Source organism: Typopeltis vanoorti, chromosome 15, assembly GCF_054136105.1.
Source record: "Typopeltis vanoorti isolate ZY-2024b chromosome 15, IOZ_Tvanoo_1.0, whole genome shotgun sequence".
Lineage (NCBI taxonomy): Eukaryota > Metazoa > Arthropoda > Arachnida > Uropygi > Thelyphonidae > Typopeltis > Typopeltis vanoorti.
Genome location: NC_143563.1, coordinates 102,979,620 through 103,051,708, shown reverse-complemented (window position 1 = coordinate 103,051,708; position 72,089 = coordinate 102,979,620). Strand labels below are relative to the sequence as shown.

At 35.4% G+C, this 72,089-nt stretch overlaps 1 protein-coding gene across 1 annotated transcript; it reads right to left on the bottom strand.

Moving 5' to 3' along the window:
- Positions 1–20,309: 20,309 nt before the first annotated feature.
- LOC150099041 (glucose dehydrogenase [FAD, quinone]-like) lies at positions 20,310–64,198 on the bottom strand. Its single transcript, XM_090405800.1, has 11 exons — positions 64,072–64,198; positions 61,119–61,321; positions 59,700–59,889; positions 59,430–59,561; positions 58,811–58,932; positions 54,590–54,760; positions 43,899–44,052; positions 41,247–41,410; positions 36,043–36,220; positions 31,737–31,959; positions 20,310–20,469 (listed from the first exon to the last, which is right to left on the bottom strand). Exons 1-11 carry the CDS (start codon positions 64,196–64,198, stop codon positions 20,310–20,312), a joined length of 1,824 nt encoding a protein of 607 aa, XP_090261926.1.
- Positions 64,199–72,089: the final 7,891 nt, after the last annotated feature.

Here is a 72,089-nt window from a genome sequence, read left to right as displayed (position 1 = left end):
GAATATTTTCTTTGTTATTTATTTTTATTTTGACAAGCAGTTATTTATACAAAAATTCTGAGTTATAATGCATGGTATTTTAGGCAGCAATTGCTTCGCACGTTGTGATTATATCGCTCTCTTTATCATTACGTCTTATGATAAACGAGCAGATTCTTTGAATCAAACTTCAAGTTTTGCCAGCATTCGTCTCTTTCTGGTTACGTAAAAAGCGTTTCAATGTCACTCTGACCTCCATAGGCAAGAGAAACAATGAACATTACAATGTTAATAAACTACTTTTTAAAATATATTTATGCCAAATTTATTAAATTGTCCAGTTATAATAAATGTGATTTATTTTTGAAGGTCTTCAAGAATTCAAAATTTAAATTTTGAGGCTTAAAATTTTAAAATTATAAAATAAAAACTTTCCAAAATACGTACGTGGCAGCCGACAAGCACACAGAACAAATGCCGTATATATTGCTTTTTGCTTCATTACAATTATTTTCTCAAACCCGCTCACATGCTAGTATCTCGGGAGTGTCTGAAAAAAAAAAAAGTAACATATTACAAAACAGACAATTGCATGGGATTAAAGGATATTTTTACTAAAACGATGCGATGCGTGAACAGTACTGTCCCATGAAACGTATGGTTAGCCGAATCAGAACTCTGGAGAGTCAGAACCTCACCATTTCAGCAACAGTAAAGAAGTTCCACTTGGTCGACCGTTCCATATTTGTACTTAGAACCAAGACTGACGACTCCTCTTGATCGCACCTGGAAGGAGTCTGTAAAGGCTAATAATGTTTTCTACATGTATTTCCATTGATCATGTTCTGCTGAACTGGCCGTCATGATTCCTCCACTTTTCTTTTTAAATTTTAAAAATACGAGCTGCTGTTGATCAAAATCCATTTATTGTACAGATTGTAACCTACCAATCAACTTCTTCCTCTTCTCTTTCATCATAAAGATTGCTAGTCTTCTTTACAGCCTTTAGTACAAAATTTCTACAAATATTTTCCCAAAATGCAACCTCCTGCTTCTTAAGAAATCAAGTTCCTCCTATCACGTTAACCACTTCCTCACACATAACAGTTGCTATAGGTTTTGCAGTTTCTCGTCTGTGTGTTGTGTGTGTGTATGTGTCCGTGTGTGTATATGTGGGAGGAGGGGGATGAGGAGTTGATATGAAAAAAAATAAGTTAAACTACTTGTGAAAGGATCAGATCGAGTAAATGCTTCCTATTGGAGACAAATAGGACTGCTATTTATGCTTAACATAAATTTTATCTTTTTTTTTTTTTGCATGACATCAGCAGAATAATACAGTGTACAGGGAATCTTACACAATCGAGGCTGTTATTGTTGTCTCTTCCTGGTCTTCAGTACCTCATCCTAACAAGTTTTAGTTTTCTATAATGGCTCATTACGAAATGGATAGGGAAAGGCATTTTTACATAATACTTGAACATGGAAGCCATATCTTCGTGATTTTTTCCGGTACTTAGCTACCAAAAGAAGCTTGAAGGACTTTAGACTTTGACGAAACGATTGCTGTTAAAAAGTATGGGATTAGCTTTTTATCTTTAAGGTACCGACTCCCTTGTTGTTACACCATGAGTACCGCCCCAGAGGGACAAATAATCGGCGAAGAATTTTACGCTGATGTTTGAGATGTGTACGGGAAGCGGTTCTAAGGGAAAGCAAAAGGACGTAGGCGCTCAGAAACTGGTTGCATTACTATTACACGCCTGCTCATTCGTGTCAGCTCGCGCGGTTTTGCCATTCTTGGCGAAATGTGGAACTCGTTAAGTGTAGCAATCACCACACATTACTCATAGATTGGTCTCCTCTTGGTATCTCTCTCTCTCTCTCTCTCTCTCGCTCTCTCTCTCTCTCTCATTTAAAAGAAAAATTCCTAAAGAAAAGCTACTTGAAGATTATTATTATTATCATCATTCATTTTTTGTTTTTAAAATGGTAATTACGGCTGAAATTTAGCTATTGAGAATTGTTTAATTATTTTTATTTCAATATTCCCTGTTTATATATTCCTACGTTGTGTAGCTGCACTTTTAAGAATTAGTACAATACCCAGGAAATTATTAATGAAGTAGAGGCAAGGGGAAGCCATTGCCCATTATTGACGAACTTTGATGCTGGATTTGTAGTCATGTTACTTGAAATACTATTTTGTGCATGCATGCATGTATATATTTTTGGTTTTAATAATGAATAACATAAAGTTCTAATGGTTTGGACCAGACTTCAGTACTGTACCATACTGATATCATTCTCACTATAACTACTTTGTATTATAGCAAGAATGCCTTAACTCAGGATTGCGGATATCGAAACGTTACGGGATATAGCTTCAAAACTTCATCTTTCGGACTGACGCCAAGAAAACACAAGAAATATTTTGTATTTGCATTCTCGTTAACCGTCAACATGCATCGCTACTAAAAAAATACATTCATGAAAAAACTCCACAGGATTTGTACTAAATTGTAAGTTTGACATAAATCCTGATAAAATAAAATACGTTGTATATATATATATATATATAATATTTATTACTAAAGTAATGTTTAAAATATTAAACTTGAGTGAATAAATAGTTTGCTTTCGGGAAGGTAAGAGGGAAAAAATTCGACTGACTGCTATTATTTTGCAAAAATCGATTTCAGATGCATTACCCGATGCGAGAAACGTCTTCCAAGTTCAAAGAATTGCCACTTACACTTGTTAAGTAGCAAATACCCTTTCATTTTACCACCACCACCATCCTTACTGAAGGCCTGAAGTGGTTAATGCAATTGTTGTTCTTCACAGCAGAGAGTTCACCTTTAAATGCCTGTCAACATAGTGTGGGTATTCTAAATTTTCTCCATTTCAGAGTACAGCAGTAAAACAGTTCCACAAAGAGGCCGCCAGATAGTACACGAAATCAAACTTGACGGCAACATCAGAAAGCTTTCTGACTAGCTGCTGTGTAATTCTACTACCACATAGTCTTCCCAAATTGTGCCTGAAGAGGAGTCCAAGTAGTGGCATGTGGCTTATTATTATAATATTCATTATTATTATAATTACGGCTATTATAGCCTGTTTTTGTTTAGGAGTGTCCCTTATTTTAAATACATTGGCTATTATTACTCAAAATAGGGGTGTATATATTTTAGGGCATTATGGGTGAGTACAGAAGGCAATTATAGCAGAATAAAAGAGGTGGAAATATTTGTACATACCTTGTTTTGATTCCAAGATGTCTTCCAATTTTCATGATCCTGAAATAATATATATATGAAATAATATATACATATATTTATATATATATTATTAATACATAACCCGGGTTTTCAAATTTATTTTCCCGCGTCAAAACACACCCCCACGCTTCCTTTCTCCTTCCTCCCCCCTCTTTATAAACAACCTTCAGCAGGATCATGAAATTGGAAGACATCTTGGAATCAAAACAAGGTATGTACAAAATATTTCCACCTCTTTTATTGTGCTATAATTGCCTTCTGTACTCACCCATAATGCCCTAAAATATATATACCCCTTTTTTGAGTAATAATAGCCAATGTATTTATAAGGGACACTCCTAAACAAAAACAGGCTATAATAGCCGTAATTATAATAATAGTGTTTAAGAGGAGTAGCATGGAAATTTTCCCAGAAACTATACCTAATCATTTTCATTAATATTATCATTGTCATCACTGTCGGGACCCACCGTATGGCAAAGGTGGATCCCGACAATAAAGGTGGGCACCCCTTACTGAAGGGTGGCAAGTTCAGGACTATTTATTCTCATTATTATATTATTCTACTTTCGTTCAACTATTCACTGAAGTAAATCACGATCAGAATAATAAACAATCCTGAGGTCATTACAGTTGAATAATCTAAATAAAAGTTATATAAATCACCAATTATAGACATCGATACTTATGAAACCAGTTGGTTCCTTTGTGTTCTCTGGAACAGTCACCCTCACAAAGTGTTATTCAGTAACATGGCGGACTGGTTGAACGAGTGGTTAGCGTATCCAGTTTGCAACACACTGCGATTTTGAGTCCTACCGTGGGCAGTATGCTTCTGATTGTCTTTAAGTGGGAGATGAATTTTATCTCCATTGTGAGACGACCATCCCACTTATCGGAGGCCTGAAGTGACTTGAAAAAGAGTTCTATGATGGTTCTGTAGAGTAATGTCTCTAGATTATATGAAAAATAAATAAATAAATAAATGACATATAAATTAATAAAAAATGAAAAAAAAATCCTTAACCCACGGTGTCAGTGGGTTTACAATCTTTTGTGGATGGAAGTTACACACACACACACACACACACACACACACACACACACACACACACACACACACACACACACACACACACACACACACACACACAGTCATCTTCGGGATTATCAGAATCAAGAATAAGTCTATAGGCTGAGGCCCTAGCTCTACCATAGATGATATCTGTGACATGCTCTCTCTCTCTCTCTCTCTCTCTCCTCTCTCTTTTTTTTTTTTTTCATCCTGTTCGATTTTATATATTTGCAATAACATCGGATAATAATTCCATTATAACCACTGCTTTCATGAAGATTTGAATTTCTCTCCTAATCTTAATTAAAACATATCCTACTTCGTTTCGTACGTTAAATGTTTATTCAATACATCGTAAATGAAATCGCGATATTATGCATTTATTTATCAGTTAAATTTTCTAGTACTTCTTTAATCTTTCTATTCTATGGAACATAGGATAGAAAGATTGATCAACTCTTAAAATAATAAAACTATGAATCAGTTTCCAAGAGACTATGGGACTTTTGCTGCTGTTTTTTTAAATATGTTACTCTTGATTATAAATATATATGTCTTGATTTATTAAGAATAATTCATTCGTGTTATTCCGTTGTCAAGATTCGTGTGACATTTTATACTGAATGGTATTCTACATATACTTGTCGCTCATAGGCAAGCAATGTTTTGCCGCGTTTTTAAATCCAAGAAAATATGTACAATTAAAATAAAAAAATACCCCCTTTAAAGATGATACTCGTAATTATTGCCTTAGGTATTTAGTGTGTTATAACATCCCTGGATCTTGGAGACTATAATAGGTTTGACGTTAGGAATTCATTTCTTTTGTATGTTTTTTTTTTTTATTAAAAAAAAACATGATTGCAAGCATATTTTAATTCTATCTTTCTGATAAAGATAAAATCAGTAATATGTGGAAATCAGTATTCTAATTTTTTATGACATTTTGCTTTCATTACATTGTATATGGTTGAGTGCTAAAAATATTTCCTGCTACTTTGTTGTATTTGTTAAAGTTTCCTGGTTCTTAAACACATCTCTCACCTTGTTTATTTAGAAAAAAAAAAAAATACAATAACAGTCTAAGAGACTGGATTTTCCTACAATATTGCCGAAAGTTGCACGTTTTCGACTGCAAGATAAAAAAAAAAAACGTGCTCTGCAAATAAGGAACTACAAAAAAGACATTCGAAGGTCCCTTGACCTTCGAATGCCTTAAGATGGTATTTCCTTCGCGACGTAGTATCACATCTTCCCTCCCCTGTATGATATTACTTGAAGACATTTCCTTATCATGCACGTGTGTGTAACTAGCCTGAGGCTGTTGCATGACGTGAATGTAACCTGTCGAACGATTATAGTGTACTCTTCAAATTCATCCAGATATTGGAATACTGAATAGCACATTTAATACATATGTAAAATATATGCATGCGTTTCTGTATTTGTTATATTATTATTTATTTTCACACTTACTAATTTCTGTCGAAAACTGTATAAATTTAATTTATAAACCAGCGAGTTTTCATTCACTCTTGAAATCAATCACTCTTGAAACGAGCAACGGTGACTCATTTACACGGCGACGCGTTCAAACTCATTTAGCAGACAAAGCCTACTGGTTGTGTTTCTTCTTCTGTATATCCAGTGTTTTCCGTTCATTTCCTGTGAAGATATATGTATATGTACATTTTTTTATTTCTTCCCCCATTTTCAGTGTCGCTAAATGATTCAGTAAGGAAAACTAGAGATGGAAACACACACACACACACACACACACACACACACACACAAAGTTAATTTTCGTGAGAAGTTTGAGTTTCTAAGCAGAAGAATTTTTTGCATTTCGTTTCGTTTAAAGTCCGATGAGCCATCACGGATTACGCCATTGTTGAACTCAGGTATTTCTGACGGCTTTTTATAATGAACTTAACAACACAATCTTGACATTACCATCGAACTGAACAGGAATCTTGATTCATTTTTATTTGTACTTCTTATAGAAAAGGAATCTCAAACAAGAAGTCAAATATTCGATAATTTTTTAATATGATGACATTCATTTAATTGTCTGATTCTTGTTGCGTTTCTTTTTTTTCTCTTCCTTTTATCTTTTTTAATTTAAGTTAGAATAAAATCCGCTGATGACTTTTATTCCCAAAAGGAAGTAGGATAGGCGTTTAATTCTAACTTTTTTTTAGGAACTCGAGAGCCATGAGTCTAGACTATCAATGATTAAAACAATATCTGGGGAAGAGAGTATAGTAAACAAATGCCTCCACCTACAGACTCTTATCGCTAATACTATAGCTTATTGTTTCACACAGCGTGAATTCTACGATCAGCAATCAGTAAAAGCAAAGGCATAGAAAACGTTCTTTTATTATTCAACATATCTTATTTTATTTGTAAACATATTGTTAAAAATAAAAGCAGAGCGGTTTATTATTTAGTCAATATTCTGCGACTATTGCAGATATACTTAACAATCCTTACACTGTGGAGGCTACGATGCATTAATACGATGCAACACAGATAGCAGATAATAGCCTAGATATCGCCAGCCGGTTGAGATCAACTCTAATAGTATTTTTCTGTACAGTTTGCATTGATTTCGTTCGCAATACCAGTGTCAAGACTTAAAGTTGTTAAACTAATTGTACAATTGGCAGGTCAGTTATGATTACATTGATTAGTCTCTTTCTCTCTCTCAATTTGGAATCATTTTAAGATCGAAACAAAACGAAGAAAAAGGTACTTTTATATTATATTATGTTAGTAAATTTCGTATTTTGAAATCTTTATTATTTCTGGCTCAAGAATCTAAGAATCGCGGTCATCGATGGCTTTTGTATGCTTTATCATTCTTTCTATTATCTTTAAATAAAATCGTCTTTAAAGCTCTGATCGACGAACCGAATCTTTGATACCCCCCCCCCCCCAGAGTATAATCAATGTCACCTCATTCAGATCAAATTAAGTAATATTTTTCCAGACTGGGAAATCAATTTAGAAAACAGAAGGATTTAGGCAGACCACTATTAAAATTCTCATTGCACTGCTTGCAAAGAATCAACAGACATTCCGAACAGGAAAGGTGCATCGTGCCATCTAGCGACTCACGTGTTTGTAGCCGGTATAAATTGTAGGAATATGATGCTCCCAAGTCATTGCAAATGAGTCCGGGTGAAATGGCTGTGAGAAGGAAACTGACGGAGTTTGAAAGCGGTGTTGTGATAGGATACCATGTTGCTGGCCCATCTGCTCGGCAAATTGTTCACAAATTGGGCAAGAACTACCCGCAGCGTACACTGACACTCACCGACCGATGATCGTACGGTGCTACGAAGGATAATATGTAAAAACCGCCTTCGACCAACACGTTGAATGTGGGGTTCCGGGCAGCGACTGGAACAAGAATCTGGACAAAAACATTTAAAAACCGAGGCTCACAACATTGGTTTCCATGGTAGGACCGCAATAAGTAAGCCCCACATTATCCGACTCAACATGCAACGTCATCTTCACTGGTGCAAACAGCGTGTACCGTGCGGCGTGGAAGCTTTGAAAGCTGAGTTATAGAGCGAATCATGCTTCACTCCCTACGGAGGAGATGGACCGATTGTGGATGTGGCAGATGCCCGTTGAGCGTCTTTTACCAGAGTGCGTAACTCCAACTATGAAACTCGGAGATTGTCGGTGTCAGGATATGGTCCTGATTTTCCTGGTTTGGCGACCTCTGTTTGTGGTACCACGAACATTGAACTCCGAGAGGTAACTGAACATTCTGGACCAGCGTTTCCCAAACTTTTCCAATGACGGAACACTTCACAAATCCTGAAATATTCACGGAACACCTTGGTTATTTAGCAATGTATTAAATAATAATTCATTGTTAATTTAGCTGATTTATTATTATTAATTAATAAGTTATCATTAATTAGTAATTAATAATTAATTAAACATAAACATCATTAAATGAATTTGTGCTGATTTTTATTGACATATCCCATTCTGATCACCAAAAATTTTTAATATTATAAGTACTTACGAGTGAATGCAGACTTTTTCTCCTGTGTGCTGGTAGTTTTCCTCTCCTTTTGTACATCCTGAACATCTTTGTAGGCTTGAGGTGGATGAATCACTATCTGTTGCGTCACAAACCTCTTCAATAATAGATTTCTTAATACCAAAATTAAACAAATCCTCTTGTCTCTTATTCATATTAAAATTTAAATCTGCAGGCCTGTTACGTTTAAAAAATAACGGCACTACAGTTTCGAAGCTTTCACCCTACGATACAAACTTGCGAAGAAAGTATTCAGTATTACTAGATTGGAGAACCGGATACAGACTACCTTCAATTTTAGTGGAAAAATTTCCTTCATACTTCCTTGCTGATTGGTCACTAACATTTGCAACACAGATGTTATTTCTTTCAGTTTTGAAAACAGAGGATACCCAGCCCATTGTTGTAATCGGCTTGCAGGCAATTTTTATGCTCGGTCATAAACGGCGGTATTCTTTTCCCCAAATGTTGAAAGATTTCGATGTGTGAAAATTAAAGATAATTCATGAATATTTCCATGTTTAAAAAAATATGCTGCTTGGTCACTGACATTCGCTACACGGATGTCATTTCCTTCCATTTTGAGAACAGAGGATACGCCGCCCATTGTTATAATCCGCTTACAGGCAATTTTTATGACCGGTCATAAACAGCGGTATTCCCTTTCCCAAATGTTGAAAGGTTTTGATGTGTGAAAATTAACGAAAATTCATGAATACTTCCACGTTTAAAAATACACGGCTTGGTCACTAACATTTGCTACACAGATGTTATTAGGCGTTCTGGGTCTGAGCTCTTCGACATATTCACGAATGTTATTCTCCTCAGAATATTTCCACTATAAAATATTTATTCATGAAAAATGCTTAGAAAACTAAAAGGACAAATTCCAGAACTTCTCGTGGAACACTTATTCACCTTCCGCGGAACACAGTTTGGGAAACCCTGTTCTGGACAATGCAATTCTTCCTACACTGTGGCGTTTCTATGGAACTGACCATTGTCTCTTCCAGCAAGACAATGCACTGTGTCATAAGACTGCTTCTTTACCACATAGTCTCTGGACATGAACGTCATCACATTTGATTGTCTCCACACAGCCCTGATCTCAACCCTACTGAACATCTGTGGGATGAACTGCAGCATCGGATGAAGTCAAGGGACGTTCGCCCTACAACAGTCCCGAACCCCATTACATGCCTGCAGGAAGAATGGTCCAAAATTTCCATTGATCGCTATCGTACGCTTGTGGAAAGTATGCCCGTATGATTGCTGCAGTCTTCGCAGCGAAAGGAGTTTCTACATCTTATTAAGGTGGGCGGCACAGCTGTTTATTCCTCACATTATGGTGCCCGTTGACTTCTTTCCAAGCAGTACATCCTGGCCACTGGGATATCACGCAGACATAAGTCAGTGTAAAAAGATAATATTGTGAATGTCACTGTTTCTAATTTTCACATTTAAATAGTAATTTAAATATTTACAAAATAGTAATTTATTAAATAAATTATTAATTTATTTCTTTCTTTATTATTATTTTTATTAAATTGACTTATTTATAGAACAGTTATATAATATAATATAATATTCACGTTCAAAATATGATACTTTACAACAGAGTTTATTATTTGAACAATATGTATCATTTTTTTTCTTGATTAAAATATTAGCAGTGACAGTTCATTGTCATAATTCCTTTTCGATAACTGTTTATGAAAATTTTCATATGGAATTCTCAAAAAAGAAATATTTTTAAGGAAGGTTCCGAAGTTTTCAAAATTTAAGAAACTGTGGTTTAGTTTAAATTACAGTATATAGTATATATTTCAGAATACAGATGGCAGCACAAGCCGGCTTATACAGAAAGTTAAAAAGAGTCATATTTTCATAAGTTGTAAATCCTATAATGTCTGGATGATAAAAAAATGTCGCCAATGGCAATCATTGGCGACATTTTTTTTTTTTTTTTTTTTGCTTGGAATATTGAATTTTTCTCGTGTTTAAGACTAATAAACATATTCAACATTACAGTATTATTAATATTCACGTTCAAAATATGATACTTTAAAACAGAGTCCTTTACGCCTTACTGATGCTCGTGGTGAATGCACGTTGTCCAGCATAGAGTTTTTAAGTTAAAGTATTTAAATAAATTTGTATTTGTGTGTGTGAGTAAATAAACAAAAACAAAAAAAAAACTGTCGAACGACTGACTAATTTGTCCCCTGATTAAACTGAAAGTTTAATCAGGGGACAAATGGAAGTGTCTTCGAGACAACAACCCATGACTTCCTGTGTATAAGCATCCGAGGTAGGCCCATTCAAGATAAGGGCGCGTATGCCTAATCAACTAAGACTACGTATACAATTTGGACCTGAGAGACATCGCTGGACCAGAAAAAGTTTCTTCTTCTGATTAATTCCAGAATTCTGACTAATTAATTTCTTCTTATTTCCAGCCATGCCGTGTGAATGGTAGGTTGAAGGGTTGGGGGACATCATGGGGAGAAGAACTGATCCAATATCATAGTTCACCAGGAAGAGAAAAGAGTTGGCAGCGGTAAGGTGTTTTACTGGTCTTACACTCTTGCCTGATTTGAATTTCAATTTCTTAGAACATCTCTAGGATTATGTAGTTCGACAAATTTGATGTTTTAATCCTCTCCGACGAACACACGGATATATGGGAAGCAATCATGGCAATGTGTAGTGCTGCGAAACCTCTTCTAACTTTCAGAGGCCATATTAGAATCTATATCACGCCGCATTGCAGGCAGAGAAGGGAACCTAATTGGGATGGTGTCAAAATATTTCGAGAGGAGAATACATTATATAATATAACGAATCTTAAAGGACAAGTGTCTCTAACTTAGACCAAAAATTAAATAAATAAAATAAAAAACTACCGCAGTTAAAATAAATAACAAATGTTATCATTTCAGCTGTTTTATTCAAAACCATATCCTTAGTTTCTTATGCTTACTTGAACAAAAAATCCAAAGCCGTTTGTTTTTCCTGCACCTTTCTCGTTTCCTAAAAGTTTCTTGAACGAAAAAAAAAAAGAAAAAAAAAAGAACTTGTTCTATCTCAGCAGACTTCACTGCGACGGCTTTACCATTTTTTTCCCCATAGAAAGCATCCAAAAATGGAAATAGAACTCTTTATTGATTCGAAATTCCATTAATTTGACGATCCCTTATCGAAATATTGTTATTTGTCTCCATTATATATAATTCGTTTTGTCTCAAAATATGCAAACATCACAAGCAATGCTATTAAAAAAAAGCATGCTTTTTCTGTTCAAATGAACTATACAATAAAGTTTTCACTCTACTACGAATTATGTGCTGGCATTTCTCAGTAGATTTTCTCCAAAAGCAACAACTTTCTTCAAACTTATAAGTTTTTACCTTTAAAGCAATATTTAAGAGGCCTTCTTTAGATTTATATCCTCTGGTGATCCTTCAGGTTCGAAAGAAATTCATTCAGAGAAATCTGTTGTTATCCCTTTTTAACTCTCTCTCTCTCTCTCTGTCGTGAAAACAAGTTGCATCGCATGTCAAAACGAACTACGTGTCACTGTGTTCGGAACGAGTTTCTATTATGCGCATGAGCGAACTCGAAACTAAACTGCTGGCATAACTTTTAATATTCTTCAGCGAGTATACAAACATCAAATATACTCTGAAAGAAAAACAGTTTTATTACCCAGTTTCAGAGTAGAAGGACAAATTCGTGATACTTCTTGGAATAAAATAAGTGCAGAGAGTACTAACAAACATAAAAGTTCTCGAAACTTATGTGTTCATTAGTGCTTTCTGGCACCGTTATGAAATATTATGAATTTTAGCAAATTTCTTTATACAAATATTAGTAACAACTCAGCAATACAAAATTCCATTCTAAACCTTATAAACGATTTTATTAAATATATGCCATTTAAAGAGAGAGACAAATAAAATGAATTTATTTATTCCTTACGAGATAACGGGCTACTTGTATAAAAGAGAGTTGCATTATTACGCTTGTATGTACACTGCTTGGAAAGAAGTCAACGGATACCCTCATGAGCAAGATGCATCGTGCCATGTAACGAGTCACGTTTTTGTAGCCGGTATAAATTGGAGGAATGTGACGCTTTCAAGTCAGTCCAGCTGTGTCCCAGTGGAACTGCGAAAATGGAACTGCCAGAGTCTGAAAGAGGCGTTGTGATAGCATGCCATATCGTAGGCCTATCTGTTCGGAAAATTCTAAAAAAAGGCTCACAACATGGGTGATTCGACAGTCCAAACTGTGTTATGGACTGTCGAATCACGCTACACCATCTGGCGAACAGATGGACTATGCTAGTGTGGCGGATACCCAGTGGACTCTTTCACGAGGATGCGTAACCCCAACTATGAAATTCGGAGGGGTCGGTGTGATAGTACGGACCCATTTTTTTTTTTTTTTTGGTTTTCCTCGGACATCTGTTTATGGTGCCACGAACATTGAACTCCGAGAGGAATCTGAACATGATGGACAATGCAATGCTTCCTACTTTGTGGTGTTTCTCTGGAACTGACTGGAGTCTCTTTCTCCAAGACAATGCACTGTGTCATAAATCTGCTCCTCTAACTGCGTGGTTTGTGGACATGAACTTCACCACACTTAACTGGCCTCCACAGAACTATGATCTCAACCCTACTGAACATCTATGGGATGAACTGAAGCGTCTGGTGAGGTTAAGGTACGTCCGCTCCACAGCAGCCCAGGATAACTCATTACATGCCATTACAGTAAGAATGGTCAAAACTTCCCAATGATCGGTATCGTACGCTTGTGGAAAGTATGCTTCGTAGAATTACTGAAGTTATCGCAGCGAAAGAAGTTTCTATATCTTATGAAGGTGCGTGATGGCTGTTTGTTCCTCATACTATGGTTTCTCTTGACTTCTTTCTAAGCACTGTATATAGATCCTATCATGAGACATTGAATGACTTATAAACATATCAGTGCTGTTCGGGTGGGGGCATTGCAAGTGAGGATTGAGAGCGATGAAGTTTATTGCATTCGTTTGAAGAGTTGCAGATTGTAATTGTTTCGGAATACTTTGTGACCAAGGCTGTTTCAGAGGGTAAACGTAGCTGGGATAAAGAGGAAGAAGAGAAGCAAGTTCAGTCTGTTTGCAGTTGCACTGACATGAGATGCTAGACAAGGCTCTTGTATTAACGGACATATCAGAAGATGGCGGAATGATGGTTGCTGCCAGTTCGTTGACCATTGAAATACCTTGGAGAACAGACACGGTTTCTGAGATAGAGGTTGAAGCGAGTTTCTCCTTTCGGCAACGCCAAGGATATTTAGGAAGGTTTTATGTGCACCACTCCACACGTGTGAGTAGCATCTTGAGCGGAAGCGAATATATCGTTTTTTTTGGAAGCGGAGAAAGCTATTGATGTGATGTGATAAGTTTATTCAAGTGGCTGGGGGTAAAGATTAGTCCAGGCCGAGTGATCTGATTCTCTCTGGTGATTTGTGTATTACTGATGGTAAGGGTAGATCAGCTGAGATCCTTTTTGTGAGAGACGCAAAACTGCCTTTTGGTAGCATTGAATTTAGTGGTCATATTGTCCAAAGCGAATCAGGCTATTAATATCGACAGAAATCAAACAATATTTAGGTGGCCTCTGTTTTAGGAGGATGGCATGACATACCCTTAATACATTTAAAATTAAACACGACATCAGTTTATCTGAAAATCTCAACGTTTTTAATTTTATAGATAGAAGACAAGTGTGTCTCGGTGACAGTAAGGTAACAATCGATAGGTTGATGTAATAAGAGTTTATTTGTTACAGTAAGGATATTATCTTACTGAAATTTCCGTGAGTAGACATATTACTTAAAATTATAATAACGGAATTAACTCAAGTAAAATATTATTTATTAGTAGAATTTTCGCCTGAGTATCACAGGCATCTTCAGTACATGTAAAAAGGCTAATGGAAAAAATAACTAACAATTACAAAGAGCGCCATCTAAGTAGCGCATGTAACATAACTAAACAATGGTGTCATTAAGTTTCCTAACGTATTTAAAAAAAAAACATGTACATATAAATAGATACAATTAAAAGATTACGAAAGATTAGTTGAATTAAAGAGTACTATCTCCCATAAACTGGACAGACGTAGACCATCGGATCTGTTTAAGTTGGGCGAGTGAATAAAGTTTCACATGTTTCTTTGTAAAGTCGTTCCATGAGCAACCGACTTTTGTGAAGGACTTTTGTCTTTTTCCATGAACTCTATGTCTAGTGTTGATGGCGTGCTCTGCAAGTCCAGAATGCTCAGGCTCAAGGTGTTGAATATACGACTTCTGTTCTTCTATCCGAATAAAAGCAGATCTTCCCGTTTGTCCGAAATAGGATAACCCACAAGGGCAAGGAATTTGGTAGACACCTGGATGACTTAGATTTCTCAAGCTTTTCCTTTGGAGAAGTGAGATAGGTGGAGATTTTTCTGATTGGTCGAAAGGCAACAAAAATATTTAATGGTTATATGACTTTCGCTATGCGTTCACTAATGCTTTGTACATAAGGGATAGGAATACTCGTTATTTCTTCTGTATTCGAAGAGGAAGATATATCAAAACTACTTAAAGCTCTTTTGATGAAAGAATTCTTATATACATTAGCTAGAAAAGCGGAAATAATATATTGCAATTCTTTCTGTAATAGTTCCTCTGAAGAACAAAAGACGTGGGCCTAATGAACCAGTATTTTAATAGTTCCCATCTTTTGACTGGGATGGTGATGAGATTCAGCATGAATATAATGACCTGTTTGAGCCTCCCTCCTATAGACCGAGAAATGTAGGCTACCATCTGGTTGCCGAAGAATTAAAAGGTCTAAAAAGGCTAATTGCTTATTTACTTCTACTTCTAGGGTGAACTGGATCCTTGGATGGAGTGCATTTAATTTACTGAGAAACTGTTGTAACTCATCAGAAGAGCCCTTCCAGATAGCAAAAATGTCACCTACATATCTGAACCAATGAATAGGTGTAGGTGAAATGTTGACAAAAATTCGTTGTTGAAAGTGCTCCATATAGAAGTTGACTATTGCAGGAGAAATAGGATCGCTTTATTTGATTCGATTGATATAACTTGTTTTTTAAAGGAAAAATAACCAGAATGAATTACAAAATCGAATTTTTTAACAATGTCTGAAGGAAATTGTTGTTGCAGTAATTCAATGTTGCAGATAAAGGAACATTGGTAAATAGTGAAACAATATCTAAATTGATATTTGAAGTGTTCAGATGAAGATCCGAAATTTTGTTTTTGAAATCCAGCAAACGTTTTAAATACGTAGTGGTTCTTCTAGTTGAAGAAGTGAGTAAATTGGATAAAAATTTTGAAATTTTATAAGTGGGACAACCTATACATCTACCACTGGTCTTAACGGAATGCCTGGTTTATGAACGTTTGGAAAACCATGCAATCTAGGTGGACGACCGAAAGAGGTTTTAAGTTTTCTATTTTGATCTTCATCCCATATAGATACATTATCTCTAAGAGAATTAAGTCTTTTTAATTGACTACCGGTAGGTTCCGATGTGAGGGGCCTGTAAGTTGAATAGTCGAGGAGTAGTAGAGACATTTTTCTCTCATATTCTCTTCTGTCTTGAATAACTACAGTTTTCCCTTTGTCAGCTTTCGTAATAATTAAATTATTATCATTTTTCAGTGATTTCAGTGCTTTTAATTGCGAGTAAGAAAGATCAGGACGAGGAGGCTTGGCATTAAAAAGAATTTTTGCACATTCAAAACGTGCCTTGTTAGCTATTTTTTGGGATAATGATCGAATACCTCTGTCTATGCAATGAAAAACATCCATCAGGGATACCTTATTCGGAGCAATGGCGAAATTATGTCCTTTTGATAACACAAGACGTTCACTGTCTGTTGGTGGACGGCCGGAAACATTGATAATTAGTTTATTTGTATTACAGACATTAGTAACGGATCTAGGAAGGCTCACCAACCCATCAAACGTACGCATCACGAGACGCATTAAAAACTTTACGTATGAAGTCGATATGTGCAGAATAATATGACCTACTGCCTTTACATTATTCCGATGAGCTCTTTGAGACTTAAAAACGTCTTTTAATTTACAGCAGTTAGGAATAAATTGAGCTATTTTACAGAGGTTTAGGAATATTATTCTGTTAACGCATTTAGCCTTTTTTACTAATATCTTACCGTATATCTCACACTGTGTGGAAGTGGACTCTTCGTAAAGTCTCGATATATGTTTCAGTAAGGATATACCTAGAGTAGACATATTACTTAACATTATAATAACAAAATTAAATCACGTAAAATATTATTTATTAGTAGAATTTTTCGCCTAAGTATCACAGGTATCTTCAATACATGTAAAAAGGCTAATGAAAAAATAACTGACATTTCCAAAAGGCTCCACCTAAGTAGCTCATGTAAGATAACTAAACAAGGGTCATTAAGTTTCCTAAATTGTTTCAAAACTTAACTTATTTATTCGGATAGAAGAACACAAATTATATTTTCGTAATCTGGAAGTGCTCTTCTGATGATTTACAACAGCTTCCGAGTAAATTAAATGAACTTAATCAAGGATCCAGTTCACCCTCGATGTTTCAAACACTCATTCTTTATCATGAGTGTTTGAAACATTGAATAACTGGAACGAATAAAACTATCTTAAGTGTGTTTATCCAGAATGGTATTTTCATTCTTGTATCCAGGCCATCCTCTGTTTGTTCGTTACATGAGTTGAAAAGAACACAGAATTATAAAATTAACAACGATGTTACATGGTGTAAAGTGTGAAAATATGATTATGAGTGTTACTTAACAGAATATGAATTACATAGAGAGAGAAATAACGTACTGATATTAACATTCTAAGATACTTAGACAAAAGTAGGTGTCCATGTATTGCTCTCTATATTTTAATTCTGCAAGTAATTGGGCAATATGTCTTACATTATTGGTTACCGCATCGCAACCATAAATACGGTTAACAAATGAATCACTGAGTTATTGATGTTAATACTTTTTTTAATGTGAATCCCAGTCACCAAAGGTTGTAACCTTGTTGTATATTTAATGCAATAGACGGGCTAAGTGTTAGATATTCTGGAAACTCTGAACTACTGATCAGAAACTCATCTAATCTTTCAGTTTCTTATTTCATAAAAAATAGAAATAAGAAACTTGTTAAGAAAGCTTGACTGGAGACGCTAAAGACTTAAATGAAGAAAACAAAAAGCTGTATATTTTGTGATGGGACAGAAGACGTACAAAAGTCGAATTAGTATATTTTACAATAATTTTGAATTTGTTCATATTAGAAACAATAAGATTTTTAAGGTGCTTATAAATTAATCTATGAATGAAAGCTAGTATTAAAACATCTAAATATGAAAAACAGAAAAACATGAAATGATAAACACTCCATAACTTTTTGATTCCTTAAGTTGATCGGTCGAATTCTTGATGCAAACAGAATTCACTTATTAAAATTTAACTTATGCTTTCAAAATATACTTGTTATGTGAGTTATTATCTCTAATTATTAAACTAAGAACAATAGAAATTTATTTATTTGAAAATTAAAAAGCAGAAATTAAAAGTAAAACTGACTGCGACTTGCTTTTTGTACAATAATTTTACAATAATGTTAGTTGTAGCATCTCCAGTGCTACAACATTTTTGCACTAAAGGACAAATTAAAAATTTGACACGCACGAGCAACATCCCGATTTTCCCATAAAGTGAGGTATATTCCGTAATTAATTTCGCTCTGTTTTCAGCAGTACACGTCAGGTTTTTCTGTGAATTGGTTATATAGATCAAGAATATTTTCAGTTGCAAATAGAAACCCCCAGAAGACTGTTCATGTTATGCACTTCCATGCATCATATGTGAACATCATGAGCGATTTTTCATACAATTCAACGGTAAACCCTAAATATTTTTGAAACTGCATGAAAGATGCTTGTAAGTAGGTATTATTAAGTATGATATTATGATGAGAGAAATGTGGAAATATTTTTAGAGAAACTCTGAAAGTATTAGTACGTACTGTGTAAGTGCGTATTTCATGAGCACATTCACCCTCTATGAAAATTGTTTTAAAAGAATTACAAATGATCCGACAATGTAGAAATCTCCAGAACATGCTCATTACACAGATCATTAAAACATCTACCACATCGTATTCTGTTAACACCAATGTACGTTGGTTGAGTCGTGGGGAGGGAACTTGTTCCTGTTGAATGAGTCAATCGAGGAGGACATTAATTTCAGTAGACAGCATCAACGTTGCAGTGAAAAGTACCAGTATGTCTCGCATCCATTACAAAAATACCATAATCTCTCTAAAATAATAACGATTGAGACTATTTAGTCCCAATTAATTTTTAGAAATCAGTACAATTTCTCAATTTCGGGAAAGAATATTGAAGTGAAAACTATACTGCGAATTTTAGGAAGAATAAGCTGCTACCGGACTTCCTCATAAATCTTCAGAATCTTTAATAATGCAGCATGCAGTGAGGTAGCCTTGTCCACTATCAGAATCAGATCCTCTATACAGGACGCTTATTTTATGATTTTAAATATTTTCCTGAAAACATTAAAAGGAAGTGACCGAAATATTGTCCTACACTTCTTAAAGATTAGGAGAAGGGATATTTCCTGGACGAGAGATATTAAGCAAACGCTTTTTCTGACGAAGAAAAAGCTGCAGAGGTCAATTATAATGCAGCGAAAGTAAAGAAACTAATGAGCAAGCTAATTAGTACATGCTGTCTCTCTCTCATTTAGAATATTTCTCAAGAGTAATACTTTTGTATTACAAAGACAACCGACCATTTCGGCGAATGCATTGTTTGTACTCGTAGATGATTTATCTGTTTTGCGAACCCCGAGTTTCCTGTTTGGTTGGAGAAGAGGCAAAACCAGAATGTCTATAAGTTGCACGTGTTCTCTAGTCATGGAAAATTTAATCCCTGTATTAGATAGGTTAACCAATTTTTAGTCAAAACTATTGCAAAATGCATCTTTTTATAAATTTCTGGTTCATTACGACATTGATCACTATTATTTAATTACAAAAATGCAAAAGATCAATGTAATTTAATCATTATATTGTATAAAAGGTACATACAATTTTTTTTATGTTGACGATCAGTTGAGCAAGAATCTATGTCTCGAAATAGCAGTATGGGACACATATTTATTGAAGGCCTTCTATTTGTCACTTCAGGTACTTTTTCGTGAAATTAGTCGTCAATAGTTCACGACTAATGTGTTCACATACAAGAAATCCTTTAAAAGCCATTAACATATTTCAATAATACTCTTATCTGAATTATATTGTCATAATATCCTAAATAACTCATCTGTCTTCTTTCCTTTGCTTTCAACTTTCGCAAGGTACAGTCACAAAATAAGATCACTAACATTGATTTCCAAATTGCCAGAGAACTGGTAGTAATATACTAATATAATAGTAATTAATCTAAGTCTATTCAAATACTGTTCAAGGACTCTCTGCAGTATCGTCAGTGCAATTATTATACCTTAATTCAAAACATCTACACGGTTAATGATTATAAAAATGGTTAGCAAGTACGAGACGATACAATATAATATACTAAAATGTACAGATTGGTTTTCTTCATTTAATTCTTTTGTTGTTTTTATAAAATAGGTACACGATTTTCAGAAAGATTTTAATATGAAAACAGCATACTGCGTTTTGGTACAACTCCAGTTAAATATTAGCATGTCACAATAAATGACAAAGAACTGTACGACTATTCTCTCTTGGCAGAGATGAAACTGGGTTTCATTATACGATTTTTCAATCATAATTTTTTTTGTGAGTTATAATTGTGGCCTTTCCTTTGATAAGATCCGCACCTTTCTCAGCAATCATAATTGATGGCGCATTTGTGTTACCAGAGACTATTTCAGGCATGATGGAAGCATCGATCACCCGAAGTCCATGAACACCAATCACTCTAAAAATAAATAATATAAAACAAGGTTTATAATAAAAAAAATTAGCAAATATTTATTTGCAACTTATAAATGCACGGCACATGAAATGGTGGTTGGGCATTTAGGAATTCTAGAGTAACAAAGGGTATGAGGGGTGTATCATCGGACAGATCTATCAGAGTGCAGAATCAGTCTGATGAATCTCTTCAAGACTTTCGATGAAATTACAATTTGTGTAATCATGTATAATAGTGCGGAAATGTTTGTACTTCGCCACAGTCACAATTTGAGCTATTAGAGAAATTCAACTTATATAATAAGTTTATCTCTCGCATGATTGGTTCTGATTCTGTTCAGCAGTAGTCAACTAATCTCTGGTGAATTTCTTTAAATCCTGGTTTGTACACGTTATGTAAAACATAAAAATAATGAGACCGAAAGAGACTTTGCTGATGCGATTTACAATTTTGTGTATAAAATCTTGTTTTTAAATGGATCCTAGATTGCTGAAAATTACAATTCAAGCTTGAATTTATATGATTAACCCTTTAAGTAAATTCATTTTAAGTAAATTCTAAATAAAAATGTCCAGAGTAGTATTTTGCTTAGAAATGAGAATTGAGTCAGAAACTTTATTACAAAAATTGACACAATTTTAAGCAATAAGTACAACTCTATTATTGTGAAAATTTAGAATTTGAGAAAGGGAGGCTTTACACAAAGTATTGACCACCATAAGCAAATACTAGATTATGTTTTTAATCAAAGAAACCGCCCGTCTAATTCTGTACGTATAGTTTAAGCACATGTCAAAAGCACGTCCTTAAATTTTCGATTGCACAACCTCATTTATGTAGTTACAAATTAAACTGTTTTGAAAAAATAATCTTAAATGCGATAGTATTTAGCAATAATGGCGAAAGGGAATAAAACAAAACACGGTGGACAGATAGAACCGTTAATACGTTAAAAAGATCACCATTGTTGTGTGCCACTGCTGTCGCCTCACAGGTAATTCCAGTTGCAAGCTGGCAGCTACCATGCGAGTGTGGTCTAAAGCAGGTGTCCGTGAAATTATTGGGTTTGTTGCAAATAAAACGGGCTTCACCAAGTGACATTCACATGAACTAGTTGTTGTGTATGGAGAAAAGGTGATGTCAAAGAAGCAAGTGTGTTTTTGGTGCAATGAATTTAGAGCGGGCCGTGGTACATTAAGGATCGACATCAATTGAACGAGACTTCATCAACAAGACAGAAGACAACATTTCGCGCATTTAGGGCATCGTTCTTGAAACTACGTGAATTGCACAGGTGGTGCACTTGAGTAAGTTCACCACCTGTGAAACGAAATTGTTCACTATGTCCATGACTTTCGAAAAGTGCGCTCCCGCTGGGCGCCCCGACAATTGCTAGAGGAGCAAGACAACGCGCATGGGGATGTGTCTAGAGAATCTGTTGCAGTACAGCAGTGTTTCTAGATTAAATACTAGATGTAGTATTTGATCTAGTACGCTCCCACAGGGGGGCAATTATAAAATGACGTTGCATTCGTCACCTCATCACCGATGTACTCAAAAAACTCACCATTGTGGGCGATAAATTGTCGACGTTGCAACCCTGACTTTCCGAGAAAAAAAGCTGACATCACTAGTACAGCAGTTAACATAAATACAGTATCAAGAATAACTCTCAGAAAAGCAAAATGATGAGTCTATTAGAACTTTATTCAACATAAAAGGAACAATGGCATAGCTTTCTGACGAAAAAGCCATGCCGTTTGCAAAACTAGTTGAATTTTGCAAAAAAAGATACTGTTGCCCCTCCCGTCGTCATATTTAGTTGAATGTGGCTTTAGTGCTGTAAATGAGTTGCTACTGAAAAAAAAAAAAAAAGAAATCTTCTCGATATCACAAACCATAGGGATTTGAGATTGAAAATGACTAAATGAGTACCTCAAATAAAAACTCTTTGCAGCAGACATCAAGCTCAAGGATCGCATTAACTTGGATTTTATTTTCCCGATTCAGTGCGATTTATGTTTTATAATATACAAAGTGTAACATAAAATTTATATTCATTAAAGAAAGTCAAATTAAAAAACAGTTCTATCTATATTCCTTTTTTTTATTTGAAGTACATATTTATATTATACTTTTTCAGAACTTGGCTGACTATTATGCCAGAGGGGGGGGCATCAAAATCTTCGAGGCGTTGAAGTGGGGCGTGATCCAGAAAACGTTGGGAAACACAGCAGTACAGTGATAAAGACGATGATTTTATCGCTCGCTTCTCCAGTAGTTAGATAGGGATAAAATGCCCTCGCATACTCCCTTGTAAGGGAATCAAAGGGGTTAGCGGTTTTTTATTTAATAAACATCCTCAAGAAAAATTATCTTACTTTTCTCTCGTACTACTAACCAATTCAATGCAACTTTGAATCCATTCAAAATATGCAGCAAATTTTTAGCGGAATGCAAAGAACGAGTATATTTATATGCTAAATTAAATCATGTTCTTATTTCAGTAAAGTATTAGAAACAGAGTTTCTAATTTCTATTCTATCAAAACAAAGAACTATATCTGGAATTGTCAATTACTCAGATTCAAAATAATCTCCCTCCAACTCCACACAACGTTTACATCTGTCGCACAGGTGTTCGAAGGCACGGTAGAAGGCCTGAACGGAACCTTCCTTCAGTGTCTGGGTCAAACCGCGTTGGATTTCTCAAAGATCACAGAAGCGTTCCCCTTTCAAGGAACACTTCATCAAAAGTCTGCGGGAGCCAAATCGGGCGAATGGTGTGTGTGTGTGTGTGTGTGTGTGTGTGTGTGTGTGTGGGAGGGGGAGAGCGAAACTGTTTGATCACACAGATCGACTTCGAAGCCAAAAACTACTTCACATGCAGTGCACGGTGTGCGGGCGAGTTGTCGTGCAACAGAAAGCAATTGTTGTTGTTGTGAAACAGTTCTTTCCTGACACGTCGTATGTGGGCGTACAAACGTTGCATTACTCCTAAATAATGCCGAATGTTCACTGTGATGCCCTCAGGAAGTGGATAATTGTAGCAGCGTTCAAAAAAACAATGACTATTGTCTTGACACGTGATTTTTGGAACCGGACTTTCTTCTTCCTGGTGAGAAGACGTTCCACGCCATTCCATGCTCTGGGATCAACTTTCTTAACCTGTGAGAATCCTTTGCAACACATCACGCTATACGTTAGAAGCGAGTGCGTGTTGAAGTAAGAGTGTGTGAATGAAAATTTGAAAACATGCAACCTCTTGCTCTCTCTCTCTCCGTTCGTATGTCAACGTGTGCGGCACAAACTTCGAACAAATCTTCCTTTTGGGTAAATTTCTTTCTAAGATTAACCTGACCGTTTCTTTACCGACACCAAGCTGTACAGCGAGTAGACAAGTGGTTATTCGCCTGTAATGAGCAACAATGTCCCTACCTTTCACCACATTTGGGGGAACTGGCCATCCACAGCGTCGTTCATCTTCCAGGAACTCCCTCCCTCTCGTTAAACATTAAAAACCAGTGGAACACCTGTGCACGGCTCAGGCAGTCATTGCAATAAACTTTTTTTTTTTTAGGTCTTAGTACACTTCTGTAGAAGTAGTTCCTAATTACAGTAACATTTTTTCACAGTTCTTTGCTCCGTCACGCAACTTCTGACACCCTCCACTCACATACTGCTACTTCAACGGTTGCCACACGAAAACTGCTGCGTCACCCCATTCGAAAGTTGTACCAGCAATTTCAACACTATCTAGGGGTCAAAACTATAGACAAGTTTATCACTTTTATTTAAAAGGCTGTCCTGTAAAAAACCAATCTCATTACTTAACGGAAATACTGTGTATACAGAGAGCAGATGGCTTGTAAAGAAAAGGTCGAATCCAACTGGATAGAGACTCAAGTATAATGCATAGCATCATATACAGTAGATGTGAAGAAAGGGTTCTTTTTTTTTGTGCGTTTTGCGATATATGAGTAAGTTGATGTATGGTCAAGTGCTTTATGTAATGATGCTTAGTGGTGAAAATATGATTGAAAACAATTTTGTCAAGCGCGTAATAGCAGGTGTCTAGTGTGTGCGAAGAACCACGGTGTGTGGTCGTTCCCTTCGCAATCGAATCTCGTCGCCCTGGAGTCGGAGGTGCCAATCCTTGGAATTAAAGAAAGTTGAATTCTATATGCATAATCTTCATTTGTGGGCAAGTGTTTTCTTCTTTTATTGTCTATCTCTGCTAAAATCCTAACTCTGAAGAATACAGTTAAGGAACAGACAAAAGCATCTTTTCAATATTTTAAACTCTACCTGGAATGTGATATTCTCGTGACTTAATTTCAACATTCATACGCATTAAAGTCAAATCTTCCTCCCGCTATTATATTGCTATCAAATTCTTTCTCAATAATTCAAAAAAAAAAAAAACTTAAAATATTTGGAAAGTAATACTTCCCTTTAGAAGTATTACAAATTAACTGTGCTACCATTATTACAGTAATATGTGGAACGTATACTGGTTTTCGCTTTTGCCTTTTACACCTTCTTGCTTTCTTTAGACAGAAATTACTTAAATTTCACTCTGATTATTTTGTAAGGATGTTCACAAAATGTCTAACAGGTTGAGTAATTCATAATTCACAACATCCCTACTTATATTTCCAAGAGAGAGAAAGGAAATACCTTGACCTTTCCGAGCTATCTGGCATGTTCTGGAGCAGTGTTTCGCAAACTTTCAGTACGCGCGTACTCCTTTTAAAATTTTAGCAGAACGAACCGGCATACCCCCACTCTCCCATTTAGGAAAAGGCAGTTCTTTCAAACATAAATAAATTTATTTTTTAACATTCGCGGTATAATAAATTACAAACATGTGAAACTTTCTTTAATAATTAAATAACTTTTAGTTATACATATTCAATATGAATACTGGATAAAGAAAAAGTTATGAAATTTAAAATATTCAGAAGAAAAAAAAGTTTAATCAGACGAATCAGTTTCTTTACGGAAGATGTTAGTTTGATCCAATCCGGTTCCATATTTCTTATTTTTAGCCGGACTTTAAAGAAACGTTGCCACCCACCAGTTATACCAGAGGCAAATCAGACGATGAAGTGAACTGACAAAAAAAAAAAAAAAAATGAAGATGAGTCCTACAATTTGAATTCCTTAAATACACTACTTGTAGGAAAAGGTTTAGTGACTATAAAAGCCAGCTTAGTAGATCTTGTATAAGAACTCTCTGATAAGCAGAACGAACAAATGAAGAAAAAAAATTAGCAAATATGAGGATTCTGTTAAATATAATAATTAGCAGTCGAAGAAATCTTGCAAACGGTAAAATACATCAAAATTAGTGTTAAAGTACTAACTGACAGGCAACATAATTTGATTAAAGAGACATTCGAACTTCGTCAAGAACTTAATTCCCTAAAACTACAATACGAACTTTCAAATCAGCAACAATATAAAGATCTTGTCATAAACGGTCTTCCTGAAACTGCACCTACAGAAAATCCCAGAGACGTAGTTTTAAAGTTAGGCCATGCAATCGACCCCCCCCCCCCACAGCATAACGACATTCAGACGTAAATTGGATTCAGAGGAAGAGAAAGTTCAATCTTTCCAGTTCATTGACACGTCATGGCATTCCAAATTATCGTGTGTGTGGGTGGGTGAGCGCGCGCCCGCCCTGCGTGCCTACGAATGAATTTCTCATTCTACGACTGAATATCACACCTATCAAACGTCAGCCTACTTCCAACACAGCAATCAAACCAACAAACAACTAACCTGCGTCATCCTCACATAAATTACTGAAAAGCTTCGAGGATGCAAACTGAGACATTATATCTCAACCGAGATCAACAGAAAGAAAAAAAAATACTCTTATTTAAGTGCTGTAGTTACAGCGCTTAAATACATTAAAGCAAATATATGTAATTTATTGTTATTGTATAATTACTTTAAAAATGTAATCTTATTCAACTGTAACTATAATTACCAACTGATGGTAATATAATAAAAACTATTGAATTTTTTTTTTCCTTTCATAGAAATCTAATGTGGAAAATGAACCTTAATTTACTAAGCACTTTCGTAAAATAACATGTTGGATTGTCACTTAAGACGATTATTGTATATATGTAAATATCTTTGAGATAAAAAACAACAATAAAAGTTATTTATATTTTATTTTTTATTTATATAGTTATTTATTATACAAAAAATTCAGTATAATGTTAATTGTTTATATTAAAAGAACATGTACTATTAATGCAAAATATAGAGGCAAAAAAGTATTATTAAAATTTTTAATTGAAATGTTATGTAGAAAATGAACCATATATGAAACACTTAGTGCGAAATTTTGTAAAAATTATAAGTTGGTACTCAAGATAATTATTATATATATGTAAATATTTTATAAATTAATAAAAACATTATTATTTAAAAAAATATATCATAAAGATGGTGAAACAATCGCTGTGGACCATACAATTTAAGACAAGAGTGATTCCGAAATTTACCGGATTACTTTTAATTTATACTTTTAATGTAAACAGTTCGAATTACGTGCTTAAAACACGATTGCACCTCAACCAGACGCAGGCCTGACGAAAGTCAAAATAATAATAATAATAATAATAATAATAATAATAATAATAATAATAATAATAATATATATACAGGGTGTTCGGGATAAATTTGACAGTTTCGTAAGGAAAAAGAAAATCTTCTTTGTATCTATTAAATTTAATGAATTGACAAAAAAACATTACAGGCAGAGTTAATTACAATACTATCAACAAGATTTACTCAAAATAACCACCATTAGCATCGATCATAGCTTCAATTCTGCTTCGGAACCTCGAACAAGCTGATGCTACAGTCTCCCTGGGAAGGGCCGCAAAAACTGTTTTAATTTTATCCATTAACTGGGCTTTTGTATTACTGGAAGTGCGATTGGTGTCTTTTTCAACTGCGCCCCATACAAAATAATCCATGGGGTTAAGGTCTGGGGAGTTTGGAGGCCAAACATTTGGACTGGTGAAGTCGTAGAAATTTTCAGACAACCATTTTTGACTTTTCCCAGAGGTGTGGCAAGGGGCCGAATCCTGCTGCCATACATACGGCCTACCATTGGCTACCCTTGTTATCCAGGGCTTGACTACAGTTAGCAACTCCACGAACAAAGCCCGAATTCCAATGCCAGGGTTCTTCAACACCTGTTCCTGCAGATTTGCGAGGAATTCTGCTGTACGAACGCAATCAGATCGTCTGCTAGGGATCTTTCTTCTTGCTACATCCTCGTAGTCACCATTGCAAGTCTCTAGTTCATGCCTGATTGTTTTTACTGTATTCAGGGAGCATTGGGAAGCAGTCGTAATATCCTTATTTTGATGGCGGGCACGAATCATCATGATACAAGTTATTCTCTTCCATGATTCAGGTGGGTTCCAGCTATCCATCCTTTCTGACATCTTGTATATGAATGAAGAAGGGTCCAAACTTTTAAATGAAGAGAAGTGTGTGTTAATACATGTAACTTACGGAAAAATATAATTAATTATAAATATGTCAAATTTATCCCGAACACCCTGTATATATATATATATATATATATATATATCAGTATCTTCATTTATATTATACACCGTACTGACTGTTTTGTTACATAATGTGCGTTCGTAATTCATCTACACGTAATTCTGAGGATTACGTGTAGATGAATGAGGCGATTTTATTCCCACCGATTTTATTCGAAGCTTGGGTTAGCTTTTATGAAAAGAGTGGGGTTAGCCTTCACTATTTATGTTGTTACTGTTTATGGATGGGATGCAGGCATTGGATCCTGGTGATTTGTGATGTGTATATTAGTGTTAATGGTATATTAACGTTGTTGGTATATTTTACAGAGTTCGTTTTTTAATGTTCTGTAGTGATCTACGTGTTTTAACTTTCTTGGTAGGTTGTTGAGTTGCATGGGCATCTGATGTGATCTTACAAAAGAACCGTTTGAGTTGTTGAAGGGTGTGGGGATGTAGAGAGTTGTTGTAGGTCGTGTTATACGATATTTGTCTCTGTTGTTTCAATAGGTGGTGTTGAAGTAATTCCTTGTTAATGTCATGTAGTGTTTCAGGTTTTTAATGCTCAGAATTCTGTGTATCGCCATGTGCTTGTCGAATATTGGTTGTTGCGTGCAAGGTGTCCAGATCACTGTTGACACGATTTTCCTGTGTAGTGTTTCTAATTTTGTTACGTGGCTGTTTGATGTATTTGAATAGACTGTTATTCCGTATTTGAGTAGGGATTCACAGATACCGTGATATAGGAGTTTTTTATGTTAGGTGGAATGTCTTTAACTTGGAAGAGTTTTGCTGCGATGATCCGGAGTTTGGTGTGTAGGTATTCTATATGTTTTGTCCATTTAAGGTGGGAATCTATATAGAGACCGAGGTATTTTGCGTGTGTTACAGGTTTGATTTCGGAATATTGGCAGGCATTTTTGTTGTTAATGCAGCGGTATGTGTGACAATGTATCGATAGTGATGCAGGGCGTATGATTCTTGGGTTGTGTATTATCAACATCCGTGTTTTGGTGCCGTTGATTAGAATTGCGTTTTGGTGGAAGTATGTTGTGATTTCGTTTAGGTCTTGTTGTGCTTTGCAGAGAGCTGTGTTCATGTCTGTGTGGATTGTTAGTAGTGCAGTGTCATCTGCGTACTGAAATATTTGACTTCTTATGGATATGTTATGAACATCGTTAATGTATATATTGAATAGAGTGGGTGATAATATGGCACCTTGAGGTACACCGTGTTTTACTTGTATACTCCGACTGTAACATGTACCTATTTTTATTACTTGTGTTCTGTTTGAGACGTAGTTCTTGAACCACGTATGAAGTGTTCCTCTTATACCTATTGAGTATAGTTGAGTATTGAGTATTGGTGAGTAGTATGTCATGTTCAAGTGTGTCAAATGCTTTGGTTAGGTCCAGCAGTATAAGAACGGCGTACTTGTTTTAGTCGAGAGCTTTGTTTATGTGTCGGCGATGTCTTCTAATAGAGTAATGGTGCTTTTTGTTTTCTGAAAGCCGTATTGGTTTTGTGAGATGATGTTGTACTTCTGTAAATAGTTCTGTAGTCTGGTGTGTGTTATTTTTTCTAGAATTTTTGAGATGACTGGTGGTGTAGCTCTTGGTCTGTAGTTCTGAGTATCGTTTCTTTTGCCGTGTTTGTATATTGGCGTAATTACTGCAGTTTTTAGTTGTTGTGGAATAATGCCTGTGTCGAATATTATGTTCACGAGTTTCAAAAGTATTGGATTTATTTGTTCAAAGTGTGTTATAAGGTCTGTGAGTCTTATTTTGTCTATTCCTGGAGTGGTCTTTGGTTTTAGTTTTAGGAGTGCTTCTTTCAGTTCCTGTTTTGTTATGGGTGGAAAATACATCGTTTGTTGTTGACTTTGTGTCGGTAGTTTTTTGTTGATCGTTGGTAGTTTGTCTTTTTTGAGTTGTGTGATGTTGTTTGTGAAAGCATGGTTGAATGAGTCTGCTAGTTCCTCTTGGTTTGTGTCCTGACCGAAGCTTTCTGAATAAAATCTTGTGCTGAATTTTTATTTTTTCGGGTTACTAATTCGTTGAGTGTAGCCCATGTTTGCTCAATGTTGTCGTTATATTCCATGAATTTTTGGAAGTAGTAGCGTCTTTTTGCCCTACGAATTTTTGTTGTTAGTTTATTTCTTGTGTTTTTGTATATGGTTTGTAAACGTGTGTTACTGGGTGACTTTTTAAGTTTTTTCCATAGATTTTCTTTTTCAGTAATAGTATTACTGAAAAAGTTTTGTTGCTTTTTTGTATATTTCTGTGAATTTTAGTTGAAAATTCTCGTATAATGTTACAAGATCGTTTATTTTAAGTAGGGAATTCCAGTCTGTATTTTTTACTTGTTATCGACAATGCTCTTTAGTATGATCGAGTTTTGTCGACTTTTGTGGTGGTGGGGGGGTAGTAAACGTAATAAAACGAAGTTGAGACAAAGTAGTGATCGGCAATTTTTGCGTTAATTACTGATGATGTATATGTATGTATGGGAGCTCGTATGTTGATATGATCAATGCGTGATTGTGTTAGTGAGTTATTGAGTATTTCTTCTCTTGTTGGGGAGTTGATGGTAGGGTTTATGTTGTACTGACTGAGTAATATAATAATAATAATATAAGTACCTGGTGTCCTCTAAAGGCCTTTTGCGTATCCCTGGAGGTACGTGTACTACACTTTGGGAAACATTGTTCTAGAGACCAAATGTGGAACTTTTTCCAACAACTTCAGGCCTTAAGCAGTAGAGAGAGCCGCGCTGTCTCATATCGTGTGATGAAATTCATCTGCGAGTGAGAGATGAAATTTATCTTCCACTTTGCTAATCAGACTGGCTTTACAATGATTTTGGAGTCATTGTTAACTTAAAGCATGTTGAGTGCTTTGGTCAGCCAATACTTAACTAATTCGGTCACAATGCTATCAAGATTAAAATACGAAATGTTTTCCTCTTCATCGGAAGCATACATGCTTCTAATCTCACACAGAGCGACGAATATCGTGTTTACAACAGGAGGAATGCATTTTCAGTATGTTCGCTGGCAAAATTGCCAAGTTGGTCAGTTCGTGTTGCATCACTACTAAGACATCTTAGTTCCAGTTTGGTTTATTTATGATATAATTTCTTCTATGATAAATATATTAACAAAACATCGACGTGCATAACTTGCAGTACTGTTTAGAGAACACTTTAAGTCATTCTATCAAGTTCTAAACTAACTTTGCAATGTATAGTGCAGATATTCAAGTTTAATTGACCAGTAGAAATATTATCGGTTGTGTAATTTCTGGATGTTACAGAACTCAGAAGGGAAAGGTTGGCTACATAAGTTACCTTAACTCCTCGGCATCAGTTGAAAAGAGATAAAAATCCTGGTTCTATCAAAACTTATTTCGTAGGATTTACTCGAAATGGGGAGTGTCATATCCTACTCTTGATTCTTAATGCACAGCAACAAATATATTTTGAACATATTTTTATGTATAACAGAAAATACTGGTAATAATACTAAAAATAATAATAATAAAAGTATAAAGTTATAAAAGTATAAAATTATAAATATAATAATAATAATAATAATAATAAAAAAAATAATGGTACTATAATTAATCAAACCTGCAAATGCAATTTCATTTTAATGATTTCTGCAATTAAAACAATGTTATCTTACCTTAATTCTGGATCTACAACTGCTGTTGGATCACCTCTAGGTCCCATTTTACAAGTTCCTACTGGATGGTATATGGTGGCTGTAAATATTCTAGAAAAGCATGCAAGAAACTCATCACCCCAAGGAGGATAATGCTTGCAGGCGGCTGGCACAGAATCCAGAACTCGAGATCCAAATTTTTTAAGCGGAGCGGTTCTAGTCAGAGCCAATCCAGTTTTCAGGCCTGAGGAAGAAAGTTCAGCGAAGTAACCTATTATTGGCATGTTCCTAAAGAAGGAATCCAAAAGTCTTGCATATAGTTGGTAAGTTAATTCAATGCTATAAATCCACAGTGTTCTATAGGCAATAATGAAGTTTAGAATAGTTTTTTTTTTTTCATTCATAATGAAGCCGTACTGCTGGCTAATATTGGTTAATGGTTAATACAGCCTCATCTAACCTTGACACGGCTGAATAGTGTCCTTTTATAATATATCATTTGAACTTTTGTTCCCCCGAATTAGTGCGGTGTTATCGTTTTGGCGATACCTTAAAACATATGGGTTCTCTTGATTTCATAACATCTGAATGTCTCATGAAATGGAGCACTTGCCTTGCCAGAACTAGTGGCTGCTAATAACTGGTGGTGGCGTTTTAGTCATAAAGAAGTTCAGATGCTAAGAGAAATCAACTTCACCAATAACTATTTTGCCAGGATAATCACTTGACAAAATATGATTATTAGAACAACAAAAAACCCAAATATTTCGCTAAAGAAACAGTGAAAAATACGAATTGCAGGAGATGCCGTAACCAAAACTGCAGAAATCGTAGGTGTATCACGAGCTGCAGTATCGAAGATTATAACAGGTATGGAAACGACAAGGTGTTGTCTTCAATCGGTTCTTCAAGTTTATCACATTTTTGACTGCACATTTGGGACATATTTTGCAAGAAGAATGGCCCCAAATTCCATTATCTTATGTAAATGACTTCTCTATGTCTATTCCAAGTCGAATGTACAGTGTTCTAAAAGCCCGAGGTGGACCTACAGCTTATTAACAAAACATTCTCCAAAAAAGATTGTAGGTGTTTCCATTATTTTGATAACCAACTGAAAAAAAACTTTCAATAACTATTATGGTTATTTGCTATAGAATTTTACACGTCACAAAGACAATGGTTACATAGGCTGGGTACGATTCGTCTCTAGTTATTCATCTCTGCTTCCCAAATATGTTTTGTGCATATCCCAAAGGGTCTAAGAGTGGTTTCTGCAGGGTAGTATGGGTGGCAGTTTGAACAAGATCAAGATCAAGATAAAATAAATAAATTTCAGTTACAGAAATAGGTTAAGAGCACAAGGAATCGCTAAAATTAATATCGGTAAAATTAATAGTCAATATTGGTTTTAAAAAATTAAATGTAAGCATTAATTTAATACATCAATAATTTCCCACGGGAACGAAGAATGAATAATTTTAGGATATGTGTCATCACAGTCATATGTAAGTATTTGAGAAACATCCAAACTTGAGAAAATGCTACCTTTTGAACAATACCGCAATTTACGGATGTGACTCATGTCATCTTCATGAAAGACCCCTTTGAAGAAAACCGCTCGCTGGGGGATATTGCTCATGACGATAACATAGCATCTACGGGCTGAAATCTAAAGTAAGAAGTACTCAACTATTTCAGGTTACAGTATTTACATAAATTTCGTTCTTTGTGGTTTTGTGTTTGTGTTGTTGTGTGGATATAAAATTCAACTATTTTCGAATATTTTTTTTTGGAATATTCGTATTTAGAAGAGCCATTCTGGAAAGCTGTCAGTAATTTTAAATTATCATTAGAATTTCTATAATACATACAAAAAGTTTTGTAATCCATTTAACTGTCCGTTTATTTTAATTTTAAATTTTTAAATTTTAATTTTAATTTTAAAATGCCGTAGATACACCAGCATATAATTAAATTACATAATTAAATAATTAAATAAGAAAAGCTCGAAAAACACAGCCGCCACTAGACTCTACTCTACTCTAAGAATTCCCACCATTTAGGGGTATTTCTTTCCTGTTAAAGGGTGGGAATTCTTAGAGTAGAGTAGAGTCTAGTGGCGGAAATTATTGGAAAATTAGTATAATCATCTATAGAAGAAAAAAAAGTGTATGTATGTTTAAGTAAGATCACTTTAGAAATCGCAGTGAATTCACACACGATTTGTTTGTTTATTTACAGTATTTATTTATTGAACTTTAAGATCATAATTTTAGACAAATCAAAATATTCGGATGAATTATGAATCAAATATGAACGTGAATTAAAATATGAATATAGAAGAAAATACGGATGAGCTATGAAAAAAAATGTATGTTTAAGTGACACCATCATATAATTAAATTATTCAGAAAATCTCGAAACACTGCCGCCATTACGACTCTGTCTACTCTAAGAATTCCTACCCTTTAACAGGAAAGAAATACCCCATAATGTATTGGAAATTAGTACGCCCATCTATAGACAACCAAACATGAAGATAATGATGGATGTGTGTCACCCTGGGAAAATTCCAAGATATCTTATCTCAAAAACATCGCCCACAACTCCATAGCCAAACCAAAACACCATGTGATATCACAGAGAGACATATGTTCGCCAGAAATTTCCAAACACATAACGTCACGATTCTTATCTCTAAATATCACCAAACACACCACGTGATGTCCCTGAGAGACGAGGGCCCAGCGAAATTCCAAACTCTATTATAATAACAAGCATCCACGTCACGATTCCTTATCTTATCTTGATCTTGACAGAAGTGTCCCACCAATCACGACACGATTCCTTATCTACTAATATATCTCCCTTTCCCATTCAAAACAACAACGTCACTTATTTACAACTAACAAATGACGTCACTAATCTACATCTCATAACAACAAACATTCACATCACGATTCCTTATCTTATCTTGATCTTGTCAGAAGTGCACCACCAATCACGACACGATTCCTTATCTCTAATCATCATCCATAATTCCATACGCGAACAAAACAAACAACGTGACGTCATACACATATATGCCCCAGGGAAATTCCAAACATTCCAATCTCATGGCGTCACGCACACAATGACGTCACAATTCCTTATCTTATCTTATCTAGATCTTGTTCAAACCGCCACCCATACTACTCTGCGGTTTTAGAAAGGAGTGGTCGAATTTCAAAACCGCTTGTTTAGTGGATTTCAAGATTATTGAACAAGTGGATTTTTTGTAGAGGAAATTAAAATCAGAGATGATATGGTGAAAATTATTTGCTCTCTTAGAATTGAATTTTTTTTTTTTGGAATATCGAGATAATATCACACGAAACGCATTTTTTTCTCTGGTTTTAAAAGAATTTGGGAAAGCTCAGTGCGAAGCCCACTTCCTTTATCACACAATGATTTTTTGGTAAAATGCAATTTTGTGGCAATATTAAATCTAAGTGCCTTTTTATTCCAGCAAGGAAAGTTGCAATAATCTTATTAATATCAATAATAATAATAATAATAATAATAAATAAACGTAATTTGTTTATATTAATTTTTTTATGTTGCTTCTACCCGCAAAAGGTAAAGATTTTTTTCCCCTTTTTCTTAAACAATTTTATATTTTTTTTGTAATTATTCATTTTACATCGTCCGGAAATCTTGCTCTAGAAACTAAAAATGAAACTTTTTCAAGCCAATTCAGGACTCCAATAAGCGTGGCGGTGATTTCACACTGGACGATGAAATTCATCTCGCTCTCACAAAAATCCATGCCCAAGGCAGAATTCGAACCAGCAGCGTGTCGGTTAGAGATCGGGAACAACAAACATTTGGCTAACCAGCTGGCGACTGAATTGTCGATCTAACTGTAAATATTAACCTCAACGAATATTTTTTTAGTAATTAGTTTTACATGTTTAAATACTATTCTTATGGTCTTTAGATCAGAATACTCGTATACCTCCGAAACGATGTTACATGAAGTACTCAGAAAATAGTTCAAAGGAATTTTACATTCTGACTTTAAAGTTCGATTTCCTCGTAAGTTTAGTTTTTGATTTCTTGTTTATGAAATATGAACTTCAGTATTAAAAACAGGCAATTAATAAATGTCCTTATTATGGAATTTTATTGAATGTCGCCCCATTTCATAAATCATTTATGAAATGGGGCGAATGATTTATCTTATTCAAACACATAATTTTATAAGTGAAGACATTTAACATGTCCATAATTTTAAGGAAAAAATGAAGACAACTCAAGAAACTGTCACGGTAATACAACTCACCTTCCACAATAGTGAGAATGTCGTGAGGATGAGTTAGATAGCGTGGTTGAATAATTGGTGGATCGTATGGATTTGTGGATCTCAGCTTAATATATCCTCGACTCTTCGGTCTCAGTAAAACGATGTTCATTGTATACGAGTCATGATTCGCATATGGCTTGTAGTAGGTATCCCATGACTGAAAGAAAAAATAATTTGAGTGAGCAGATATAAAGAATTAAACCTATCTTATTCAAACAGAAATTCGGTAACATACGAAATCGGAAAATAGTTGTTTAAATTTCAAAAATGCCACTGACCAGTGTGTCAAGTTTTAAACTAATAATATCCTGTTTAGTTATAAATGCTAACAAACTCCTCTCCCTCTAGATGATTTATGAATGCTGCAGTTCCAGTACCGTGTAAAATTCGAACACCACTGCTCATATAACGGAGTATGACGACTATTCTGAATCACTTGTCTTTTTTTAATGCACTTGAAATATCACAGATAAAGAAAGGGTGATTCACTAATAAAAGGCTACATATTTCTGAGCAGAATTCGTTCTGTTTAATTTAGCAATACTATTTAATTTATTTAAATTAAGGGGATATTAAATCCCAAAAATTATTTCAAAGCCGAACAAGAAACTCAAAGATCGTAAAATAGTTTCATGCCGAATATAGTAAATAGTAAGCTATAAAAGTTTCGGCGGATCGTAGCGTAAGCTAAAGCACATAGTTCAACACTAGGGCAACTCGTAACAAAGGTGCGTAAAGTTCTGATCACTATTCTTAGTATTTGCCACAATGTAAAACACATCTCCTAGGACATGTATGATGAAACCGGTCGAAACCGGTCTGGGTAGTGGCCTTCCACCATAATGTATAACATCATACATCTCTTAGGAGATGTGTTTTACATTATATGGCAAATACTAAGAATAGTGATCAGAACTTTATCCACCTTTGTTACGAGTTGCCCTAGTGTTGAACTATGTGCTTTAGCTTACGCTACGATCCGCCGAAACTTTTATAGTTTACTATTTACTATATTCGGCATGAAACTCTTTGATTCCGATCTTTGAGTTTCTTGTTCGGCTTTGAAATAATGTGGGATTTAATATCCCCTTAATTTAAATAATGTTACATCGCCGAAGCCTATTGGCTCTTTATTTAAGTAATAGCAATACTAATTACAATACATCTCCGGCTGTTTTCCAGTAAGCTCTCTGGTCAACCTCAAAACATTCGGTTTCAACATACTTGGCAATGAAAAAATGAATATTTAATATCATATATATATTGTATTAATATATAAGAGGTATCAAAATTTTTGTCTGTATGGTATCTCCCCAGTTGTATTCAAAAGTTCTCTCATTAATTAGCCATTCTTCTAGATCACATCTTTCATTATCAGGTGGGCATTCATTGTATACGGGCTGCCAAAAGTTACCACCCACCTACGGATCCATTCGTCTCGCAGAGTCTCCTCTAAAATAATGGAACTGATCTTGAACACTATCTTCACGTGCAATTGATATGGCTTGCCATCATCTTGTCTACTTTCAACTCTAATGGATAGATAATTTTTTCGTCCATAATTGCCTATTACGGTCGATGATTTTTTTTCCTTTTGAATATCCACAGGGCTCTATTTTATACATAAATAACCTTCATTGATTTATGGATAGTTTTACTGCCAATTATACTCAATTTCACTTACTCGTTCAACCAACCTCACAGTATTCAAACACTCCGGCTTCAAAATTTATAACTAGTGCTTTAAACACAACATTAATATCTTTCTTTGATGTGGTGAGAGTTAAATGAAAAATTTAACTGAAAGTTAAATGAAAAATTTCATTTAAATGAAAGTTAAATGTGATCAAGTTACATTCAATGCTACCTATCGAAACAATTTGTCATGCCTTTCTTTTCTAACAAAAAGAATTCATCTTAGTTGGCCTTCTCTTACCATAACTCTACATATACTACATAACTTACCAGATACTCGTATATCACCTGGTCTTTTTCTTGGACTAGCGTTATCTGTTATTTGGCATAAGCACACATTAGTAACATTCTCAACCTCTAAAATAGTGCCGTCCGTTTCCTCTGAAAACGAATCTTTACAATATGCGAGTTCGAAATACCTCCAATTTTTGAATACCGTTCTCATGTTGGAGTGTTCATCCGAAGCCTACCTAAAATGCTTTCCAAAGAAGAACGGTTTGGTTGATCATTGTCCCTCTTTCTGACTAACCTCATCCATATGAAACATTGTTTCATCTTATATATTTATAATCTCATAGGCTTTGCTGCACGGATGTAATCCACCTTGTACTCTGCACAAAGCCTACGAGCAGCAGCGGTAGCGCCACATCTTTTTACAGTCCGAATGCAAACCTACTGAGTGGTTTTTAGTTTTCCTCTCTCATTCTACCTGCTTCTGTTATCTGTTATTTCCAAAGCAATTAAATGGTACGAGGAGAGTGACTGAAGTCTCTCAATTTCGTGCATTTTCGGCCAGTATGTTTTGTACGATGAAAAACTACCACTAACTCTCCCCTCGCTGAAAAAGCCTTTATATTCGACGGCATTCGCGAAAATATTTTAACTGAAAGAAAAATATCGCTCGTTCCTCACTAATATGCTCTGGAGGCTGTCTTTCGCATGAAACGAGAAGATCTATTTGCAGTTCAATTTTTTTTCACTTTGTGAAAGAGGTGGAATTATAGTTCGCCCACCGTTTGTAGATCTCTCCTTGGCATTTTGCCAAGAATAGTCGATTCATGCTGAAGGGGAGAAAGAAATGAAGGATGTACGAATTGGTCGCCAACATGCGAAATCACGTGCTTTCTTGTCTGTCGCTGTACTAGCTTGATTTTTGTTGTCGCATTTTTGCATTATTTTTTTATTATTAATTTGTATGATGGATCCAGTACAATCAACAAGTTCTGTTGTTAAACGTTTCAGTAGCTCTTGCAAAAGAATATTGAATAATGTGCTGACATTCTGCGAAAAAGAATCGTCTCCTTGTTCCCCTTTCTCAAGTCATAAAACGTGCAAGTGCAATTGCGGGCGTATCGGGGTCGACTGTTAAAAGAATTCGTAGGGAATCAAAAGGTGAAGGTAAGCCAAAATTTAAATCTCTTAAAAAAAAGCGCCAGAGTAAAGAAAACCATCTAAACCGTAGCTTTGAATGATTTTGATGTAGACGTTATAAGAACTATTCACGAATTTTACGAATTCGAGAAAAGAGTGCCAACTATTCCGAAATTGATTCCTGTGCTTAAAGAAAAAATTAATTTTCCTTGGAAAAGAGAAACTTTAAGGAAAATACTTCATGAAATCGGATTTTGTTTTAAAAACTCCAGAATAAAAGGAAACTTATCATGGAGCGAAGTGACATTGTTTTATCTAGAACGCAGTATTTGAGAGCAATAAGACGTTTCAGGGAGGAGAAAAGACCGATTGTGTATCTAGATGAAACTTGGATTGATAGTAATTTAACTTATGGAAAATGTTGGCAGTCTAAAGAAGAATGTGGAGTGCTACAAACCGGAAATGCTTCGCGGCGCATAATAATTTTGTGTACGGTGGAGAAATGTTTTTTTTTTTACCGAATTCAAACTTACTATACAAAGCCAATTACCATTGGCAAATGAATTCTACGATCTTCGAAAAGTGGGCAGAAGAAAAACTGATTCCAAACCTTCCTAAAAATGCTGTTATAATTGATAACGCTATCACTCTATTCGATCAAACAAAGTTCCAAATCGGTCTAATAAGAAGCAGGTTCTTATGGATTGGCTCTCTCCAAATAACATTTCGCATTTCCCAGATATGCGAAAAATTGAATTGCTTAATTTGGTCAAAAGAAACTCGCCCACAACTAAACTATTTAAATTCGACACGATGCTTAAAGAGTATGGATTTCTAGCTTTGAGGCTACCACCATATCATTGCGATATTAATGCTATTGAGTATGTTTGGGTAGAAGTGAAATGTTTCATTCGCCATCGCAACGTAACTGGAGATATTGACATGTCGAAACTTTTTAAGCTTTCAGAACAGGCGTTTGAAAATATTGCTTTCATGTCACCTCATTTGAAAATATGTATTGGGACAGAGACGGAATTATCGAAGAATTATGCGAACCTTTGGTGATCAGTTTAAGTGCAAGTGATGGCGATTCGGACACCGATTCAGATGACTATGAAGATTAAAAGGATTTGATAATGGTATTTTTTTCCAACCTTTTTTGCATGGGTTTGTTAAAAGAGTCACAATAAGTCATAAATAATTAATCGGTTTAGGACATTAAAGTGTCTCAGTTCTCACAACTGTAAGTTTAGCATATCTAAGTTCATTTGAAAAAATTTCTGTTTTTTTATATAACTATTTTTATTTTATAGAAAACTTTCTTAAAAATAAACTTAGTTAAATCTTTGTTTTATGCTATACATTTTTTAATTTTGTTAGTACTCTACATACATTTTTCCAACTGTTATATAAGAAAAATAGTTACACTTTAAAAACTACAATGTTCGTAAAAGAAAAGCTATATTTTCCGACCTGCTCTATTATCGGAATGGATTCTCCTTTTTCTGACATGCGCAGAAGTGTCGAGGGACCTCTAATCGGTGGGCGAACTATAGCTGCCGTGTGATATACGACACTGTCGTACTGTCGGGTTGAGTTTGGTTGTAGTTACCGTCGAATCAATTAAGGCTAAAGCTATATTAAGTACGTTAACCGCTAGTGCTTTAAGTCCGGTCTGCTTGTTTTGTCTGATGAAGAAAAATTCGTCTTCTCCGTGAGGCATCTAGATTTAATCGATCTCAAGGCATTGAAGTATGGAAAAAACGCGACATAGTCCTTGTGATTGTCTTATGGTGAAAACCCATCTATAGAAAAAAGCGTTCACCACTCAACTGCCTTGCTCCTCCTTTTTTTTATAATAACAGTTTTATTCAATCACAAAAAGCTGTTCTTTATATGCTCCATTTGGTGTTAGCTGATGTAAGAGAATCCGAGTAACTGAAGAATAAACATGCAAATAACATCTACATTCTGGTGTATTTCGCTTTGAAGAGAAATGTATATAATTACAAAGTATAGAATTCAAAGCAGTTCAAAGCAATATCTTAAATTACATATGATATTGAAATAGCAATTTGAGCTTTAAATATCCCACCACAGAATAGAGGGTTATGTACCTCATCCGAAAAGCCCATGATTCGTCGAAACGACTGGCCACCGTCTGTCAGTATGCTGCCAGATACAAAGTGAATTTGAATATCCGGGAAATCATCTGAGTAATTAGCATACTTTGTCTTGATAAAACCAAGTCCTTCTACACCTCCAGCGCTTGTTAATGAACCTATAAATAAAATAAACGTTTGAAGATAAAATTGGAATTATAAATGTAATCTTCCTATGTCTTAAAGACCTTAATTTTATTTCAAAATGATCATCATTGTCTTAAGTCCCGTGGATACAAATGCTTCTTCTATAGGGCTACAGACCTCATGTAAAAAGTAAGCATGTATAAAAGAGCAGAATTCCTTTTTCGAAGCCATCTGACTTTTTGAAGGGACTAACAGAAGGAACTATATCAAGGCTGTAGCGTTTGCTATTTAGGAGTCTAAACAAACATATTATGAAATATAGTCTCGGAATTCAATAGTTCGGAAAGTGCTTGTCTTTTTGGTCTGGAGTTTGAATACAAGGTTTTTGTGGCCAAGTACTCTATCATATCATTTTTCCCACATTAATCATTTTCTCATATTCAACTGAAGGATTTACAGTAGAAGTAAATAATTTTTGTAGAAGTAAATAATATCGGTTTGGCAAATTGTTGAAACATTGAATACTGAAATGGAAGCAAAGGGATTAGCTGCTAGTGCTACCCACAGTAAACTACCAACCACACATATCGAAAGTGACCGTAGGGTCACTTTCGATATGTGTGGTTGGATAATACTACGAAGGATAATAAGTAAAAACCTCCATTCGTCGGCCTACATGTCGAATGCGGAGTTTCAGCATCGACAGGAACGATTATCTGAACCTGCACCGCTAAACATTGAGAATCGAAGCTCGCATCATGGGTTTCCATGGTAGGACAGCAACATGCAAGGCCCACATTAACCGAACGAAGATGCAGCGTCGCTTCAGTTGCATATTGGTTTGGGTAATGTGCAAAAAGTAGATGCAGTGGGGGCATGGATGCTTGGAAGGCCGTGTTATGGAGCGACGAAACACATTACATCCTCTACCGAGCAGATGGTTGGGTGTGGCGGATGCGCGGTGAACGTCTCTTACCAGAGCGCGTTACTCGAACAAAGAAATTCGGAGGTATCAGTATGATGGTATGGTTTGTTTACCTTCGATTGACCTCGGACCTTAGTTGTTGTGCTACGAACATTCAACTGAGAGGTTTTTGAACATTCTCGACAATGCGATGCTTCCTGCTTTCTGGCGTTTCTACCATACTAACCATTGTCTCTTTCATCAAGACAATGCACCTTGTCATAACGTTGCAGCTGTAACTACATAGTTTGTGAACATGACCGTCACCACACTTTACTGGTTTCCACAGATCCCTGATCTCAACCGTCTGCCAGATGATGTGGAGCTTCAGGTGAGGTGAAGGGACGTCCGCCCCACAACAGTCCAGGACCTCATTTGCATGCTTAGAAAGCAATCAAATGAGGTCCTGGACACACACACACACACACACACACACACACACACACACACACACACACACACACACACACACACACACACACACACACACACACACACACACACCATGCTTGATGCTTTAACTGTGCTCTAGTTCAAATTAAGCTGAAGATATTCTGATATTTATTGTAATGAGTAAAAAATTGGAATCTGAAGCTGATTATCTGAATTAACCTTGCGAAATTTAGCGGTGCATCACTTCAAAGATTACTCGACGATATAATCAAATTCTCTTCTTCATTATCTTAAATAAGATGCTTATTTAAATTAGTAACATTTATTTTAATCATTAGAAATTAACATTTCTGAAACCGCTTAGAATGTGTTGCGATGTTACGAAAAATGTATCCTAGGTTAAAATCTATTTGTAACATTTTAAATCTCTAACTACTATGGAAATGTAATACATTCTCATTGCAAAATAATAAATAAAAAAAAAACATCAGCTAATAGCTTTTATATCCTCACAGGACTCTTTTAGCCCTATCTGACTTTGGGAGACTAAGTGGGCAGTTCAATCTCCCACTATAGCCAATCATAGCTGTCCGAGACTATCATTAATTTAAATCAGTAACCAGTGAAGAGACTGGTAAACAAGTGCTGCCATCCCGTGGCCCCTAACTTTAACCCGATTTGTTATTGTCAAAATTAGTATGTGGTCTACGGTCGATTTCTTGAATTTACGGGACGACAAACCCGAGTTTCCGGGAGAAAAAATACTCTTGCTCTTGCCAGAGATCGACCAATTTGCGAACTGGTCGAAGAAAGGCTCAGATAAAGTTTCTCTAGTCGATGACTAGTACGGAACCGAGGTCTTTCTTCTGGCGGCCGAGTTTTTAGGAAGAAAACGTGACTTGCACAACAACATTTTACTAAAGTAATATTGAAGTTTATCTTTACATATCCAATTCCTCAATTTCGAACTGATTTGCAATTACTTCATATTGATGAATATCAACAAAAGATCAAATTTGGTTCCATTAGAACGCTAATCTAAAAAAAGCAATAATTTCAACAGCATTTTACTTATATATTTACTTAACTTATATAACGCACTATCTGCGATTAGATACAGTGCATAGCTTGCAAAATGCTCAAGGAAGCAACTAATCACTTACCTGTCCTCAGTAAACTATACCTTGCAAGTTCATATAGATTTAATTCTCTTGATACCACAAAAGATATGGGATAATCTATAAGGAAACATAATCCTCCAGCATATATGTGATCCTGTAGGTTATAGCCAACTGGAAGGTTAACAACAACAGGAATCTAATAAAACATAAAAATACATTAAAATTTAAAAACACGCATTAATTAATACTGAAATCAAAGCTGCTTAGTGAATTCTGCATTACATTTATACAAGGTCTAGCAGAAAATTAATGATATGATTTTTTTTTAAATCTCGACAATTTGCAGCATTATGAAAAAACCGACGATGACGTGGTATGTTAGATTGATTTCTGCTCTTTCCATCAGTAACAGTTTCTTGTCAGTGGGTTGATGACCTGTAGAGTTATTGTGTTTTTAGTAGGTGTATATATGTGTTCGCCACGCAAATGAGAAGCGAAATCTTGAACAACATTGTGCGATTAAATTTTGCGTTAGGCTGAACGACAATGCTAACAAAACGTTCCATAAATTTAGCGGAAGTACACATATCCGCCTGCAATGTACTTTTAATAGGGGTTAAATGTCCGCCTTATCAAAAAGTAATTAAATTCATATCCCCATTGGCAATCTGAGACTGTACGGACGTGTTGCCCAGCTGTGTATGTTTATGGGAAATTCTGATTATAATTTTTCCTAGAGTTCACTGTGCTTCAGAATTTGTGTTATATCACTCAGCATTCCGTGCTGTATTTGCAGTTCCAATATATTCTTGAAGCTTTTCCATTAGAGAAGTCTCGTTTATGTAGGCAGAAAAAGAACACTTATTGAATAAGGTATGCTGTTATTGCTCTATTCAAATCATTTTTAATTCAATAATAATAAAATTTGATGCAACTGATTTTCTTAGCAACCAATAGTAGTAAGTCCTTGCTATATTTTCATATTTCTGCCATCTGTCTCGATATATAGGGAATTTAAATTTCCATATGTCGATTTCTTGGTTTCAGCTAGTAAACGTTAATATAGTCTGATGGTATTCAAATAATCGAACAGTCCTTTTCTTGAGCTACTGCATGAATCCCTAAGATGTACACAAATTAACAACAACAACAACAAAAAAATAATTCTAATCCTTTTGTTCTCTGGAGTCATGTTTTCCTTCAGTTTTGAAAGATCTCGGTAAAATGCTTCTTTTGTAGTGTTAATATATATCTAACATTCTGCATAAATTTCACAAAGTCTTTTACTGTTTAGAAAATATAATACATATTTAGTGAACGTGTTTGTCACAAGTTCAGAATCTCATTTTTATTGTCTTCTACCTCTGCGTATTCTACTGGAAAGCGTGAGCATTTTATTTGTTATCATTTCACCCATCCACCAGGAGATCCAATTCCATCTGTGATACATCACGAATCACATAATTCCTATCGTGAAATTAAGTATGCGTGACTCTACAATAATATGTTCAAAGCTGTTTTTTTTTTGTTTTGTTTTATGTGTAAACCGTCGAAGCTTTGAAAAAATCTAAATAATTCATCTCATATTCAATGGTCATCACTTAACGAAAAGTTGCGATGCTTTGCTTGCTTGATATATACTGTAAGAAGGATATTCTACAATAGAATCTTGATTAAGTTATTCATTATTCTCTCAATAGCCCTTATATTGACTGGCTAAAAATATAAGTCTTGGTATAAACATTGTGAATTTCCAATAGAGAGAGAGAGAGAGAGAGAGAGAGAGAGAGAGAGAGAGAGAGAGAGAGAGAGAGAGAGAGAGAGAGAGAGAGAGAGAGATGATTTCTAATCTTAACGAGCTAATGAAACAATCCTCAGCCTCAGCTGTTTAATTAACCCAGACCTGCATTTATGTGCCAATGAGGAATATGCCATCAGTTGACAGAAGGCGTTTAAAAAAATCGACAATTTCTTTCTTCCGTAAAGCGTATTTACTCACATAACACATCCTCTATCAGTGCCGTCTCTTCTTTTTCTTCTTTACTCTTACCTTCATCAATATAAACACTAAGACTCGCATTTGACTCAATATTTTCTGAATTGTCTAAAATGTTTAGAATTGATTTTAGCTCTTCTAACTGACGTTAGCTCAAATTTAATTGTATACTCTTTGATGAATAAGTTGGTAAATGATTGCAGCTTGCATTTATCATACTAATTGGATGATTTTTTCCCCCAGATATATTTATTGTTTTTACAAAGTTTTTCTTATTGGCATATAAGTCTAAGGTTTTGAGTAATCAACAGATCAACTTCAAAATCAAAGTACATCAGGATATAAGAATAAACATTATATATCTTTTTAATAAATAGTTTCATTTACTATTATTGCTGTTTAAGTTTTTAAACATTTATTCTTAACGCTATTTTAAGGGGATATTAAATCCTGCATTGTTTTAAAACCAAAAAAAAAACCCAAGAAACCATTGTTTTAAAACAATGTGGGATTTAATATCCCCTTAATTTAAATAATGTTTATATCGCCGAAATGAAGCCTATTGGCTCTTTATATTTAAGTATTCTTAACGCGTTTGTGCCATATAAACATTCGCGCACATGACATTACATTATCACTGTACACCTCCTGCAACAGTTTCAAACACTCGGTCGGCGATTTCTTCAATTTCACAAGGAATTTGAGATTAATGCGCTGCTAAAGTTTAACGTTAGACATTATTCCAGCAAAGCGACTTCACACACGTTTCTTTTATAACTGCCTACAGACTATAAGCGTCAACGAACAATGCATATCTCAACTGCTTCTAGAATCTTCAAGGTCATTCACGGCGCAACCGCAACAAACTGCTGCGAGTACACGATTTAACAGACACACCTCGTGTGTATATATACAGTATATACAGTATATATATATCAGGGGCAAATATTCCAGGTGTGCGGTGCTCATCCATCAAATATCAGTATCACCGATATTATATATTTGCATTTATTCCCGTTAAAGACTCCCCCAATTGTTTGCAGACTTCCCCGATTCCTAAAATTGAACACATTATACTAATTCTTCATTGTCCTCTTCACGAGGGTAATAAAGCATTTATGCTTCATGAAGAAGCACTTTTCGGCGTGTAAACATTGCGTCACATTCGCGTTAATAGCCCAGGTGTGCTTTCAAAATGCATACACCTTTGAGCCCTTTGAAAACATGTAAAGAGGGCGCAGTGGGTCAAATTTTTAGCGTTTTAGTATTTTTAAACCGCTGAGAAGGCGAGGCTGGGTGAGCTAACATTTTGTGCTGTGATTGGTTATTGTATGAACCAATCCAATTGAATGTTGTCACTTGTCATGAGTTGAGTGCTTTCTGTATGCGATGGCTGTATTACAAACAGCTGTTACACTTGTTTTCTGGAAATGAAAATTTGGAAGTGGATGTTAGGAGAAAAATGCTAATTGTTTTTTCTTTTGCTTGTGCAGTTCAGGTTGCAAAGTTTATTAACAGTATACAGACATTTTTATTCTAGTCTTCGGAAACAACAGACAGTAAAAAATATCTATATTTCTGAATACAAATGACTATTCTGTGTATTATAAGACGTTGATCTACAACAAAATACCAACATATGTGAGATTGATAAGACAGAAGAACTGCCGATACTAAAAATAATAACAATAATAATAAAAAAAACTAATGAATGTAGGATTCCTGAGAGTGTGGATAATTCCGATAATGATCGGATGTTATGTATACCGAGTCTTAGTAAACAAAATAATATTCTTGGAAAACGGAGCGAAATATAGACAAAGCAGAGAAATACACATAACATGTGCAACACATTTTATGAGATGATGTGCTGCTCCATCAAACCATATTTATTCTTGCAATACTCTCTCTCTCTCTTTCTCTCTCTCTCTCTTCATAAGTTTTTTTTTAATTATGCCATCATAAATTCACTTATTCATGTTTAGACTTTATAGGATCATGCTATTCGCTCTACCCAGCAATTTATAGGATACACATATCACAAATGATAATTATTAATAATTCGTTTACCATTAACGAAAGTTTTTCTACTCACACTTATTCTTTCCTATTCTCACATGTCTTATAAATGATGGTTCACATATTTTCATCTTTGAGTATTTCAAATATACCAACCAAATATAGCATTCACCTTCATTGTTGTTTTTTTAATAAATCCTACAGCAAACAGATTGTTCCCCCACTCTATGCCGAAGTATTCAAAGTTATCCTGCATTTAATTACATTGGAGCAATTAAGATGAGCGCTGATGCGCTATGCACTCTCAAACTTTCATACATTGGTAAAAATGCAATCAAACAGTGCCCTGTCTGCAGAGGGGGGGTCAAACAGGGCACTTCCTCTAGTGATCGAGTAAAAAAATTCCGCAAATTATAATCGTAAAAGTGATTGAGATATGTAATCTTACACCCTCGACCCTGGAACGCTTTGTCTGTCTTAAAATTTTATTATGGATCGGCCTGTTTTGGCCCATGGCGGGGCAGCCATAGAACACGTGTTTTATTGCAGCAATAAAACAAGTGTTTCTGTTGTGAATAGAGACCAGGTCGTTTGCCCTCTGTGTCTATTGAGTCACTGAGTGAAGTGTGAATTGTAAATTTATAGTGAAGCAAATTTAAACAGAAAACCGCTTTTTTAAAAGATAAGTGTATGTAATTTAATATTATTTTGAATATTAAATTACATAGTATTTTAATATTATTTTACTTGTTAGTTTTATGATATTTTTTGCTTTTAAACTGAAATAATTTAATTTAGGATTTTGGGATCAATTAATTAGTTGATTTTTAATACAATATGCCGATCAATTTTTTTATATTTGAAATTGTGCTAAAACTGTATTAATTTTGAATTCTTTTTTTTTTAATTCCAAGAATTAAAGATCATTAAAATCGATGTAAAATGAAAATTATGTATTAATAGTTTACATCGACAAATAATTACATCAAAAATGCTAAAAGACGTTTATTGATGTAATTATTTAATTAAATCAATAATTATAAAAATGTATAATTATTTGTAATTATTTGTCTCCAAGCTTTGCCCCCCCCCCTTCCCTGGAAAATTGTCTGCGGAAGCCCATGCATACGGTCAAATTGACGTGAAATTTGTGGCGCGTGTTGCATAACCCGCACGACAGCACACCCAACCGAAATAGGCACGCGATGCCACTGATATATATATTATACGTTGGCAACACGTTTCTAGTAACAGTCTAAATTTTTTGGAATAGTTTTATTTAATTTCCAAAACGTTCATAAAATTGTGGCTGCCTTCTTCTTGCTGTAAAGTCTTCAGTTTAAAGTGAAATAAAGAATAAATGTTTCCGTACCGATAAGAATCACTTTAATGCGTTCGGCCGGTAGATTGAAAACAAAAAGCGAATCAACGGAACGAGGGAGAGATGTCACCAAGAGCTTCTCACTTAGCATTCTTATCATATCAGACAACATTTGGATGAGAATGACTGCTGACGTCTTTCACATCTTTCCTCATAAGTTGTCTGTTAATTTAGTTCTCAAAAAGAAACATAATACTAAGGTTAGGAGAAACTGCTGTGTCTTTTAAATTTCCTAGATGAATATGTCACAGGCCATCATACGTCAACATGATATCCATAGTTTGCTGATTCACACAATATTTTGAAGGAAAGAGGAAGTCATTCCGTATCCTAACAGAAACACTGGAACGAAAATGGCCAATGAGAGTTAAGCTAGCACAGAATAATTAGATTAATAGAACAAAAATTATTAAAAAATTGCAGAAGTTGGCTTACGTTTGATATCATTAATTAATTATTTTACCTTGTAAAATAAGCCACCTTCCTCGCTTTATGCAAGTTGATCTCCCACAATAAAAGCGAACCGTTAAATTTTTATTAAGGAAATAATTAGAGAAATAGACAGGAACAATTTCGTAAGTAATTAGCAAACAACATTAAATTTTTAATAACATAATTTTCAGTTATGACTTACCGCCTTCACTGTTAAGAGTACAGTTAAATAAATAAATAAATAAGTAAACCTACTGACATCTCTTATTCTTACAGTGAGTAAACTCGAGTTTATCGGCAAAAAAGACGAGTTTCCAGGAGGAAAAACCCATTTGCCCGTGCCAGAGATCGACTAACTCGGGAACCGGTTGAAAAATGGCTCAGAAAAGTTCCTGTAGTCGGCAACTAGAATTCAATTTACCTCTTTCTAGCTATGGACGGAAACGGCATTTCTACAGAGGCTATATCTTACAGTAAAAGGAGCGGGAACGAAAACGAAGCGCGTGTTACAAGTACCAATGATAAAAATATGCGGACAACTACATATATCATTAGTTCAAACAAAAAATAAAAATTATTTTTAAGGAAATGCACACAAAACTAATGGCCAAATGTATTTAGAAAATCAATTCTCAAAAATCACAAACTTGAGAACAATCGTTTTCAAATCACGCAGATGAATTACAACTTCAGTGTATTTATATAAACGGATTAAAAGACATCTTTCTCCAACGGACTGCACGTGAAAGATGTAACACCATTTACTAGATCTGATTTGTCTGAATCACAGAAACTAATGTAATTCTGGTGCTCATCTACACCTGTTATTGCAGGTCTATTCAAATGACGAATTTGAAAGACCAAAAGAGCAAGGACTGCAATAAACTACAGCATGTGATAGAACATTAACGTTACTCTTTCGAAAAGCATAAAAATTTCGGTAATTTGCAAATAATACGATGTACTCGTAAATTTGTTTTTCATTGTCTTTTCAGACCACCCTCGTAAGGAAACCTGGAAAGGTTCATATTACTTAGAAGTCTGGTTTGTCAGATAAATCTTTCACATAAGAAACCAAAATCCAGCAATTTTTTCTGAAGGAAAACAAAGATAAAGGCCATCTTGAGAATAAGATTCGAATTTTAACCTTTTGAGAAAAGTGTATTTAATATGCTTGTTGAAAACCTTTCAAGGTTTCAGGTTGATGTTGCAAATTATAGAAATAGGGGATATAAATTATAATTTCATATCCCAATAATTGACGCTGAATCAATATTTCCGAATTCGCTGGAAAGCTTAATGTGAATATTCCCATCAAGAGATAAATTTCTGCAGAGCGAACAGAAGTAGTGCAGTGACCACGAAAGATTTGGAATTGGAACGAATTAAACTAGAACAGATTAGTGACACCAAATGTGAAGGGATTGGGCCAAAAATTGTCACTATGCCACGAAGATGGAAAACATGAATACTGAAGAAAGTCTGTGGTGGCTGAAGATGATATGGTGACAGATACGTTAAAATGTTTAATGAATATTTTATTGAAGTATTTCATTTTGAAGGATGAGAAAGAGCATTGAATATAAGCAGGGAAAGATGGAGATTAGAAGCTGATGAATATTAAATGACAGATATTAAGAAGAGTGCTGTTAATTAGGCTGCAAAACTGAATGGAATATCATAAAAAGTCATTCAAAAATGGGAAAAGAATAATTTTCTTTTGATGTTAACTGAGTCTTAGGACAATGTATAATAGAAGACGATTTCAACATGGGGCGCGATGTAGTTCATCTTGAATTACATCGTTCGGTAGCAGACCTTTGATTTTTTATTTGTATCTGGAGCAGGGTGTATAAATAATAAAACAAAAATAAAAATCCAATTTAATTCAAACTTATCCACTAATATACTGTTTGTTACCTATAGTTAATGGAAGCTAAAACAATAACAATAAAAACTGTTCATCTGTGTGTGTGCAATTTCAGACGCAATCTAGAGCATTCGTTGGGTACGCAAATCCAATTCCCTGTGTTTCAAGTTTTTCAGTAGCTACGAAACGAAAACACTGCAGAGGACAGAGGCAACTCTAGTTGCAAAGTAGTGCACACTAGCTAATCGACCAAAGTTAATACGTCTGTTGTGGCATACACAGACTGGACAACGCCGGTTTTCTTTTCTTTTCTTTTTTTTTTTTTTTCCTTTCATCCATAACGTTGGAAGCTAGAAAAAACAACGCAGTGTTCGGTTTAGAAATACCTAAGGTTGAAGGTCATATGCGTGAAGTAATCAAAATTAACAGATGTTAAAATGGGATTTTCGTAATCATGGCATGGACGAAAAGTAATTTACCGCAATGTTGCGTCACGCTACACCTTTAAAATACCTCGCAAATGTATTTTTCTGCTCATCGTTAATATTCATTTAATGCTATTCATGTTTATAATCTTGGATAACTTTATGAAATATTAATTCGGTAACTGTCAATTTATAACTAGTAATACAATACAAAAACGAACAGGCTTTAAATTAAGTTCTTTAGAACTTCTTATTAATTAGGACAGTTTTTTTTTCTTTTTGTTATCGCTCGCCAATTGTAAACTATTGTTGATAGAGAAATCGCATTAGCACGCTGATTTCATCTAGTACAGTTCAAAAACTCAGTATTAAAATTAATTAAAGTTTTGTATTGAATTTGTATGTGAATACCAATAACTAAAGGTGGTAAATCTATCGTGCCTTAGTACAGATAAGAATGATAGTGATGTTTCACCCAGGACCAACACGCTGATGTGGGAAGTAAGATTCACTAAACCATCACAAACAACCAGTAGTGGTATTCGAACCGAAGGCCTATTGGTGGAGAGCAGAGACTCGAGCAACCAGGTCAATTAGTGGTTTGTAGATAAAATAAAAAATGAATTCAAAAGAAAAACGCCAAGGAAGTTTAAGGAGCAACTCCCTTTACGAATAAAATTTCCTTCTTTTTTCAAACTATTACTGAAAGAAACAAATTGCAGACATAGATTGGCAGTGTGGTTATGCCATCCGCTGTCTAATCCGTATACTCTAGGTCCAAATCCCACTGTGGACATCAGTGCTTCGTGAATATCTTTAAGTGGTGAATGAATTCATCACCCAATGCGAGATCCTACTGGTGACCTGAAGGGAGTTAATAAAGTTCCTTATTTGATTCCTGGAGTAGGATTTCCATATTATCTAACCCACTGCCACCCCCGTATGGTACGGATCCTAGCGTACACGGGTTTGCAAATTTTCCAGAGCGGGATTCACACAAAACAATATTTTAAAGCACTTGCATTTAAAAGTAAAGTTGCATATATATTTGGTCGGCCTGCTTAGCCAAGTGATTAGAGTATCCACTTTCCAACTATCAGTCAGCCGGCCCGAATTCTGCGTTTGTGTTTGTTTTCAGGTGGGGATGAATTTCATCACCCGGTGTGAGACCACCGACCCGCTTATTGGAGTCCTGAAATGGTCGAAAACGTTCTATGTTTGGTCTGTAGAGCAGGGCTTCCGGACTATGTAAAAATTAAATTAAAAAATACAAAACTAATAAACAAAAATTGATCAAAATAAAAAAAAAAGCATTAGCCCACCCACCCACCCACTCACGGTACAAAATGTACTATAGGTTTACAAATAACTTTTCGTGGGTGGGAGCAACTTAAAAATATAATATGTAGGACACATAATTTGAAAGTATCTTCGAGTAGACCGTTGATGGACTAAATAAAAAGGATGTTTTATGTCCAAATGCTAACGTAAATCATAAAAAAATTAATTTGTAAGGTAAACAGCATTTGATTCTAGAAAAGCAGCTTGAAGCAATTATGAAGTTATTCGGCAATAACATTATACAGGGTGTCCCAAAATTCACGCAAGATTTAAATTTAGCGCCATTTGTGCGGTAAAGTGTTGCCAATGAGAAAAAAAGACAGCATGACAGCTGACAGTTCAGGGTTATTAAAAATGACCACACACAGCGAAGAGAGTTCGTTGAATGGATTATGGAACAACAACAAGTGGATGCTTATTTTTCGAACAAAATCATCTTCGGCGATGAGGCTCATTTTCATCTTGATGGCTTCGTTAATCGACAAAATTGTCCCATTTGAGGTTCAGAAAATCCACGAGTGATTGTTGAGAAACAAATGCATCCACAATGTGTCACTGTTTGGTGCGGATTTTGGGCTGGAGGCATCATCGGTCCATTCTTCTTCGAAAATGCGGCTGGTAAGGTAATAACAGTTAATGGTGCTCGCTATCGCGACATGATAATCCAGTTTTTGTACCTAAATTGCAAGATATGGATGTGGACGACATGTGGTTTCAACAAGACGGTGCCACATGCCATACAGCCCGAGAAACAATTCAATTACTGGATGAGTCATTTCCTAGTCGTGTAATTTCCCGTTTTAGTGATCAGAATTGGCCGCCCAGATCATGTGACTTAACGCCTTTGGACTTTTTTCTTTGGGGTTTTTTGAAGTCTAAGGTTTATGCCAACAAGCCCACGACCACCCACGCCTTGAAGGAGGAAATTGAGCACTGTATCAACGAAATTCAGCCACATTTATGCAAAACGGTCGTGGAAAATTTCGACAAAAGAGTGCGTATGTGCCAGCAGAGCCGTGGAGGCCATTTACCCGATATGCTATTCCATGCATAACCCTATACTACAGTATAGGGTTATGCATGGAATAGCATCCACAATGTGTCACTGTCGTATACTTTATGAATCAATAAGAAATTACAATTTTTAATTAAAAACCTGTGTTTTCTATCAAAATTACTTCTTGCGTGAATTTTGGGACACCCTGTATTTGAACATTATCCATTACCAATATAAATATCTTTTTTCACTTATAAATTACAATAACATACCCCCAAACTCTCCAAATGTCTTGCTGGACCAATACCTGACAACATCAAGAGCTGAGGAGAATTTATAGCTCCTGCAGATATTATTACCTCCTTTGTCGCATAAACTACATGTCTCATCTTGAAACTTTCAAACTGTACAGCGCGTGCATGCTTATAATCATCGAATAGAATCTGCAAAATGTACACAGATAAAACCTAAGAATTTGGAATACTGTACGAGGTAATAAAATTCATTATAAAATCAAATGAGAATAAACATTTAAAATATTCTTGAGTACTAAGAGTCCCATCTTCTTTCAAAGACGTAGTTTTAAGTCATTTTTATCAGAGCATTGCTTATATGGATATTGTCTACACCACACCATCATTACAAAGAACAACGTACGCGCGCCTTTGAAAATACGGTCCAATTCATGAGCAGCTTTAAAAATATACACTATGAAATTAGTTTAGTTTTTAAATAGGTGGTATTTATCCCACAGTGGATGTGTTATATGAATGTTGTCTTTGGACGGGAGATGAATTTCATTACAAAAGTGAGAGCATCCCCCCTGCTTACTATAAGCCTAAAATGACACGAAGTAATGTTTGTTCTCTAGAGCAGTGTTTCCGGATTTTTTAACCTGCAGCTAGCCCATCCACTGATGGTTACATAACTGGGCTAACACTCCCTTTCGTGGAAAGGAATTGCTTAAATTGTAATTTGACATTTGTAATTTGCATTATGATATTATCATATCAGATTCACTTTTGTAATGCACACGTACAAGTTCATAACATACAGATGCAAATTCACAATTCACAACACACGTACAGTTCAATTTCATAATGTTTTGCAATACACATATACAAATTAAAGAGGAAATTCTTACAACTCAGTTACATTTTAAGGAGTCATTAACAACGATACTCGAAATCATAAAATGGCATGGGAAATTAAATCAAATAAGAGATTGTATTCGTCACTGAAGAGAACAAATGAGTTCTAGACAATGTCGTTGGGAACATTTAGTCTTAAGTAGTGCAATTCGAACTTAACTCCAGAAGCGTGTGCGTGTGTAACTCCGTATGTCATTCATCATTTTCAAAACTTTAATTTCAAACAGCAGATTTTTCCTACTCGGCGTGTAAAATGACATAAAAATTATGTCATTTTACACGCCGGTTTAATGCGGTTTAATTTTATGAAATGTCAGAAAGTTTGCAATGGATAAACTGTCCTAAGAAAGCTATATGCAGTGAAATATTTCCCAGTAACACAAACGTCATTATCGACCTGCAATATCGATCAAAATGGATGATATAATTGCAAATTAATGTGTTAAAGCCATTACCCTGCTTATCATTACAAACGGCATTATTTTTAATTATTGATTATATGAAGAGCCAAAAGGCTTCAGTGTTGCACTACCAGGTGGACTATGAGTTACCCTGGTGTTGCACTGTCCAGGTATTTGCTTACGCTTGGACTCGCCGAACTTTATATAGTTTCTATATTCGGCACATGAAACTCTTTGAGTTTCTTATTCGGCAATGAAATAATATGGGATGTAATATCCCTTAACTTAAATAAAAGGCATTATTTTTGTTTTTGCATAATACTTTACTCAGCGAAGGTATACACTTGTGGCTCTTATCTAAATCCTTCGAGTGAGTGATATCTATGTCAGAGTTCACTTGGTGAATTTCACGGCGTCAATTAAATAATTTATCATTGTGTCATCACTCTCATTAACTCAACATTTTATTAAATAATTGCAACTTTCTTGCCTTGTGTTTCATGAGTTTGCTTTCTGTTTACGCAGAATCAACCGGATGTACATATCTGTGTATCTTATTTTTGTACACAGATCTCTCAAACCTTTAATCAGATGATATTTTATAAATGAGATTTAGAGCTTATTCAAAGTATTGAATGATCACTTGAATCTTTATCCCAATCGCTTATTACGAACAGATTGTACTCATAGCTGTATGAGATTTTCTTCATTGATATTGTGTACTTCTTAAAATGATTTTTTGTGTTACAACAGATCAGTGGTAGGGTATTTATAATCAAAATATTTCGCATTTTTTAAAATTAGGAATGTTTACCTTTCTTATTTGTTTTAATGTTAAGAAACGCGCGAATCTCCATAAATAAGAAAGCATCAAAAGAACAATAACAGGTTAATTAGACTTTCTTTACAACTAAAAATGTGAAATCCTATTTTTTTAAGAAGAGTTTTACTTAGGTTACATTGTGTACATAACAATGTAACCTGAGTAAAACTTGTTAAAATTAATTGCTAAATTAATCACCTGCTGCTAAAAATTCATCGTGTAAATTTGTGAAAAACGACAGTTTTTACATCTCATTAACATATTCTCTGAAAAAATATTCCTCGCCGCACTGAACTAATTTATTTAATCGTAAGGTTTAAGGACATCTAGCTGAAGGGATATGTCGAAAGTCGTGCTGCAGCTCCTTAGAATGAATATTTTAAAGAGAAAATATTATTGATACCTTCCTTCTGTGAAACTCTTTCATGTTTGAACTGCGCCAATGTTCGTCGCACTAGTGCAGCAGTTATGTTAGGACTGTGCAATATTTTATTGCACAGTCCTATTGAAATAAGCATTTTTATGGTAATCCCGCACGCAAGAATGTTTTCAGTCTGTAATACATAAGTATCATAAGTGGGCAGAAAATTACGCATGAATGTACTTGTGGACATCGAATTCAAACCTATAGATTTAAGAAATACTTACGGTTGTTTAGTCGGCGAGTTTAGTGGTGATGTATCTAGCTACATCTGTTTTAACGCATATAGGGGAATGTATAGAATTTGATGCTAATTCTTATGAATGTGACCGCTGAACTATTTAGAGAAAATGCAAGCAATGGCAACTTCATTTTTGTGAAAGAAAATGGTGAATTGGTGAGAGATATATCATTATAACCTAATTGCTCTCTTCAGCGCAAAATAGTCAAGGATATTTAGCTCCCCCCCACCTCTTAGATGAAAGAACAGGATTCCACAGTTAGACGAATGCGATTTCTATTGGAATTAACAAATGCATAGAATACTGAGAAGGTGGTTATACTTAGAGCATGTTTATTCCAAGAAAACTTGGAAGTTATTTCACCCTTTTTAAAAAAGAAATAAGCAAATGTTTAATTTAAAAGCACTCAAGTTAACAGCAATGAAGACTGGTTTAGGGCTAAGAATTTATGGGTTCGTATTTTGTTAGTTAACGGAACTCAAGATTTGTGAAATGAAGACTAATGTACTACATCAGTAAAACTGTGGATGGATGTGGAGAAGATCGTTGATATACTTAAGAAGGAGTAAGTGAAAGAGCTTATTCTAGTGGCACAGTCTCATTTGGTGATAAATATCCGCGACTTCTCCATCCAATAGGCACGGATGATTGTGAGTGTTTAAGTGGAATTGACTATTTCGTTGCTATTTATCATCCCGCACAGTGTTTCGATATACCGAAATATTCTGCAATTCTGCGTTGCCTGTAGTGGAACAATGTGACGAATTACTTTGTAGAAAGGGACGGCCAAGGGGTAGACTGTTCTGCACAAAGTCCCAATCGATTTCCTAATGAACAGTAGATTGAACGGAGAAGCTGAAGAGATTGGAACACTCCGATTATTGTTGTTGATTTGCTTCACCTACGATTAACATTGATATACAGTGATTTCAACTTGACCCCACGTTCTCTTTCCAAGAGTCAGCAAGCCTTTAGAAAGCAAACGTCGGGTGAGGTTCAAACTAAGACATCCAACTTTACTAAGGAATCTGGTTGCCATTTTTGGTGGACAAATGAGCGAAAATATTCCCAGGCGTCTGGTAGCATTTAGTGAGAAACTAGCCTACAGTAAGGCACCAATCGCCTTACGGTAGAGTAGTGGGCTAACAATGTGTGCATTGCCGTTTTTTTGTTTTTTTTTTGGAAAGTGTGGTCAAGTGAAAAATTCAACACGCATTATAAGATGCAAAGAATTTTTATAATAAGGATATTAACTAACAAAGCTAATGAAAAGTACAAATTAAAATTAATGCATAAAATTTATTTACGTATAATTATAATCTTTGTAATTATAAACTTATAATCTATTTACTGGATGAACTCCGCACTTGATAGTTCAATGGAAAGTGATATGCAGCTAATACAGTATGATATAATGTACTATTAAAAAGAGAATTGGGAGTAAAAATAGCATACCTTTGTAGCATAAGCGAACAACACAATATGCAAGTTATTTCGATGAGCGACAGAAGCAAGAAAAGCCTTGGAAGTACTGCACCTTGCCCCATTCCGTGTCGTTAGATGAGGTATCATGAATCCTGCATGTAATTAAAAGAATGAAATTACCTTTGCTTTAGGTTCGATACAGAGATAACCGGAGTGTCACCGAAATGAAGATTCATTAATATAGAAATTTATATAACGAGACACATAAAAAAACGCAAAATAATCAACACACATGAAACTCAAATTACAAAATGGTGGATTCATATTAGTTATTTTTATGCTGCTCCCATCACGAAAGGTTTGTAAACCGATAGCACTTTAGTACCATCGGTTAGGTCAGGATTTTTTTTCTATTTTTTAAATTTGAATTTTCAGTCCACCTCGGACTTCCAATAAGCAGAGAGGTAGTCTTCCACTTGGCGATGAAATTCATCTACGACCTAAAGATCATCACAAATGTTTATGTCCTGGGCGAGATTCAAACCCCCAAACAACTTTTCTCAAGAATTTTTCTTCCAAACCATAGGGTCTAATAATAACTTATTTCCAAGCATAATTACTATTGACTTTGAGAATAATTTGTGCTTACCTGTTTGAATTTCGCTGTTGATGTCCCGCACTTCATAGCCTAATGTCCTTCCAGCTTGCATATAGGCGTCGGCAAGAGGAGTGGTATACACGGGCTTAGATACTGTCAGATATCCTCCTTTCGAATGATAGCCTGCAAATTCCGAAAGAATCCCATTTAGAGATTTATAAAATATATATTAAAATTATATCAATACAGTATCTTAATACTGAAAGGTTGTTTGCTCTGATTGCTTTTATCAGGTTTCATCTTTTTTCAAAAACTACGTACCATTTGCCAAATACTCAGCATCGCGATTGTCTTCAGATTTTAAGAAGTAGGGGAAAACTTCATTCCAGCTCCATCCATAGGCTCCTTGACGTGCCCAGTTGTCATAATCTCTCCTATTTCCTCGGACATATAACATGTAGTTCAACACACTGGATCCTCCGAGAACTTTTCCCCGTGGCCAGGGACTGCGCTGAAATGAAGAGATATTTTATTAGAATTTTTCCCCTTATCTAGTAATTCCAAGATCCGCGCCTATTTAATACTTCATTAATGATATCGCCGTATATCATAAATTGGAAGAACGACGGTACGTTACGCCTTTCGATTGGAAAAGGCCTAAGTTCGATTCTCGTCGTGAAGGGAGAATCTTTATATGTTTTGTTTTTTTTTCAGTTTAAGGTGAGTTTGCCGATCTCATACAGAGGTAGCAGGATTTTTTCTCCCGGAAACTCGGGTTTTTCATCCCTCAGACAGATAAATTGGTCTTTCAGAACATAAGCAATTTACAGACAAAAAATATAAGTGGTGAGAAGTAGATGGTGGTTGTGTAACGGATGGAAGTGGTGGAGACGAAGTGCTGTTGATTATGTGTCCTCCCTCGATAAGTCTGGATTCCTTGGAGGTGTCACTAAATAATATAAATATACGCCTAAATTCAGATGGTCTGTTGTGCGAAGTTTTCTGCACAAAGACTAAACTTGTGATTTTTTTCCCCCAGTGTGTGTACAACATGCACAATGCAGAAAAATATTTCAAAAGTACTTATTCTGTGTAAAGTGGTCTGGATGATTCCTAACATTGCAGATGTAAACGCTATTCAACATTAACTACCCAGAGGATGCTTCACAAGTGAGGATGGGGCAGAGAATTACAAATGCATTCGACATCAATGTGTCTTATGTATTTCAGAACCAATTTTAGTGTGAATTGAATAAAGTTATCGAAATGTTTCAACAGGATGTATATTTGAGTTATATGAGGTTGAGTTATTTTTTGTTGCAGCTTTAGCAGCAATGTACAAACTAAGCTTGATAGTTTATCTTCATGATGAGATTTTTATCATTTATGAAAAAACACAGAAAACAATGTGCTGCTGTTTCAGCATCTCTTGCATAGCCTTCCGTAATAATTCAACGCTGACTTCTCAAATTGGACTCTTCTACAGAAACTCAAAAGCTAAGAGAAATCAACCAATCATAAATCACTTATTTCAACAAAATATTCTCAAAAGTAAAGCATGAGTAAATTGATAAGAAATTTTCAAGAATCAGACACTACGTTAACTCACGAACTCCAAAGTGAATTTTAATAATTGCTTACATTAAACGCACTAAGAAATCAATTAATTGTGAATATGAGTTGAGATTTTAAATGTACATAACAATTGGAAATTAGGAATGCTGCCGAAATTTTCTTTACCTTATCTTTCAAGCCCAAACATGCTACCTCTTGTGGTTCTGTCTTGTATGCCCAATCCACTGCGGTCTGTTGTAAGGTAGCAGCAACAAAGGGTACTTCACTAACTGGATGCTCTGGTCCTCCAGCTTCTAAAAGAAGGACTTTTATTGATGGGTCTTCACTCAATCTGTTTGCGACGACAGCACCGGAAGATCCACCTCCCACTGAAAGATGAAATTATACATTTTTAGGCGTTTATTATTTTTCATTTTATGAACTGAAAAATTCATAAGAATTCACAGTGAAAAATATTTTCATAAATAGATTAATTATTCTAATATTCCTTAAATGTTTACGTGAAAGAATACATTCTTACAATGAGCTACACTTCAATCGGACTAATTAATAACGCAATATGATGCAGCCAAATCGTTATCAAATTACTTCGTATTACATGAGTAGTACTGAATTTAAAACAATGCATATAAATAAAATAATGCTATTCTGTATGGCTGTGTTTTCCCTCAGCACTTCGATGATTTCCTTTATTAGTAAAAGTGCATTTTCCTGGTATGCCACAAATTAGATGGCGTGCAAACGTTAGCGCAACATTCATTATTCTGCATTTCTTTTATTCTTGATGTCTGCTTCCCTATTTGCTCGACTCGACAAATGCCACCAGTGCTCAATAGGAACAAGATCTAAGCAATCAGATTTGCCATGGGAGCATGCGGATGTTTCGTCTCTCTACACATATTCTTTTCCCTAAGAAGAATGAAAGAGGAAGTGTCACTGGATGTGGGAAAACAAATCAAGCTTTTAGCTTGGTTTGTCCCCCCCCCCCACACTAGAGATAAGGGAATGGCGTATTCCCTTAATCTCATTATCTAATATCTACTTGCTTTTTATCAATTTTGCATCGCCGAACTGAAGCCTTTTGGCTCTTTACTTTAGTAAATACTTACACGCACCAACCGAGAGTTCGCTTACGAAAAATACAGCTCTCCGACGTATCAAGTCCCTTTTTTTATTGAAAGAGAGTTTTTGCTCTCTTAAGGTTTTTACCTGGTCTCCGAAGAGAACCAAACAGTTCGAAACAGCTGTCAGGCCAGTGAAACCAAATTAAAAAGCGAGTATATGGACGTCTTGGCGTTCATGCTTTCTAAGGTGGTCCGCGCTAGGGCGACTAGTAAATGCCGGTGGTCGTATTCCCATAAGTTCTCTGGTCAACTTATTTTTACGAAACTTTCATAGTTTCTACAAACATTCGGCTTTTAAATAATGCTGGATCTAATATCCACTTGATTTTTATAAATACTGAACCCGATTTTCGTTCTCTTTCACATTTGCTGCCTGTGCAGTCTGAAAGACTTCTCCACACATTTCCACACAATATTGTTCAAAAAATATAAAGATTAGATCCCTTCTTTTTTTCTTGATCATACTTCACAAACCGCATTGTGCTATATTTTATAACCTAGTGTGTAAAGTGAAATACAAACAAAAAAATCCATCGGTTATAATTCATTGCCAATAACCCACAACGTCGTGTTGCCATCCGCTACGTTTGTAAAATTTACCTGATTTTGTTTGGTCGTTTGTGATCAAAAGGAAGATGGTAAATCTGGTTTTGATTCTTTCTGACTTTGAGTGAAGGGTGTGCAGATCTCTGTGAGAAATGGTGTAAAAGGACATATATTCGTTTGATTATGGAAATTCTAAAATTAAGATGGGAGTATCGACTAGCCACTTTATTTTGAACATGTCATATTCTGCAAACTTAAAAATATACACCCAAGTTCTAAACTTCACTGGCAGAATTATTTAAAATCCTCCTACATATTAAAAGTCGGTGATATTTTAAGTTTGAAATTATACTGCTTGTAATGTTTTAATCATTTATTCCACATAATACAGTGCGACAAATCATCAAGCACTATGTAATAGTTTTGGTAATTAGAATAAGTTTACAGAAACTGGTAGACTTCACAACTACCTCAGGCTATATTGCTATATGGATAATATCGCTGTTGGTAATATTGCAGGCTATATTACTAGCTGCACTTTATTTACAATTCTTGTATTTTTCTTCCTTCGTTTTTATTAACTTCCGTGTATAATTTACGAAAATTCTGTCAACAAATTAACAGTCACCATCATACATTTAAGTAGTGATAGTATACAATCATAATCACTAAATCAAATGCATATTATAATTAATCTTTACTTTGAAAAAGGTGATATTTTCCCTAAAGTTCTCTTTGTGGCAGATTTGAAGCGAAATCTGACATACGTTGACCATTCTGTTTTATGTCTAAAATTATTCAGTTAACAATGGTAAAATATGACAGGTCTTTAGTAAACATTTTGATCTTTGGAGATATTTCCCTACTGCACAAAGAAAGACTTCTGAATATTGGGGAATGCCATCGTGGTGAGACGGTACTTTATTTCGATAGCACAACCGCGCATTGACTGATAAACATCCGTTGGTGCCATTGCTTTCGCAACAAGACAATCTATGGACCAACTTGATACTAACTTTCACAATGGTCTTACTGCACTGCATTTTAGACATACGAAGCGAATAGCAGAAAGAGAAGACAAAACTTTCAGCAAAAATGAATTGCCCTTCCCACCAGCTAAACCTTTGAGAATAGGTATAAAATGTTGCAGGTAAAATGCAGGAACAAGAGTAGTTTCTATATGCTTCCACTTTATTCCAATCAACAGGAATCAAACGAAAGCGACACTATTTAAAAGTATTACACCCGCAGTTCACAAAATCTTAGATTTCAAGACTCCTGGACAAAACACCCTCAAGTGAATATAGTACTGTATAAAGATTATGTTAAAGGACAATCTAAAATTATCGTATTCGAAATTCTAGAAATAAGAACGCACTCCGAAACAATGAAATACTCATTTTGTATAAACAATACTTAGCATGTGTGCAGAAGCAAATAAATGTTACCTATAATGTAGTCGTATTCCTTCTCCCAGGTATCTCTGACCGCCGGTAAAATGATCGTTGTTGTCCTAAGGTAAAACAGAGCGAGAAGTGGAGCTAATGCAGGTAACAACGTAGTGATATCCAACATGTTCGATTTTTCCTCCAAGAGTTCCAAGGGTGGCTATATCCCTATATTACATCTAATCATAAAACTGAAGTGCATACAGTACAATACAATTGTAACTAACCTGTGTGGGTTCCTCACTTAAATATTCGCGCTCTCCTGCTTCACGTCACGAATCCTACATTTTACTTTCGTAATGACGTCAGAAATTGGTTGCCTCTGAAGAGGAAGTGCTTAAATTCTGACCGAACGATGCCAGTAGAACTTGCATTTCCTTATATGATTTTCCTTCAAAGTTTCTTCTCTGCGATAGTTGACCCGAATGACAATATTAATTTCGGTTTAGTCAATTAAAAATGAAATGTGCAGATACAAGTTGTCCTTATTTGACTTACTTTAAGTTGAGGCATCGAAGTCGTATAATCAGTGTTTTTCTTTGGGACGAGACACGATGATACACAGTACTAGCACTTTATTAACAGTAGTGGATGACATACTTGGACGGGGTAGGACGTTTCGGAATGCGTAATATTCAGTTTTTTCTGCACATTTATCTATTATTCAAATAAGCTTAGTTATTTAATAAAATGTTTCTCTAAGTCATCTAATAGACAGAGGAAAATGCATTTTTCTCGAGGTCTGTTATTAAGATATTTGTTATATAGAATTCTGTATATCTGTTTATATATTAACACCTTCACGCCAGGTTATGTCTCATGCGAGTAATGCCTTATGCGAGGTTCGTTCTGGAGTAAATTCAGGGTTCTCGTCATTCCCAAGATGTTTGATGGGATGGACTCTGAGCAGGCTAGTCCAATATTTCAACGTTGCTTTGTGGAAAACAGTCTCAGACACGCAGTGCAGTATGACATGGAGCACTGTCATGCTGAAACATGCAAGGGTCACTGCAAATACTTCCACAGCGTCGAATCGTGAAATTATGTCCAGGTAGCCATCAAACATCATGGTTTTAGGAACGAACACCAATGGACCAAGATACCCCCCCCCCAACCAACTGAAACATTCCCATACCATTACTGAGCCTCCAACGAAACTTGACCGTGGGAATAATGCAGTCCTGCCGGAACAGTTTCAAGTGTAATCTCCAGATTCAAACACAACCATAAGAGTGAAACATTTGGAAGCATGATTCCTCACTCCACAGAACCCTTTCAGCACGGTGTAAAAGACCCCAGTCCACACGTTGTTTGGAGTTGAGAGGGTGGGGATGTGTGCCATTTTTTGCAGCAGCTCTGCTGTGGCATGCAACTAAGGCATGCAACTCTCTCCTCTCTGTGCATGTGCGTCTATCGGATAAATTCCCGTGCCTTGCTTGAGGGCAACGTTGCTCTTGTAACGATTTGTCGTTACCCATCGACAGTTCTGAGAAGTTCGCCTCCGATATGACGTGCGGGATGCTCGAACATGCCGAGACAGAGCTCGTCGATCTCGGTCAGTGAGCGGCGGTTGCCTTCCAGGGTGTTTTCCTGCTGCGGTAGCACCATTAAGTGTCCCTTACGAATGACATACAAAACGGTGGATTTCGGTATAGTTAGTCGGGTAGCAATGGACGGAAAGACCACTGATGTGAGACACCCAACTACCATCCCACGCGGAAGTCTGTCAGTTCAGCTGAACGTGGCATCTGGACTTCGAGAACAGTGCAGAACATGCCACCTTTTATTAACAGATTTACGCAGCTGCTCCTTGAATACTAGCACGTGGTAGGATCCGAAATTTGCATGGCACATAAGGTGTCCCAAATAAATTTTTAACATAATGGATATCTGATATGCCAAAAGAGAATATAAGATAGCACCGTGCCTTCTCTGAAGATGAAGTTGAACGGTGGATTGTGACTTTCCACCGACATCGACTATCGCAGATGTTCTCTTCATGTAAGAATACAAAAGTCGTCTTTAACCGTAGAGTAAAAAATGAAAAGAATTACTAAATGTAAAGAAATGAAATAGATTTACCCCCCTTCCATACTTAACAAATTTAAAGGAAGTGAAGTAATGAATGAAGAAAGAAACCTTTTGTGCCAAAGGGAGCTTTTGTTCCTGATGGTGTCAGTATCTAACAGCAAAGACGACTAGCCAATTTGCTGAACTGTTGATCAAGAAAATTACTTTTGTTCGAAGTATAAGTGGCTAATCTGTCAAAAGAAGACTTGGATGTGAATTATATAAAGGAATTGGAACCCTTAGAGTGGAAACGAAGATGGTCATGAAGATCTCTAAAGAATGGGCGAACAGTAAAGTTGCCTATTTTAGCGACAGTAGACCGCAACAGCTAATGATTTTAAGAAAGAAAACTTTCGGTCGAAAGGAAACAGCAGGGCATAGAGCTGTTATAAAACTGCTCAAGGAAGATTAGAAAGAGCTCCTTGTAAATCTGTGTTTAAAAATTTATCGTGAAAAATTACGAATCGGAATAATTTTCAAAGGAAATTTTTTGTCAAAAAAAATAACAGGAAATTGTTATGATGGATTGTAAAAGTGGGGTCACCAAATTATTGAAAGAAAAATTCCCCTCTCATTAATTTCGTGACATTGTGCTAATCGCCGATTACAACTATCGGTTGGTGATATTGTTTGTTGACGCTTTATATCATGTATAACGCTTGGCCAATAAATGCCAGAGAATTGAAAGTGTGAGCCAATTAGTTTCATATTAGACTAGTAAAACTTGAAAGAATTTTAAGCAGGCGATGGGTAGCATCGTGTTTCCGGTTTCTTCTGGCTGATTGGAATAACTATAAGACGTTAGTTCATAAATTTAAAGGAGCAAAGAATTATTAAAATTGAGACCAAAAATGAAAGATGCGCATATGAACTTCATAAAAAAATTACAAACAAACGGATCTTATATTACATTTAGGTTTAATGTTTGATGCTCTTCAAGAATGATCAGACCTAGTTCAGAATTGCAGGTTCGGATATAGATCTCAATATGGAAAATAAAAAATAGTTGTACAACTTTTTTATGAAAGACAAACGGTTGCGGGACAGAAGTTGTTACAAAGATGTTACAAAAGTTGTCGAAAATCTACGACTATAGGAGAATCACTTTAGGACAGATTAGATTACAGAAATTATTCTAACAGACAGAGGAAAATGCATTTTTATCGAGGTCTGTTGTTAAGATGTTTGTTATACAGATTTAACATGAAATCTGTATAACAGATTTCTGTATATCTGTATATCTGTTTATATATTAACACCTGCAGAGAGTGAAGATAAAGAATTGTCATTTAGATCTCAGTTACTGAATAAGTTAAATAAATAACTAGGTAATTGAAAAGCAGATTAAAAAAAACGAAGCATTTCATAGACGTCATGAGTTGGTTACCAATTTCTTCACGTGAATCGGACGAAAATTTTCCCAAATGAATCTGATCGACAACCTAACAAGATCTTCAGAGACACTAAAAACAGTTTCTTCACTACTATATATTAAGAGTACGAAGGTGGTCTGAAAAGTTCTCGACCTAACAATCAACGAATTTATAATTTCAAAATTTTTTATTTTTTTATTTTTCAACATAATATACCTTTAAGACTAATATATTTATTCCAGCGATGCTCCAGCGCGATTATCCCGTCCCTGTAATCTGTAAAATACCCCTCTACAGCTGCAATCACCTCTTCATTCGAATAAAAACGCTGATCAGCGAGGAAGAGTTTTAGTTTTGGGAAGAGATAGAAGTCAGAGGGGCCAAATCTGGGAAATAGGGTGGATGTCCCAATAATTCATAGTGCAGCTCCTTTAATTTTCCCATTGCCAAAACACCTTTGTGGGCAGGTGCATTGTCCTGATGAAAGATGATTATTTTCTTCTACAAACCGGGTCTTTCCTCACGAATTTTTTCGTCTTATCTAGTTAAAAGATCGGAATAAAATTCCCCGGTTATTGTTTTACCCTTTTCAAGATAATTAATAAAAAATACCTTTAGCATCCCAAAACACCGATGCCATGACCTTTCCTGCTATATGGAACCGACTCTTCTCTTTGGCGCTGAACAACTGGCTTCTGTCCACTGTTTTGACTGCTCTTTGGATTCTGGTGTGTAATGGTAAATTCAATTCTCATCCATAGTAATAAATCGACGAAAAATATCAGTTCTATTCTTGTTAAAACCCTCCAAGCACTGTTCAGAAATTTTCATGCGAGTGCGTTTTTGATCTGCTGTGAGCAAGTGCGGCAACCATCTGGCGCAAAGCTTTTTCATTTGCAATTCTTCATGCAAAATATATCCTACACGTTCTTTTGAAATGCCTAATAGTCTCAGCAATTTCATGCACTTTGACTCGCCGGTCATTCAATACCATATCGTGCACTTGATCAATGATTTCTGGTCTTGTTACACTTTTTGGACGTCCTTCACGTGGATCATCTTCAAGGCTGGTATGGCCACGTTTAAACTCGGTAGCCCCTTTTTTAATTGTCGAAAACGAACGAAAAGAGTGCCTATAAGTGTGTACATGCAACAACGGCTACATACAACACTTTTGCTTCAGACAGCTGTATAAAACAAACTGCTTGGCAGAATGACTTGGCACTCTTATAAGGAAAACTAATAAGGAAAATCTGATAAGGAAAATTCATCTGTTGAATGTTTTAATTTTTATAAACTTCTAATGAATTTCTTTTGGTGTTAAACCTTCTTTTACAAAGAATTTTATAACCGCACGATACTCAATTTTATCCATTTCAAGGGATGCGGACAACTCTTTTGCTTCAGACAGCTGTATAAAACAAACTACTTGATAGAATGACTTGGTACGCTTATAAGGAAAATTAATAAGGAAACTGTGATAAGGAAAATTCCTCTGTCGAATGTTTTAATTTTTATGAACTTCTAATGAATTTCTTTTGGAATTACACAAGTGGCGACCTAATCAGTAACCAATTTATTAATAAATAAATTTACATATTAAAAAATTGCTTTATTAAAAATATTTCACCCTCACCACGAGCAAACACCAATAATAAAAGTTTCTTATCTCACAGAAATAACGAGCGCTACCTGCAATTGTCGCGATCATTCTCACACTGCGTTAGATCGCAGTGTATTTGTTTCGTGTAACCATAATTGAAAAAAATATGTTTTTCATATTTTCAACAGTGACACTTGTCATAATTTAGCCTTGTATCTATAATAAATAATTATATATTCTTTTTGCAAAATAAAAGAAGATTTGAAAAAAATAGTTCACGCGTTCGTGTCTCACAGAAATAACGCGCGCAAGCATATGATACACTGCCCACAGAGCAGTGTCAGATTCACTAGTTATGTACAATGAGAAGCGCAAACGAATATCGGCGAGTCTGGCTGCAATTGGCCGAATGTGATAATATCGACACTGCGTTAGATCGCAGTGTATTTGTTTCGTAATCTAAAGCAGTGCTTCCCAAACTTCTGGATGTCAGGGCCCCCTTTGGAAAAATTAAAATATTTCACTGCCCCCTTCGAAAAACAATCGTAATACAGACATATATTATTATAATATTTATTGTATTTATATTCAATACAAAACATACACAGCGAATATTACAAAAATCAAATGCATGTATTACATTTTTAGCATCTTACATACACATTTGACATGCCCCATTATCTCATATTTTTATACAGATAGATATATTCTTATTGTACATTTGCAGTAGAAGCACATGAAACGATTAGTAATAAAGAAAAAAATTAAAAACACAAAAGAAATTTAATAATAATTTAATGTGATGTTTCAATACTGCTACACAAAAAGTCAATATCAGGTGAAATATTTGAAACTGCAATTCTTAGATTTCTGTGATTTTTGTGTGATGTTTCCATTAAAATATAAAAAATAACAAAAAAGAAATAATAAATAATAAAAATTAAATACGTTTCTTTTAAGATAAAAAAATCTACTTAGTCTTAAAATATTTTAAATTTGTTTTCATTATTTCACGGCCCCCTCAACAAGACCTACGGACCCCAAGGGGGCCGCGGCCCACAGTTTGGGAAGCGCTGATCTAAAGCGTTAATCGAACAATTCCAATTATTAACTATTCAAGCAATGTCAAAACATAAGCTGTAACTTTAACATGTACTGCATTTATATAATGTTGAAAGCATTGTTATTATTTATAAACACAAACGAATTTTTTTTTCCATTTTTTCCTTGGAGGTGCTGCAGTGTCGGAGCTTATGTACGGGCCGCAACCGTGTTAAACCTTCTTTTACAAAAAATTTTATAAACGCGTGATACTCAGTTTTATCCATTTCAAGGGATGCAGACAACTCTTTTGCTTCAGACAGCTGTATAAAACAAACTAATTGATAGAATGACTTGCAATTTCACATGGATGCTTAGGACAGATGTACCACTTAGAAAAAAAAAATCTTGCCGATAGTGTTGTTGCCATGTGTGGTCGAGGCCGAGAGCCTTTCAGACCACCCTCGTAGGTCCTCCGTTTACATCATTCGATTCAGCAACATATGTCGATTCGTGACATTCATCAATAGACACAAATACAGTATGGCGCAAAAAAAAAAAAAAAAAAAAAAAAAAAAAACAGTACTGAATAACTACAACGATATCGTATGTTACGGAGTAAACGGATTTATTAATAAAGAAATATGCACATCCACAACTATCCGCGGAATTTTGGTCGAATAAAGAATTAACGACGGTAGACGGCTCAGAATGGCATAGAATCTGCACGTGCTCTTCTATTAATGTGCGGAAATTTATACGGCATATCTCATAGCACGTATACTGAAGGGGAGTATCGAATTTGAGTTTTTTTTTTTTTTTTTTTTGTGCCATACCGTACTTTGTATTGAAGTAAGCGTTCGACGACCTTGTGTTTCAAGACAGTCGTTGCACATGCGAAGGTTCTCTGTTATGTTTGACAAGAAGGATTGGGATATCTGCTAGACATAGCGTAATTTTATTCCTTAGTTCATCAAGGCTTGAAGGCGGGTTATCGTGGAATACTCATTGCTTCAGCATATCCCGAACGATCCTAAATAGCGAACACTATTCAAGATTATGGTTACACCACCGGCTTCTATGAAGTAAGGCCCAATTATGCCATTGCTGGAAACTGTACACCATGCGATGACCTTCCCGGTATAAACAGGTTTCTCGTGGACTAATTCAGGTCTCGAGAAACTAATATTCGGGTTATGGTGGAATACTCATTGCTTCAACATATCCCAAACGATCTTGAATAGCGAACACTATTCAAGATCGCGGTTACACTACCTTCAATGAAGTAAGGCCCAATTATGTCATTGCTGGAAACTCTACATCATGCGATGACCTTCCTGCGTTTCTGTTGGACAAATTCAGGTCTCGAGAAAACAATTTATCATTTGTGTTAATAGTTCGTGGTCTCCTCGGATTGCCTTATATTGCGGTAGAATACTCCCGGTACGTCGGAACCTTTCAATTAAGAAATTGATGACACTATTGCTTGGGGAATAACGCTTACGGAAACAGTGAACGAACTGCTCATAAACATGTTGTGGGCTTGGACCATTTGCTGTACAACTGCGCGTGAACGAAAACAATGCTCAACAATAAACGTGTTTTCTTCGGACGTCAACACCATTGCTACGGCTAAATGTAATGGCGTAGAATCTGCACGTGCTCTTCTATTAATGTGCGTGAAGCTAAACGGCATATCTCATAGTGCGTGTACTGAAGGGGTGGGTATCGAATTTGAGTGCTGTTTTTTTTTTTTTTTTTTTTTTTTGCGCCACACCGCACTTTGTTTTGAGGTAAGCGTTCGACGTGCTGTTCTTTCTCCAGTATAAGTTATTGAATTTTCGTTTTCATTTTTCTCCGCTGTCCGTAGAACTGTGACCAGTTTTGTTAGAAGTAAGTCTGTCTACCCTACATCTGATAAGGAAAATTCA

Bases quoted from the DNA above. Each gene is read 5' to 3' on its own strand.
- LOC150099041 (XM_090405800.1), bottom strand. From the start codon at position 64,198: ATGTTGGATATCACTACGTTGTTACCTGCATTAGCTCCACTTCTCGCT. The intron at 41,411-43,898 runs GTAAGTGATTAG...TTTTATTTATAG, and splicing joins GTATAGTTTACTGAGGACAG to GTTCATTAACAAGCGCTGGA. The intron at 31,960-36,042 runs GTGAGTTGTATT...TTTCTTCCTCAG, and splicing joins CATTCTCACTATTGTGGAAG to GCCTGAAAACTGGATTGGCT.